We start from the raw sequence: 58662 nt of genomic DNA on the forward strand, positions 1-58662 counted from the left end.
ACTTACAAAGATGTCAAAAAGAAAATCAAAAAGACATGAAGACAGCCCGCGAAAACAAAAGTTTACCAAAGCACAATAAGACAACGAGTGGATGTATTAGTAGCGAGCAATTTCAAATTGATATAACCCACAAAAGACTAAACAGTAAAAAATGATAATTTATAACGATAAATTAAAAAAACATTATTACTCATAATAAAGATGATAAACAACACCAGCAACTATACTCTGTCTTTCAATCCATCTTGCAATATTTGTGTGGTTGATACGGAATATTTATCAACATGGTTTTATTATCTTACGATGAACACTTTTTGGGGAAAAGGACGAGACGTTTGACATAACTCTGGTTCATAAACCTTCTGCTCAGATACTGGTGGCGTTCTACAAAATCTGAGTAGTAGCTGCAAGCTCTTGAATACCCATATTCATTAAATTTGGTATATTGACACTAAGTTGGGGGAAATTGATAATTTTAGAATTTAACTGCCTTTTAAAATAAAGGTCACTTGTTTAAAAAGGGACAAGAAATGACGTTGATACTTTTCGGATTGGTTTTATGTGAAAGTCTTTTTTAAATACATCAAAATGGGTCTATGACAAAAATGTTGCTTAACACATGCTATTACTCTGTGATAAATATGCAATTGTTCCTGATGAAAAAAACAAAGTATCCGCAGTTACCTTGGATAACACACATGTTTTTAAATAACTATACATAAGAGGAAACTACGAACAATACAACGTATGTTCAAACTTGATACCCAGATTAAGAATACTAGTACACTTATCGATGTACTTAGGTGATCTAAGGTAAAATTAAATATATCAAGAATTGAAAAATGATATTTTAAGCTGGAGGAGTATTAGTTAAGGATCAAAATAAGCTAAAATATTGATAGTTCACGGAGCTCCTTTTCGAGATATTGGATTTATAAGATATGGCGGTACTTTAATCTTATATTTGCATGGGTATTATTTGGGTCTCAAATCAAAAGAAAGAAAACCAAGAATCTGCTTAAATTTTGTCAAATGACCTTTTATGAGCTATTAAGTCTTATGTTAAAATATAAATAGATTTATGGGGCAAAATATGTTACCTTGTATCGTATGGACAAACACCAAGGAGTCTTAAAATTTGACACTTGTTCCAAAACCTCAACTAAGTACATCTTCCATAGGTCTGACAAAAGGTATATGAAACCTTCAAATAATTGACCTCTTATTACCAGCTAGTAAAATAGGGCTAGAAAGACTAAGACTAAGGAGTCTTCACGTTTTGATTGACGCAATAGTGTTTACGTATTTTTAAACAAAGGAGAACTAACTGTATTCATCTTTTGGCGTACGTGCTCCTTCATTGGTATGAGACAAACTTCGAACAGGAAGTTTTCTATAAGTACAGAAAACAGCTAGAACAATGTTGATAAAATCATCCATGGCTGACATAATAAAAGTGTCTTCAAAGAAAAAGGATTTTTTACAAACAAGCTTTGAATCCATTGTTTTTTAATGATAAAGTATCAACTCTTCAAAAGATTTACCACTCTATAAGGGTTAAGTTAACATTTATTGAATATATTGATATAATCAACTTATCACGGACATAATTCTCTTTTCCTCCTTCATTTAAATCAAAGCGACATGTCGCCAATTTCAAACGTGCCATAAACATCACGATTGTTGCTACTATATAGTTATACAGGAATAACTAACTATTGTTGAACACCATAGTTGACAACAGATTTTTGGTGGGTTCTGGTGATCTTTTGTGTTAATTTTCATAGACCAATTGTTGTCTGTTGTTATTTATGTATTATGTTGTGAAGTAGGTTCATTAATTTGTTTTTATTGATTGCTCGCTTGTTATCTTTTCCTTTATAGTAGAAATGATACTGTAAGAAACGCTTTAAAAGGATGATGATCGTTTGGGGACGTCTTTTCAATTAATGAGTTAATACAATATAACAGAGCTTTCTTTCCCTATATTTCTAAACAGGGTGTCTGCTCACAAGGACGAGATTAAAACAAAGGTTATAAATGGTAGTATTAAATTTACACTTTTTGAAAGTTTTATACACACCATCATGATTTTGTTAGCTTTTAATTAAAACATGTGTCACAAATGACCGAAGATTTATATTACTTGGTGTAGCCTTACTTATTTTTTTCGTCGATTGTAACATGTCCTTATGCGACTTATCAAGGAATTTTAATAACCATGATTAACACGATGGTGTAAGTATTGGAAAATGTCGAATTACCCCTTCCAGAGAAACAGTAATCACCTGCCTTAAGTAGACAAACACGTTTCTAGCGAACCAATTTATAAGTCTGTAAATAACTACTGCCAGTGCTGGTAGACGTTTGGTCTCCAAGGTATAAACTGCCCAGGAGAAAGTACTTTTGTGTTGACATATAAATGCAAATAATATGATAATTTTCTGTAACTATTCAAACCCATTTATTTTTTTTTTATTCGAAACATAAAAGCTATTCTATCGACTTGACAAGATACTAGTCTACGCATATTTGGTTCAATTTTTTTTTTTTTTTTTTTTTTTTTTTTTTTATGTTCAATGCTCTTTTAATTCTTAATTCATGTGATTTCAACTTTTATGATTCAAGAGCATCTGGTGAGTGTTTAATTAACGGAACGTGCGTATGGAGTACTAAATTATAAGCCTTATATCTTTGACGAATTTGAACAACAACTGGCTCTTTGACACTTTTGTAGATGTTTCGTCTTTAAGGTAATTATCAGCCTTGTAGTCAGCTATTTCGAGTTGACATAAAATGTTATTTAGGTTTTTATATCCCATGTGAAGGATAACAATTGCCATTGTCATATTTTGTACAATATTAAAAGGTTTTGATATCCAATTATCTTCAACGTGTTTGATATGACATTTAAATTATTTTCATTCGAGCCCCTAGGGACTTTATTATAGACGAACTGCTTTATTACTGTACTAAATCAGAGCAGTTCGTCTATAATAAAAAGCCTGGGATCTCTGATGAGTTTCCATCTCTTAAAAGAATGAGTCGTGCTGGTTTTGCTTTACTTTTAAGTTTTGCTTTTTGTTTATCTTGATTTAAGTTTTATTGTCTTGACCCTTCTCCAAAAACATCCTGTTTCTATTTAAAATCTACAAATTCGATAAAGTGAAATTCCGAAAAAATTTTAATGCAATCACTAGTTGGTTAACCCTTATAGAAATTTTACGGACGCCATCACGAGTTGGTTGATCGTTATGAAATAACCGTTTCACAGATGATATCGGATATGTTCCTTACGTCGTTACTTTAATCTCCTCCCCTTTCACGAATGTGACCTACCGAATTATACTTTTTACCGGATTTGTTATGACATGAGCAACATGACGGGTGACACTTTTGGAGCAGGATCTTCTTATCCTTCCGGAGCACCCGAGATCACTCCTAGTTCATGTTGCTTATTCTTTAGTTTTCTATGTTGTGTCATGTGTACTTTTGTTTGTCTGTTTGTCTTTTTCATTTTTAGCCATGGCGTTGTCAGTTTATTTTCGATTTGAGTTTGACTGTCCCTCCAATATCTTTCGTCCTTCTCTTATTTCTTTGTCACAGATGACCATGGATACCTTCCAAATGTCTTTTCCATAATCCTGTCCACTTTTCCTCGTTTGTGACATAACCGAATGAAACATCTGACCTTATTTGTAATTACCAGGAATAATATGACAGATGCCACCAGTTGAAAAGGATCTGCATACTCGTCTAGAGCACCCAAAATGGTCCTTGTGCTTGAGGGATCTAGTGTTACTTATTCTTCACTTTTCTATATATGTAGTGTTGTAAACTTATTTGTCTGTTCGATGTAAATGTAAATTTGTCAAAGCGTTGTTAGTATTATATAATAACAAATAGTAAGTGTATGTAATGTACATTATGACTTCATATAGTAATTACTTTAATTAGCGTTACTGTATTAATCAAACCACAAACAAAGTTCCGTAGCTGACTCCTTATCGTCTACCTGTTGTAAGCAGGCGGAAATGGGTTTGGTTGACTGGCCATCCTCTGGTTAATTTTTCGCCAAAAACTGTTTAGATAAGAGCGAAACAAAAACACTGGTTGTAATAATTAGTGAGAGTGTTTGAGTTGTCATAAATTCAAAACAAACTTAAAACAAAACCGCCTGTATGTATATGTTGCCCTTTACTGTGATGCTTAATTAGGTTCATCATGAACCTTTGCACCAAGTTTCAAAAGACATCGTAATGTAAGTACAAAAAGAGAGTTAAATCTTTTTATATTTTAGAAAATAACCAACATATAAATGGAACAAGTCTGATGACCTTTATTTTGAATCCAAACTGTGTTGATTGGAGGATACAAGTCTGATGCAATACAAGAAGTCGTACATACTCGAAGTAATTCAATCTTTGAGACTTCACCTGATAGACATATACAGAATCCTTAGATATGTTGTTTTAATTGCCTTACGAAACTTTGAAATACAACACGATTACAAACTGTATTAGTGTTATAAGCTGAAGAGGCTTTCGTTTTATTGGAGCTACAGCTGGTGAAGGATTTCTTTCAAAATAAATCACTGCTGATATCATAAAATGCACTTATTTTATTACATAGAATCATGTTAATACTATGTTTGATACATTGTCACGCTAATTAGTTGTTTACAGTACATTCATAAATAACACAATGTTCTGACGTGTCTCTGTCACAGAGACATTGAAACAGCTCATGTGTACATCAAGAGTTGTATTAGTTGAAAAAAAGAAGTAAACATAAATATTTTTACTATCGGTGATGGATGAAAATTATCTGCCAGTTCATGCTGCATAGCATTATTATACTGTAATTTGTTGAGCATTAACTTCATAGATATTTGTCACCAGGTTAAGCTCAATTCTTACACCAATGAAATAATTGCCTTCTCTTACTTTCAAGATTCTGATAAACTATGTTCGGCTCTATTGACCTTCTACACATGTGAATACATTGATCTCTACTATCCATAAGAGATACCGTCTACACATGTGAAGGGCTTGATGACCTCTGCGATCCATAAGAGTTCATTTCAATAACATTTTTATGGTTGACAAGTGACGTATGACACGTCTTACTTCCTTCGTCTCTAAGTTCTGTTGCGTACCGATACGTTTGTGATCGACTAGTACCGCGTTTCCATACAACACAAGCACAGATTGTCTTTTTAAATGTTTCCTTGAACTTTTTCGACATAAAAGTGTATATGATTGGATTAATACTGCTGTTGGCATATGCCATAATGTAAAAAGCTTCACGAATATGTTTATGGTGACCTTCATGGAGATCTGGTAAAACTTCAAATCCGATTAAAACATTGTTGATTTGTAATGGGGCCCAACAAATAATGAAAATTACAATCACAGCTACCAACATTTTAATGACCTGTGCAAAAGAAAAAAATATATTAAAATTACAATTGAGTCATTTCGCTAAAAAAAAGCAACATCACTACGAAATAATGGTTTGAAATTTGAATTGGTGTACTTTTAAATAAACTTATTGGTACCTAAGGAAAACAATGAATAGTTCTATAACAATGCATTTAACATGCATAAACTTAAGACTTAATAGAAATCGTTTTTCATCAAAAGGATAGAAAAGGGAAAGAGTACTTATCTTTGTATTATAGTCCCTTTGTAGATCCCACTCACCTGCTTTTTACTTTTATTATCATCACGAGATTTTCGAGGTACTAAATATGGGGAACTATCTGTATCAGTATTTGAACCGTTCGGTGAAGTTAACCTAATAAAAATATCAAGAGTTTCAAAATATATATATAAAACGTACATATCTTTCAATGAGTCACTTACTCTTCCATAAACATTATTGTGTCCATTAAAACAGGGAGAAGTTAGGCATGCTTTTCTTCAGGCGAGCAATTAACTTACGCCTGAAAGTCAGCATTGCGATCATTGAAATACAAAATACATAGAAAAACATACAATAGTCATGAAAATTAGGACATAATTTATTTATCTTTCAATATAATTCATCCCATATCAAAATATTAATGCAACATACAACTGATAATAGATGACTTCCATAAATGCTTTAATCTCTCTTCTCAAATATTACGCGCAGCTACCTTACTCTACTGAAAAGACCAGTGTTCTATATGCTGACTGAAATTGTGACTTCTCACTCGAACCCGATGTGAGCCCTGTCTTTTTCTTGTTTTTTTTTTTTTTTATCTCCGACATATTTGTGGTAAATTTCAAAAGTTGAAGATTTGTTTCAACGGAGTTTTTTTTCGGTATATATTTTTTTCCTGTCTATATAGGACAACGTGGGTTACTGGTCGGGTACATATTATTATTAGCTTCTTTGTGCGTCCGTCTGTACTTCCACCAATCATTGATATTTGGAGGTCGGATTGTACTTAGTATGAGTATTCATACCTTTGAGAAAGTGTGTTGAGAACAAAGGAAGAAATATACATTGGAAGTATAATGGTTAATACTCAGCTCACCTTAGCCATTCCTAGGCTACGCGTATAAATTATATGTATACACAAAATGTTACCCCTCTCTAAATGTATATCCCATTCAAGAATGAATACATTAACGGTACCAATTTTACTTCAATTGATCTGCATTCGGACAATAACTGTATTTACAGTGATACACGAAGCAAAAATAATTAAAACAAACAAAAAATTAAACAAACGACAAAGATCAGATCAAATCAACAAGGAGCAAAAGTAAATCCTATAAAGACAAAGAGTAAGACTTTGCCTTAAGAAGATATGTTACATTATTCAGAAATATTATTACAGCAAATTTGAAATTATTATTCAACACCATTACCTGTCACATACATGAAGAAAACTGCTCATTGCGAAGATGCTACATTGCTAGATGAACTTAGATGAAAAATACTTGTACAAAAGGTAAAACAAAATGGTACTGACACTAACCTGCGTTGCTGTCTACTTTGAAATGACGAAATATGCCACAATTCAAGGCATATGTTTACATAGGCGAACGTCATTATAATAACGGGTACTAGCAATAAAATATATATCATGTAAATTTCATAGGCTACAGATATCGCAAATGAATTCCAGATCTTTCTGCACCAGATTGCCTTCCGATGTATGCCATGCACGATATGATACTCCTGCAATGAGATTGAAAGAATTGCATATGTTTTTCACTAGATTTTATGTTTTCAATTCATTTAGATATTTGAATCAACATATGTTCACGAAGTTCAAATAATAACGAGCACGTGAAAGTTTTTTTTACTGTAACGTCTCCTAACGTCATTACACCGAATGTTTTATTTTTTTCGTTGTACTATGAGAGAGAATTTCTTACTCAACTTTGAGTCATTAAATCTCACTGACGGCAAAAAAAAATATATAAGCATATATAAAAAAAGCTACCTTTTGTGTGCTTGTTGGTGCAAAATAGTTTCAGATATTTTCCAAGAGTAATAATGAAATAAGTTATAAATCAGTATGAAGTATGGATGACATTCTGTTTTTTCCCAATATTATCCCTGATTTCCGAAGACACTTTTGAGTGGGAGAGTATAGAATTTCCGGATAGTTTATAACAAAAGTTCCGGAAATTGGGATTTGTCAAATTTAACCCGCAAAAATTTATTTTATACCCTAAGAAAGCTGAGCATCTTTAGAAATTAGGTAAACATTTTAAAAACGCAGTAGATTTTTGCCCACCTCTGATCCTATTGTTAGTGTTTCATCATTACTTAATGAGATAAAACTTTTTTTGCACCAACAAACAAAACAAAGGTTAGAATTTTTATGCAAACATTTCTAGCCTTAAATGAAGATTCCGTGACAGAATCGTGTCTTAAAATCCGTCATGAATGGCTTCAGTATTATGACACCGTAGGAATGCGTTACCACAAATATCCAAAATAGCCTTTAACGACGACATAATGGTTTGAACAAATGTTCAATGGTAAATGTAAAATTTATTATTCTTCATTAGGTAAAAGAAAATGCCTGCACCAAGTCAAAAATATGACAGCTGTTTTCCATTTGTTTGATGTGTTTGACCTGTTGACATTACCATTTGATGAGTTCGGCGTTTTTCTTCGCGCAGTAATACAACAAGTTACAAATTATATCTGCCAATGTTCTTGTTACATAAATGTGAGCCATGAATTTTCACTAGAGCAAAGCTTTTTGAATAATATCTTTTTATGGCGTTTTCAGTTCATCATTTTTTTAATTTTACTTTTGTTTTTATTAGTAAAGTGATTAGAAGATAAGGAACAGTTTTTATAGGAAGGATCAAATCATTGTGAGTAGTTATCAAATGTACCAGGATTATAATTTAGTACGCCAGACGCGCGTTTCGTCTACATAAGACTCATCAGTGACGCTCATATCAAAATATCTATAAAGCCAAACAAGTACAAAGTTGAAGAGCATTGAGGATAAAAAATTCCAAAAAAGTTGGGCCAAATACAGCTAAACTGACATGGGTGTCTACAAGTAAATATGATTAGCATACCAATTGTTTAGTATTTGTTTAATAAAACAGATAAACTTGTTGTTATGCAACTTGAAGACACTTAACATTCAATATAAAGACATATCAAGTCTTTTCCACAATCATATATTCAAAGTCGTATAAAACTTTGATATAAGGAGATCTTTTGTATATATGAAAGAAAACAACCTCTTTTAAACACAAAAGACAAAAAAATATGTGCTATTGTATACGCCAAGATAGAATGTGCAAATCAAATAAAGACAACAGTAGGATAGATAAACTTGACTAAGACATGTTATAAAATCAGATAGATATATCTATATCTGTTAAATATTTCAGGTCAACCTTATAGACTTGATAAACTGTATGTCAACCTCTGGGAGTTTATCATTATGATTTGTTGTTGTTTTCTATTTTGTTATGTTTGTCGTTACTAATTGTTGATTTTATTTTATTTTTAACAATCATACATGAATTTGGAAGTCTACTCACTCCCAAACACTGACATATGATTAATAAAAAATGGGTATATGTAAAAAAAAACTTGTTACATTCTTCAAGTAATACTATATTTGTTGAGTTTGGAGGATTCATATTTCAACAGACAATCGGTATTCCAATGGGTACTAATTGTGCACCCCTACTAGCCGATTTGTGTTTGTACTCGTATGAAGCAGAATTCATTCAAACCCTTTAAAAGACAAACAGGAAAAGCGCCTTGCAAAATTCTTTAATTTTACTTTCTGATATATTGATGATGTCCTATCATTCAATAACCCATATTTCAGTCAATACTTGCATCTCATATGTCCCAGTGAACTTGAAATTAAGGATACTACTGATACTAGAAGGATTGCTTCATAACTTGATCTTTTCCTCAATATTGACACTGATGGACGACTTCACACGAAAATCTATGATAAACGGGACGATTTCAACTTCACAATTATCAATTTCCCATTTCTCAGCAGTAACATACCCTCTGCCCCTTCGTATGGTGTTATATCACAATTGATACGTTATTCTTGTGCATGTTCACACTATACAGACTGCATATACAGGAGTGTGATCCTAACGCAGAAACTGCTTTAACAAAGTTATGAGGAAGACAGATTAAATTTTACGGACACCATCACGAATTGATTGATCCATACGATGCATCTTTGTCCAAACTAACTATGGACATTTTTACCACGTGTTAGATGATGGTTCGTCATTACGTCGTCTGATCTTTTTATTACCGAACGTGACTTTTTCCCGAATGTGACTGTTTTGCTGAGTGTGAATTCGTATTGCTTTAAGATGTGGCACGGTACTTTTCCATCCCAAATTCATTTGTTGGCTTTTGATGTTGTGTTTGTTGTTGTCATCGGAGTTTGTGAAATGTCTTAACGTTTGTAGTTGTTAATCGTATTTTTTTAAGTAGTATTCGTGTGTTGTGTTGGGGATAACTAATCATCCAGTTTATTTGGTAGATCAAAGAAATTTACACGATATATTTGGTTTGCAGTTTGATCAGAAGAAACACCGACAAAGCTAGATAATACACTTAATTATCTAATTACTACTACAATTAGATACCAATTAGTATTATAATTTTCACTGTTATTAGTATAAGTTAGATGTGTCATACAAATCTGATCTTGAATTTCATCCAAATTCTTTCTTAATTTTCGAAACACGTTTTAGAAATTCAAATGTGACGTCACTTTGGGTGTTGCAATGGCTTTGGCTAACACGCCTGTGATTTTGTAATGTATTCGTTTTTATTATATAGCTAGTCACCACTTCAGTTTAATCATGTATATCTATTATTTAGTCATTTTATAAAATTTACTGTTTGCAAAACTATGTATTATTCTTGATAGTAATAATGCTTTTGTCCCAGGCGGATAACCCTGGCCGTATTTGTCAACTTTTTGAAACTTTTGGTCCTTAACGAACTTCAACTCTGTACTTGTTTTGGCTTTCAAACTTTTTTTCATCTGAGCATAGTTTTGTGTGGACGTAACGCACGTATGGCGCGTAAAATCTTTTAACTTGGTACCTTTTGATGGCTATTATTCGTTTGTTTCTCTTTCCTATATTTTCTCCCATTTATTTATTGTAGCCATGTCGTGTAATGTTGTCATTTTAATGTTATAATTAACATTGCCATTAAAGCGGTTTGGCATGCCACAACCAGGTTCAACCCGCCATTTCTTCATAAAATGCCCTGTACCAAGTCAGGAAAATGGGTATATTTACATATATATATGCATTAGAGTTCGTGTCTGTGTGAGTTACATTTTGGTGTTTCTGTTGTGTCGTAGTTCTCTTATATTGGATACGTTTCCCTCAGTGTTAGTTTGTAATCCGGATTTGTTTTTTCTCTATCGATTGATCAATTTCGAACAGTAGTATACTACTGTTGCCTTTATCTATAAGACAAGAAAACTAACAAATATTAGGACACGAAAATCACATTTATTATACATACCCTGCCATAGAGTATAGGACATGCTAAAACCAAGGAAGCTATCCATAATATACAAATAACTTTCTTTGCCCTTCCAACGGTGCACACATATTTCGATCTGACTGGATGAAGTATAGCATAATACCTAAAAATATACGAAAACATTAATGCAATAAAATCTAGAAGAAGATTTTGATTCTTTATATAAGATATGGTATGATTGTTAATGAGACAAGTCTTCACAAGCGACCAAATGACACAGCTATATGTCGCATGTTCTACAACAATTTAGTTTATTTGATTGATGTTAACATATATAATGAGTATATGTACAATAAAATCTCAGGGTTTACCATACAATAGACAGAAAATCTGCTAATGTCATTTTGATTATTATGCTCTCAGAAACTTTGAAGCATGCTGACCTTCCTTGTGTCGAAGAATTAATTTTTATTTAAAATGGAAAATATCTACTTTCTTAAAAACTATTACAATTCCTGGTAACGTATCATATTTAAGTGTTTTGTGGCAATTATACAAAAGTTATGATTTAATGAAAGTGCAGTAGCGTTATACATGTACTTAAATTGCATGCAATTGGTTTTGAATCTTGCGTTTAATTGGTATTTTGTTTGTTTTCAATTAAATGTTATAAAATAATGCCATAACAGTATCTGGTTACCCTCACACATAGATCACATTAAATATTGACGTATTAAAAGCTTATTATTTTTCTATTTGAAGAACTTTATAGCCAGAGACAATATACAATTTTAATTTAGTATTCCAAAATAAATTTCTATACTTCATATGTTTCATCTATTTTTGTTTATTAACGTAATTTGAAAAAGATAAGGTAGCCACTGTCTTCATTACTTATTCATTTATTTGTATTTATAAGTTGCATAGAAGCAAACCTTTGAATATGTATGTTCCTACGTCAATTACATTTTTTATATTATGGGCATAAACATTGCGTTTTAAATATTACTAATATAAGTTCATGATTATTTCTGTCAGATTTATATACCATAAGGGCATCTTAATTTTATCAATTATTGCATTTATCTGAGCTCCAATATTGAAATAATGTGATAGTCATTACTTTTTTCAATGTTTTAACGTATGCTTGATGCCCATTAAACGCACAAGTGGCGTAATAGAAGAAATATTAAAAAGTTAATACTTTGACGGATATATAACGATATTAACCAAAAGTAAAATTACAAAAGTACCGAACTCTAAAATTTAAACGGAAAATCTCGAAGCAAATGGCAAAATAAAAAGCTCCAACACATCAACCAAAGGACAACAACTATCACATTCCTGACTTGGTGCATGTATTTTTTAGGCAGAAAATGATGGAGTAAACCTGGTTTTATAGCTAGCTAAACCTCTCACTTGTATGACAGTCGCATTTTTAATTCCATTATATTGACAACCATGTGTGAACAAAACAAAACAGATTTAATAGGTAAATACTTCAAAATTAGGGATACACCAGTCAGCATTTTTTTATAATTTTAATCAATATGAAAACAAACAAACATGAATTAATGTACATGTATCTTTAATCAAAGTGTTTCTTCTCTGCTAAATAAAAAGTAAAAGTGTATAGCCAATATAATGAATTTATAATATATTGAAACATCTAAGTTGTACGAAAGTTGATAGGTCTTACTGCATTTAGCATAACCCGAAGTATTTCTTTAATATGATTTGAACCATTTGAATTCTGCCTTTTTGAATAAAGAACTTCCCGTAGATGTGAAATTCTATCAAAGTTATGGATGATCAAGTTGCTTTTCGTCTTGATTCTAAAAATAACGTAAAGCCACCAGTTTCTTAAGACCCAAGGCAAACATTCGCGAGTGATAGTAATAATTTTATTGACTGCAAACGCATTTTCTGATAATAAGATTACAGTTCAAACTAGTTAATACTGAATTAACATGTACTGTTGGTTTCTAAGGGATATCCCTTCATTAAGGCATCAAGTGAGTAAAAGAAATCTAGCCTGATCATCAGTAATACAAAGTAAATCACACTGAAAACTTTGTCAAAAATAGTATTTTAAGACAAGAAAGTGCAATTGTATTACAACAGTTGAGGTGAAACATTGCGAAATAATGGCAAATAAACAACGCAATGTACTTTCTTGTGTTTTAAACATTTTGTCATTAAAATATCATCAGACAACTAAATGAGAAAATCTGCAATGACAAACGATCTGTAGAAATGACTTTTCAAGTTAAAACGAACATTCTGTTAAATGATAGGAAATAGCTGAATATTGTGAAAAATGAGTGTTTATATGCGACAAGAATAAAACAACAGAATGTTCCTGCAAGTAACTGTTTCAATCAAAGGGGAGGATTAAACACGTCTGAAGAAAATGGATATTATATTCCAAATCAAATCCAATATAAAACATGTGCTTTGCTTTCGAATATAGTCTAGTGGCACAGGTAACATACTAACAAATAGTGGCGTCTGTAAAACTTTATTTCCTATTGATTAAATAATATGACTACATAAAGGGTAACGTTGGTCTTCTCAGTTTTTATGGATCTTCTCTTTTTGAATTTACCTTGCAGTATTTTTGTTTAAAAGTTTTTTTATTTAAATAAAATGACTATCATAATTGATAGAACTCATTGCAGTGTTTATGTTATAAACCATTTTTGTTCTTTTTACCGTTCTTCATCTTTATGTTGCGTTGCAATAAACGAGAGTCATTGTTTTATAGTAACATGTCACTTAATGGTTAGTCAATAGTCAGACATATAACGCATGTGGTAAAAATCATATTATTAATCAAAATGCTTTTATACTAGTTGAACAATCAATATCAATTACTCGCATGTGTAAAAACCTATCCATGTTGGAACTTTATTTTGATATGTAAAAGGATTAATATTGAAGTTGATGGTTTGATAAAAAAAAAATTGCTATTCCTTCTTCAAATTGACAATACCAAGGTCAGTTTTGAAAAAAAGTATATTAGGTTAATTAATTATTAACATATAATGATAAACGAATGTCGCCTCTTTCTCATTTAAATCTTAAGATCCTGAAGGATTTCAACATCAAGAATTTGATTGTTATTCAATATCTTATTAGTTGTTTTTGATTATGATATCATGCGACAAAGACGAGATGTTAGTTAAAATAGTTATGCAATTAAAGTTTAACTAGGACTAAAGCTTCGAATAGTAAGCCTGTACGATTGGAACATCTTAACGTTTTCGTGCATTATTTAAATGCCAGTTTTACTTCTTTACTAAGTTCGATATATCGATAGAATGCTAAAGCCTCATTAATTGTTCTGAAATAAGATAACCGATTTTAATGAGTTTTTAAATTGGCTTTATATGGATCGTAAATACTTCAGTTTTGTGATGGAAATTAAAGAAAACATTTCTCAGATGTTTTTCGCTAACGAGCTACGTATATTTTGTTTTCGTGCTGTAGTATGATTGACAGAGGCCTTAACAAGTCATGGATAGTCACTTAAGGTCTGGATTTTCTCAGCGGCATGGAAAACCATTGATTCTATTTAGTTAAGAATAAATGGGACTTTTAATTGTCTTCAAATGAAATTCTCTAGAAATGTTATAGATTAAAGATTCCATTAAAAGAATCTGCCAACAAAACAATTCTTTAATATATGTGTTTCAATAGTATATAACGCAATATACCCAAAAAAAAATGATTTTGATGCGTACACAATAAATTACTAGCATTTCAGTATATCTATATATAATCGAATATAATAAGTAAATTTTGTTTTATTTCTCCGAGATCCACCACAACCCACCCACCCCCCCCCCCCCCCCACCAAAAAAAAAATGTACCTGAATAATGTCAAAATAGGTGTCAAATACAAATACAATTTTAAAAACTAAACTGTAGCTTCAGTTCTTTTTTTTGTTTTTGTTTATAAAAATAATAATGGTTCATTTCTAATAATAGACAGAAACATACATCAATAAATTAAAAAAAAACTGATATTTGATAAGGCAAATCATCAAAACATTCCATGTGAACTGAAACATGTTATTTTACTGTATAGTTTCAAAATTGGTGCTTTGGAGAATTTCAAGAAAAAAAGTTGAACAGCAATCAAAATGAACTGATGTGGCACTGCAATATGCTCTAGAGATTAAGTAATCGTTTTTATCATCTTCTAATGGATCTAAAATGAAATCAGTTATTTTGTAAGGCTTCAATGTGCATGAACATCACTTGTAATATAACAAAATTATTAAAGATTGAATCAAACATGAGATCGAGGGGGAATCCTGATGCCCTTGAAGGTTTGCACTATCTGCCCAACTCTGATAAGGTCGGGTTTAATCTTATTGATTAATCTTATTGAGTAATGGACATTAACATACCAAGCGATGAACATATAATTCAGACAACACATCTTTTGTAAATAAAATTTAAATCAAACTATCAATTTCGTGCGTCCGAGCGTCCGACGCGCATTCATAGTTTAACCGTCACCAGGAACACTCAACCCCAAACCTCTGCAAACCAGGGCAGTATAAATATATAGACACGTTAGAAGCTATACGATTACAAAAGACCAAACAAGATGAGTCTAATTCATCTAAGGTCAACGTTTCCCTATTATCTTGAACAATTAGACTGCGCAATTTCAACGTAGCAATTATTGTAATCTCGTAGAAATAAAAAGTGCAATTTTCAACATTATCCTGAGAAATACTATTATGGAAGAATTTGCTTAAAGTCATATAAAACTTATAGTGCAAGTCAACCTAAAGGGAAATGATAGCATTTTCTCGATGAAGAAGCACGTTCATGAAGTTTACTTCATGCGAGTGATAAAAGTTTCGTTATAGAATGATATTGACGCACAACCATAAAAACACATAGTCCTCAGGCAATACCCACGAAAACAATGTTTATAAATTCTATACTCTCATATCCATTGTTGTATAAATACAGTATATATAAAATCGCGAATAGCACAGAAAGAATAAATGACAAGAATTCATAAATTATTTGCATATATTTATAAATATATTTATATTATCAATGCAAAAAGAATAATCACAAATGATCAACATTTTAAAAATTGTTAATATAGGTAAAACATAATACAGCTGTAAAAATATGATTGTAAACTGAAATAACACATTGATGGATGTGCTAAATATGGTTATTATACAAAATGAAACTTAAATGGTGCATTGTCTGCGGCGGATTGGAAATGATAATCACTTGGGAGAAACATTCCGCAATAATTTTTTCGTGTACCTTCAACTTCGTGACGTATGTTTTTGATTTCATTTGCTAGTACCGTTTATACAATAATTTCTAACCTTACTATCAAAACGTGAGAAATGATTCTAATAAAATTTAAGTTTCATGAAAGAAATACAATGTTTGAAAAGTAAGAACGCACGACCTTACGTCATTAGCAAAGATTGTGAATAAACACTCGATCTGAAAAGACCCATAGATTTGTTTTTATCATCAAATGCTGAAAAAAGTAACGTTACGAATTTATGATGAAATTGACTGTTTGCGTTTGGCATTTGGTAGAATTAAGCGAAAAAAGATAGTTCGTTTGAAAAAAAAAAAAACAAACTTACAAAAATACTGAACTTAATGGAAAATCTAATCTTCAAGTCCATAATCACATGACAAAATCAAATAACAAAACACATAAAAAAACGAATGGACATCAACAGTCATATTCCTGACTTGGAACAGGCATTTTCAAATGTAGAAAATGGTAGATTTAACCTGGTTTATAGCGCTAACCCTCTCTCTTTGATGACAGTCTCATCAAATTCCATTGTATTTACAATGATGCGTGAACTAAATGGACATAATAAATACAATAGTCAAGATATGGGTAAAGCAGTCATCATCGTGTAACAATTTTAAAAGGAACAATTTAACAGAACACAAAAACATCTATCTACAAACACATTCATTGATTCGCATGTCTGACGTTAGAAAATTTTATACGTCACATATATTTGTCGTTTATTGTATATACAAATAATTTAAAAATTTCAATAAACAATGTTAGCATACAGGGTTAAAAAATCAAAAGTATGTAAGAATTAATTTCAGAAATAGACCGAGATTTAAAATAGTCCAACAGTTATATATCATATTGACATAAAATAGAGCAATATCATACTGACGGGATCTTTTAAAGTACAGAGTCACGTTATAAGAACCAAAGAAATACAAAAAGTCGCATATACAAAACACACCAGCAAAAAATTAAAGACAATACAAACACATTGACGGGATGTTTAAGTACTGAGCCACGTTAAAGGGATATCCCATAAAACAATCCAACAGTAAAAGTAATATTAATAATAGAACAAAGACAAATGAAAAAACAACATAACAATAATATGTTGTTAAGAGGATAAACAACATCAGTACGCAGAATCTATAAATCAAGACCATAATGTATTATTTGTGAAGTTGATACGGAATATTCATCATCAAGCTCTTGGGACCTTCCGATGAAGTTTTTTAGAAAAAGGACGAGACGTTCTTTGACATACCCCTGGATAATCAACTTTCTACTCAGACACTGATGACGTTTTACAAACTCTGAGTAGGAGCCGCAAGCTCTTGAATATCGAATAAGTTGGGAAATATATATCCCATATGCAGGTGAAGTTGGTATATTGCTACTTAGGTGGGGGAAGTTTATAATATCCAAATTAAAATCGTCTCTTTTGTCATAGATTTTGGTACTGAGATGACTGTATAAATCAAATTCGAGATATGTCTAAAAATGAGGCGGAGGAAGCCGTGTGATGATGTGTTATAATCGAGCAATGGTGAGCTAGGTTCTACATAAAAAGAGGCTAAATTATAGGTAGATAAATGAAACTTTCTTTCATGTCATTATAACCAGTTATCAAAGGTACCAGGATTATAATTTAATACGCCAGACGCGCGTTTCGTCTACATAAGACTCATCAGTGACGCTCAGATCAAAACAGTTAAAAAGCCAAACAAATACAAAGTTGAAGAGCATTGAGGACCCAAAATTCCAAAAAGTTGTGCCAAATACGGCTAAGGTAATCTACTCCTGGGCGTAAGAAAATCCTTAGTTTTTGAAAAATTCAAAGTTTTGTAAACAGAAAATTTATAAAAATGACCATATAATTGATATTCATGTCAACACCGAAGTGCTGACTACTGGGTTGGTGATACCCTCGGGGACGAAACGTCCACCAGCAGTGGCATCGACCCAGTGGTGTAAACAGTTATCAAAGGTACCAGGATTATAATTTAATACGCCAGACGCGCGTTTCGTCTACATAAGACTCATCAGTGACGCTCAGATCAAAACAGTTAAAAAGCCAAACAAATACAAAGTTGAAGAGCATTGAGGACCCAAAATTCCAAAAAGTTGTGCCAAATACGGCTAAGGTAATCTACTCCTGGGCGTAAGAAAATCCTTAGTTTTTGAAAAATTCAAAGTTTTGTAAACAGAAAATTTATAAAAATGACCATATAATTGATATTCATGTCAACACCGAAGTGCTGACTACTGGGTTGGTGATACCCTCGGGGACGAAACGTCCACCAGCAGTGGCATCGACCCAGTGGTGTAAACAGTTATCAAAGGTACCAGGATTATAATTTAATACGCCAGACGCGCGTTTCGTCTACATAAGACTCATCAGTGACGCTCAGATCAAAACAGTTAAAAAGCCAAACAAATACAAAGTTGAAGAGCATTGAGGACCCAAAATTCCAAAAAGTTGTGCCAAATACGGCTAAGGTAATCTACTCCTGGGCGTAAGAAAATCCTTAGTTTTTGAAAAATTCAAAGTTTTGTAAACAGAAAATTTATAAAAATGACCATATAATTGATATTCATGTCAACACCGAAGTGCTGACTACTGGGTTGGTGATACCCTCGGGGACGAAACGTCCACCAGCAGTGGCATCGACCCAGTGGTGTAAACAGTTATCAAAGGTACCAGGATTATAATTTAATACGCCAGACGCGCGTTTCGTCTACATAAGACTCATCAGTGACGCTCAGATCAAAACAGTTAAAAAGCCAAACAAATACAAAGTTGAAGAGCATTGAGGACCCAAAATTCCAAAAAGTTGTGCCAAATACGGCTAAGGTACATAAAAACAGTTTCTATCACAATAAGTAGACCAGTATGCCACAAAATTTATATAATGATATTTGAACAATTCGGGAGACCATCTGAACTGCTCTGCAAGTTGTTTCGATAGTGTACGTTTAAGATGATAACACAATGTTGACTGCTGTACCCCTATTTTTGACATTTTTACCTATTGTGTCTGTTTGTTTTGTTCACGCATCGGTGACAATAGAATGGAATTTGATGCGACTGTCATACAAGTGAGAGGTTTAGCTAGCTATAAAACCAGGTTCAATCCACCATTTTCTACATTTGAAAATGCCTGTACCAAGTCAGAAATATGACAGTTCTTGTCCATTCGCTTTTGATGCGTTTTGTTATTTGATTTTGCCATGTGATTATGGACTTTCCGAATTGATTTTCCTGTATCGTATTTTTGTGATTTAACTTTTTAAATTATCATAACAATCAAAACAATTAATACTCTCGCATATATAACATATAGTTAAATACTATAAACCAATGGACAACATTTTTTTTAATTTGTGCTTCAAGCTTCAAGGCATCACTTTAAATATGTTGTCCCGTACCTGTACAAAGACAGGAATATCCCGGATGTGTTTCCCGCCACTGTTTGGTCAATATCCCGGATGTTTTCCACGCCTCTGTTTGGTCAATAACGTTTGGTTTTGTCAATTGTTATAGACTTTTTCTATTCATTTTTGAATTTATATTTGAGTTTGGTATTTTTGTAATACATGTACTTTTATTATCTAGCCAAAAATAAACGACCCAAAGAAATGATAGTTGAACGTGTTTTCCTTGTGAATTATATTACAATCATATACGAGATGAGACACACTATTACGTTAATTTCTTAAATTGTAATCACACTATAACATCGTAAAATTGAAAATGGAAATGGAGAATGTGTCAAAGAGACCACAACCCGAACAAAGAGAAGAAAATGTCATCGTAAGTATCTTTTAATGATAGTTTTAAGCTGTTCAAAATGTTTTTTAAGGAAATCTTGATTTTACAGTTTTCCTAATGATTATTAAACTAACTATCCTTAAAATAAAAGACAAAAAAACACATATCTATAACCATAGACCAACGATATTTTTATGTCTTAATGCCGAATTTATCAAACAGACAAAGACAAGTCTTCTTTTCTATCATAAATTTAGGGATGAACACTCGTTTTTTTTGAAAATTTCTACATCATGGCATAGAATGAGAAAACGACTGCAGTTTGCGTATTGCACTAAACATGGAAATATCTGTATTGCATTGACCTCCATGATGAGTGTACGTGAATGATAATAAATGTCGTCAGTACATGGTAGTATCATATAGACATGCAACAATTAAATTGACATCAAGGAACCTTGTAAAGGATTTATATTCTAGCAGACTTTTGATATTTGTTTTAAACATGTACTGATGTTATACACATAATACATAATTATAAACCTATATACTAACCTCTCTAAACTCATGGCTGTCAGCGTTGACACGGAACAAATTGCTGATACATTCTGTATATAATACACGGCCTTACACATAAATTCTCCTAAATTCCATTGGAAAGAAAAGAAGGCTGCAAACTACAAGAAAATAATTATACAAAATGAAATTTCTTGCTCTTCAATTTTTAATATCAAGACACTATATGTAAAGGATCTAGATTCTCAGTTAAACAATTAAGTAGTTTTGATTTGAATTAGGTTATAACAACCTGAGACAAAGTTACACTTTTTGTATTTTTTAGTGAATTAAATGTAAACGTTCTATAGTATAATTCTATTGTCAGATAAAAAAATGTATAAAACTTTTCGTTTTATACAAATGTATTCCATATTTGTTAATAGTATAAAAAGATTAAATTAAAATAAATATATAACAGTAATATCATTAAATTTTTGGCTGAGACAATAAAAAAATTATAAAGGAATAGTATTTACGTACAAGAATAGTTCTTTGTTCGATTGGATTTTTTTTATAGACAAGCAAATTAGATAAATAAAGCATTCCCTATTTACAGATATAACATTTAACTATAAACAATGTAGTTGTAGAAATTTATTCCTATATTTCCATTAGAGACAAATCCATTTTTGTTTAACTTTGTAATATCCACAGATCTGTACTGTTAGATTTGCTGAAAAATGCTTATAGATTGAGTTTAACCCATGCAAACCATCAGAAATAGAGAAACAACACTATAAAAATATTTTCTTTTCGTAGATGCATAAGCCATTATAATACAAAGGGAGCGTGGAGATAGAACAGTGTAATTCTGACAAAAACTCGTAAAGTGTAAAAATCTCGTATCATAGTTGCATATGGAGATAGAATATTGATTTTGAATCTCAAATATAAAGCTATCACCGTTTTTTTTTGTTTTTTTTTTTTATCAAAAATTGGACATATAACACTAGAAAATTAACACGACGATCACTTTGCCAGGTTTGTATGAAACTCATTGTGTACTGTTAATATGTTGAATGATTAAAAGTTAGTCAAGGAAAAAGAAATTACCTGTTTTTTTTTCAACTCCTTATACGGTTAATTACTCTTTTGAGGAAGTTTACATAACCATGCGATGTTCATAAATGTTTCTCGTTTCTGTTTTTTTTTTTATGTTCGATTTGAGCCAAGGCTCCGTGTTGAAGACCTACTTTGGCCTATAATGGTTTAGTTATTCTTTATAACAATGACATGGCTCTTTGCCTATACATCCTGGCATTGTTCTATGATAATTTTTGTATTCTTATCTTTCATTTCTGCTAACATGTTTTGTCTTTATGCTTTTTTTTTTTTTTTTTTTTTTTTTTTTTTTTTTGCATATAACATGGATATGTACTTATACATCCTGTCATGGTGTTATTGTGACATGAAAAATGTCTGTTTATTAATTTATATTTAAGATAATAACACAACGTTGACTGCTGTACCCCTCTATTGACATTTATACCTGTTTGTTTTGTTCACTCATCGTTGTCTATATAATCGAATTGTACATTTAAGTTTATTTATATCAAAATGTACACCTCGCTTAGTGATATGTATATATTTTTTCGTAGATTTTTAAATGGTATTGCATATATGGCAATTAGGTTCTTTATATAGTCATTTTGTGTAGTCTCTCTTATATTTTTCAAAACAGAATAACTGCTTATACACAGCAAATTTTAAAAAAGCACACAAATGTGTATACTTAATTTTTAATTTGTTGCATATTTATGTATTTCTCTTTAGAAATGTGTATAGATAGTATATGATGGTCTTGGAATAAATATTCTAGGGGTTGACTTTAATTACATTGTAGTGTGGTTTGGGTTTTTTTTTTGTAATTGAACATTTTTTACAGTATAGTCCATTTTTAGTAATATATTTTTTTCGCTTGACACTTATACATACCGACATTGAGTTATTGTGCTATTGGCAGTTTTGAATTCTTGTCTTTCATAATTGCGTATGCATTTGGTCTATAGAGTGTCTATATACCCTATAGTTTTTCTTTGTTGAAATAGATTTTTGTTAGTTTATGAAACGATTTAGATTATATTGCAATGTTTACTGTTGTATTTCTACCTATTATGTCTCGTTTTTTTGTTGCTTACAGGTTTTTATAGTGGAATTGTATATGACTATCATATAAATGAGAGGTTTAGCTAACTATAAAACTAAGTTTAATAAATCTTTTTCATCATAAGGGAATGCCTGTACCAAGTCAGGAATATGACAGTTGTTTTAATTCGTTTGATGTGTTTAAGCTTTTGATTTTGCAATTCTATAAGGACATTCCGTTTTTCACTTGGAGTTTGAATTGCAGAATTTATTACCTGAAAGCTTCCATATTCTTGATAAATTATTTATGTTGGCTTTACACAAGATTGGCTGTTCATGTGTTTATGGAACACAAAGAACATTAATAAAAGAGACCGAGTCATATGTCTTAAAGAACGACCTTCATCAAATACTGGTTTTGTCGTATATAAGTTGTAATCTCAAACCCAAAGAGAAGATTAAATGAAATATATTTCCTTTTCTATTTCTAAAGGATTTTTTTTTTTAAGAAATGATATAGTGAATTACTGAAATATATAATACTCTAATATTTATGCTTATGTTATAAATATGACCAAAATATATATCCATGTTATTACGTCTTTCAACATTATAATCATTTTACTAAACAATAAGAATGTAGAGCGTCCGTAGCCGTTCTTTGAAACATATTTCCTCTATGGTCTATGTTATGCTGGTATGCATTAAAGTCTTATGCAACCTCAAATTAAAAAAAAAGATGCATATGTTTTTTTATAACTAAATGGATAATTTTCATTATAAAAATACGCATGGATCTGTCATTGAAATGAACTATTATCTGATTGTACATGTTATACACGTGCTCAATATCCATGCTTCTTTGTTGATTTTTTACTATAAGGTGACAATCGGTAAACTATGGCTTCAAAACACGACAAATAACTAGCTGCCATATTTTCACAACATAACAGACAGAGAGGGAAAAGAATTGACAATTATACGATCTGTTTGCGTAAAAAATGATATAATCGTGCACTGAAGACTAAGTTTATGATAAATACATACATTGGTTCAAGAATTAGATACACATTTTTTTTGTCACTCATTTTATATGACTTTAAGGAGACATGGCAAAACTAAATATTGCCCTGTTATGAACTTAAAGCAGTTTACATGGAACTTGTCAAACTATTAATACCCAATATTCAGTACTGTAACTTATGTAACATTTTAGATGTCTTCGTATCTCTCCATGGACAGTTCTCGATAATCTTTAGGAAGTTCGAAATCTAGCAAATATGTTTAAATGTAAATCAGAACAGTTATATCCATTATATATAACAATGGACACAGTTGATAGGGGTAAGATTTACGATAATATTTTCAGATCATCCACGGGATGTAAAATATCTGTTTGATCATTCGTTGCAGTTCTTAGTTCAAAGCATGACCTCATATTATTTTTTCAATACAAATGAATTACAAGTATATATCTTAAAGATGCCTGAAACGCAAAACTACACATAAACATCGGAAATTTGCAATATTGAATCAAATTCGTTCTTTACATCAAAGTGTAGTGCTGAATAATTATTTATCAAAGGTACCAGGATTATAATTTAGTACGCCAGACGCGCGTTTCGTCTATATAATACTCATCAGTGACGCACATATCATAACATTTATAAAGCCAAACAAGTACAAAGTTGAAGAGCATTGAAGATCCAAAATTTCCAAAAAAATGTGCCAAATACGGCTAAGGTAATCTATGCCTGGGATAAGAAAATCCTTAGTGTTTTGATAAATTTAAAGTTTTGTAAACAGGCAATTTATAAAAATGACCAGATTATTGATATTCATATCAACACCGAAGTATTGACTATTGAATAACATTGAGAATAAGGGATGATTTGGCAATCGTTTAAGTTTATTTATTAGACTGTTTAAAATATCCTAATCAAAGGAGTTTTTACAATTTCCCGATTTCAGTTTGTGAGAAAATTTAGAAAGCACAGGGATTGGTCGTTCTCTTTATACAAATTAAAAATAATTGTGGTCAATTTATCTCAACAAACATATACGTTAAATGGGTTCAGACAAACTTGACATATCAGGCAATAAATTTGATGACCTTGCAGTCTTTGACCTTAACGTATAAGACGGTTTTTAATTAATGAATTAAAACATACGTTTTATTACCACCTTTTAATTAATTTATATATTTGGCTATCAGTCAAATGACAGAGGGTCAGCGCTCTAGACGTATTTTTCTATTAAGTATAATCCATTTTGATAGTAAGCTTAACATTGCTAAATAATCTGATGGTCAGTGCTGCTGACAGAAAATAGCGACGTTCATTCTAGTTTATAGATTATCAATGGTTTTTTCTCCATACCTATATCATTTGGGCTGATTACAGTCACTCTACAAACATTAACGTAAAATGGGGCTATAATTTATGACTGTTTGAGTACACCATCAAGGTCTTTTAATAATTCATTCGTTTATTTATTACACAAAATTTCAGTCCTATTACTGGCCACAGGCACAATATTTTACAAATGAATGTAATGGAATCATTACATTTGTCTTCAACTTTTTGTTACCTTCATATGTTTATACGTTAACTTCATATTTCTTTTGTCTTCAGTTTAAATGATAAAAGTTTTCAGTGCACCGAAATCAACCCAAACGGTTTAACATATATCAAATAGACTCCCTCGAACAGATCTGGATCAATGTGGCCTTCATTTAGGCCAATATGTTCACTCTGATGATCTTCATCAATTACACAATTACACAAAACAAACTCAAACGTATCTTTTAAATACTTTAGTATGTTTACGTAATGTTTTTTATCTTAGGAAAAGGTTACCACTTTCTAAGTCCAGGTAAACCCTAGACAAGTTCTACTAATCTGTTGTATGTTCTTAGATGCCCTGAGTTTATTGTAGGAGATTATTTAAATTTTACAAACTTGAAGATTTCTTTTTAATCCATTAAGAGACATGACCTTTGTTTCTTTGTGACTATCAAATGACTTGATTTCAACACGAATGCAATACATCCATCTGGGATAAAAACTATAGCTCACTATGCGGTATGGGCTTTGCTCATTGTTGAAGGCCGTACGGTGACCTATAGTTGTTAATGTCTGTGTAATTTTGGTCTTTTGTGGATAGTTGTCTCATTGGCAATCATACCACATCTTCTTTTTTATACCAGTTTTCTTTATGATATGTCCCGTATTCTATTTTTTGTACTGATAACACGCAACATATTTAAGACGTTCCTCAAGCATGTTGAAACAAAACCGTTTACTTGAAATCGAACAAACTTCATGCTAGCTGCGCTTCCAGTAGGTTCTTTTCTTTATGTTTCATTTTGAACAGCTGAAGACATCACGAAAAGAAACTCTTCTTTTATCTATAAAAAAAACCGTGTTATCGTGTGGTATATGCATATTGCTCTTATCATCAACGAGCGTGTCAACGTCCTAAAAAGGCAATATAGAAAAGGAAAGTTGTTTCCATGAATTAAACAATAAGCTATGAAACGACATCTGAATAGATTCTTTCTGACTATAGAACCAACGATTTAATGGATGAACTAAATAGTTCTTTCTTAGAAATAAATCACGTTGTGACTTCGGATAACATGGGTATTCTGTGTAAAATGGTTAACATCATACTGAATTAGATATATTGGTAGTTTATCATCGTGCTTTACACTCTTCAATTATCACATTCAGCAGATTTTAGATTTCAATGATAATTTGCAATTGCTCACTAATAAACAAGTCTTTTCGCGTTTAAGATGTGACATGTAGTGTTAATAGAGAAATTGTCACAAAAACAAAACAAATATGATTCGTGTACAAACAACACACTGTAAAATTTTTTCATGCTGCAGGTAAGTATTATCTGAATAAAAAGTAGGACTTTTTTAACTGAAATTATTTGATTTTCTCAGCAAATGATTAATTGAAATGAAGTAAAAAATTGAACATATTGGTAAATTATGCTTATCACGTTTTGAAATGAGCCATGTGTAGTTTTAATACTTGAAAGTGACAAAAAATCCGGACTTCGTTCTTATTGTTCTAAGTTTGATGCATGCTTCCGCCGAGAACATGTAAGCTAGAGAAAAAATCTAACGTTTTAGTCCAGTGCAATGCAAAAATTTAATATTCATTAAAATGCACTTCAAAAGAAATACTGGACATCATAACCATATTTATATGAAACGAGAGAGGAGAAACCAAGGGCATCAAAGTCATAAGTTCAATTGAAACATACAATACTATATGGATAGAGCGGAAAAACAGAGAAAAGACAGGCAGCAAAAATCAAAACGCTACACTAAAGATTCAACAAGACGAATCCGACCAAAACACTAGGCGTGTCGAATTGAAAACAACACGTTTAATTATTTCTTGCGTCCGAAGCGCTTTTCTGGATTTACCTTCATCAGGAACGTTCAAAGCCAAACATTTGATTTCCGAAGATGCATATATACCGAAAATCGTTTACGATGTCTAAAATACCTAAAATAAATAGCCAAATTCATCTAAAACCAACTTTGTCTGAGGGAGTTGAAACCTTAGTTTCATAATAATTTCAAATTTATAAACGGACAATTTTAGTAAAGTTTGTTAAATCATGTCAGTACCGAAGCACTGACTACTGAGGTGATGATACCCTCGGAGACTGATAGTCCACCAGCAGAGGTATCGACCCAGTGATGTCAAAAATTGAAAACAACACGTTTAATAATTTCTTGCGTCCAAAGCGCTTTTCTGGATTTACCTTCATCAACTCCTACTCTATTACTGGTACCTGTCCTCTTGCTCGTACAAGTACACATTCGATGATAAGTTGAATTCAACAACCATATAAAATATTTACTATATACTACATTTGAATCGACATCTCTTGGAAAACATGAACAGTTTAATGTCGCCATCATAATCTAGCAGAAATAGTTATCAAAGGAACCAGGACTTTAATTTAATACGCTAGACGCGCGTTTCGTCTACATAAGACTCATCAGTGACGCTTAGATCAAAATCGTTATAGAGCCAAACAAGTACAAAGTTGAAGAACATTGAGGAGCCGAAATTCCAAAAGGTTGTGCAAATACGGCTAAGGTAATCTATTCCTGGGATACGAAAATCCTTATTTTTTAGAAAAATTCAAAATTTTGTAACATTAAATTTATAAAAAGGACCATATAATTGATATTCATGTAAAATTGACTACTGGGCTGGTGTCATCACCATCGGAGTAAAAATGGCAAGAGAAAAAAAAATACTACTTTTTTAAAATTATTACAAGTACCATCAGTCGCGTGGAATGAAATTGGCGATTGTTTTTGTGCTTTGAAAACAACAAAATCTTAGTAAAAAGCACTTAACATGGGTGTTTCAAATTTTAATTTGTTTGTGACTAGACAGCATCGTTCAGTGTACAGTTTGTAAATTTGACATGACTTTAGATTGTTATTGCTTGTCAATGTCCTGTTTTTCATTTGAATAGTGCCTGTAGTTGTCTCTCATCCAATTAATGTGCTTATTCTTTTGTGTAAATCGAATACGTTTTAAGTCTGACATGTCCCTACTATTCTTCGTTATTTTTTCATTCAAAAGCAGGTGTCGCCTCGTTTATAAAAGTAGTATTAATAGTCAACAGATGATGAGTCAAACTCGTCAAACGGAATCATCTCTTACAGAACCATTCCAACATTTCTATATAGGGAAATAATTATCACTATGAATTAGCTGATTGCTGGAATTGACATCAAAAGTTAATGGTTTTTATTTCATTTCTGAGAAAAGACATATTACATGTAACACTGTTAAGAATAACGACAATAATTAAGCTAGCTGAACTGAATACAACTTAAGACTTTAATTTAAGATGGATAAAATAGTGCATGCTGACTTTCAGCTTCAACATTTACTCAATGAGGTCTTTTTGAATTAAAGCTATCGTAAATTGCCATATTTCCTATATAAATTAAGAATGTATTGGACAAAAAAGGCAATCGGAAGAATACATTTGGATAGAAACTTTTACAGTTATAATGAATAGCTCGCAATACTATGGAAGCGCATCTTTTGTTTAGTCATTTTATAAAATTTACTGTTTGCAAAAGTATAAATTATTCTAAATAATAGGGATGTTCTGGTATCTAACAGAAAACCCTGTCCGTTTTTGGTACAACTTTTTTGAACTTTTGGTCCTCGATGCTGTTCAACTTTGTACTTGTTTCGGCTTTCAAACTTTTGTATCTGGGCGTCACTAGTAAGTCTTGTGTGGACGCAATGCACGTCTGGCGTATTAAAAAATTTCAAACTTGTTGCCTTTTGTTAGCTGTTATTCGTGTGTTTCTTTGTCAATTGTGTTCTCCTATTTATTTATATTGTAGTCCTGTAATGTCTTGTTGTCATTTTAATGTTATATTTTACATGGCCATAAAAGAGGGAGGTTTGGCATGCCACAAAACCAGGTTCAAACCACCATTTTTTCCTTTAAAAATGTCCTGTTCCAAGTCAGGAATATGGCCATTGTTATATTATAGTTCGTTTCTGTGTGTGTTACATTTTAACTTTGTGTTTCCGTTGTGTCGTTTGTTTTCTCTTATTTTTTAGTATGAATTCATATTACTATAAGACGTGTCACGGTACTTATCTATCCCAAATTCATGTATTTTGTTTTGATGTTATATTTGTTATTCTCATAGGATTTTGTCTAATGCTTAGTCCGTTTCTCTCTGTGTGTGTGTGTGTGTGTGTGTGTGTGTGTGTGTGTGTGTGTGTGTGTGTGTGTGTGTGTGTGTGTGTGTGTGTGTGTGTGTGTGTGTGTGTTACATTTTAATGTTGTGTCGTTGTTCTCCTTTTATATTTAATGCGTTTCCCTAAGTTTTAGTTTGTTCCCCCGATTTTGTTTTTTGACCATGTATTTGTGAGTTTTGAACAGCAGTATACTTTTGTTGCCTTTATATATGGTACACCCCTTGTAAAGTTATTTTGTTGCAAATAAGTCGTAATTATTACTAGTAGTTAACTTGTGTGTTATAAGCTGGAATCAAATCATCATGTGGATTCAACTTGTCGGAATGATCAAGAAAAAATTGCATTACAATGTCGACTTGCTAATATAAATGTAATGCCATAATAATACGAAGTCGACATGTTGAATTTAACTTGTTAATCAATTAAGTCGACAACTTGTTAATTTGATGATCAGGTTAAACCACGTGACCATTTTGGAAAAACATAAGTCTATTTTTAAATCGATTTCCACATATCGTTTGTTTAATGTGCTTCGGATGGGTGTCGATATCCATTGAGTTCAAGTTCCAATCAAAGTTCGAGTTGTTGTTCAGAGTTATTGGGTATGAAAAGCGGTAACGGCAGTCAAATATCGCAAAAGATAAAAATATTTCAGACATAAGGGGAATACTCCACACAAACTTTGTCCGGCTGTTTATTTTCCTTAGTTCTCAGTTGGAATCAGTATTATAATGAACTTGTAAAGGATTCAGCGGAACCATGTGTCTCGCATGAGATTGCTGCTGTCGATGTAAAATTGTAATGTTGACAGTAAACAGTCTGTTTTTTTGTAACATACAAAATTTTAAAAAATTGTGGTCTTTTTTTTCTGTAGTTGCTCTGTCTTGTCCTGTACAAGTTTTATAACAATTCATGGAGATTTACAAATTTATCAGTAGAAAACAGTTTTACTTTTTGCAAATATTGTCTTTCCAAGTATCTATGTAGAATCGCAGTGAATTATATACAAAGGAAGCGTACGGGGAGGGATCCGTTAGCGAAATAAAAATAAGAAAATGAGCAAAACCTTTAACGCATAGTTAGTTATAAAAGAATCCGGAATGACATGAAAACAACCCAGCAAGATACATAACGATCTAAATGACGAAGACGCCGACGCCACTACTAAATAAAGTAAGACGATGTCATGTGATTGCCGATGAGACAACCAGCCACCAGAGTTTAAATGAAGAATATGTAAGGAATCAAAGCAGCCTTACAGCCTTCAACTAAACGTATAGTCGGCTATAAAAGGCCCCCACGTGGAAATGTGAAACAATGCAAACGAGAAATGAAACGGCCTGATTTGTAAGAAAACAATATACGGAACAAATATGAAACACATGAACGAACGACACCCATTAAACTACAGGCTCTTGACTTGGGACATGGATATGAAGAATGTGGCGGATTTAAACATGTGTGTGAGCGCTCAACCCAAAACTTAACATGAAACTGCCGTTTAACAGCACAACACAAACTATAAACAACAGTTGCAGCTGGCTAACTCACTAGATTGGTATTACTGGGGATACAAACTCATCAAAATTCGGCGCAGATCTCCATGCTCATGAAGAGTTAGCTGATTCTGCTCAACGTGAATCATCTGTCGTGTTATTCGTAAAATTATAAACCTAGTGATTTGGTCTGATGCGGTAGGTCATCGTCGAGGAAAAGAAGACGGCTTTGTGATCATGACAATTTGAATATATATTATCCGTCGTTTCTCTGTTACTCGATTTTAAAAAAGGATGTTCGCTCCTGTTGCTTTTGATTTTTTTGTCAAATATACGGACTTCTCTAGTTTTATCCATGTACTTTTATTAAAAAGCAATCCTCGCTAACTTCATAATTTTGTTATATTTAGTTATAAAAGCCATCTTTTCATTGTTTTTGAATGAAAATAGATGCAAAAGATATGTATAAAAAATTTAGAGAGAACTTTTTCCCGCCAAATTTCCAATAGCTTATATCTCATAAACAACCATGCGTACCCTTCAATTTTTCTACTTTTTCACTTTCTTGTTTGATATACTTTCATTTCTCAACATTCTGTATAAAAGCTTTTTTTTTTAAACCAAGTAGCAAACATTCTTTTAAAAATATCATTTGATATGTGTCCAGCCTGCGACATTGATGCAAACCTTTATTCTGTCGTCGGTAATGGCGTCGACGTCCTCTTTATTTAGATCCTGATGTTTCTCGTCTTTTTTTTTGTTTTTTGTTTTTTGCATTTGTCATTTCGTTATCTTTCAAAGCTTACTTTGTGGTAGGCATTTTGCTCATTGTTGAAGACCACACAGTGACATATACTTGTATACTTCTCCGTTATTTGATATGTTGTGGGGAGATGTCTTATTAGCTATCACACCACATCTCTTTATGTTTATATATGGGGGTTTTTTTTTTTTGCAGTTAATAAACCTGTCCTGATAAATTTATAATTCTCCATGATATGTTACAAAACTTGTATAGGAGTTAATCCTTTGGATCAAGATAAAGCATCTATAGAATTTTTTTTTAAAATGATGTATGTTATAGAAAAATGAACTGTTTACATTCAACATTACAATTTAACACTGACAGCCACAATCTCAGACGACACAGAGGTTCTGTGGAATCCTTCAAAAAATCATTATAGTACTGATTCCATTTGAGAACTAAGGAAAAATAACGGTCGGACTAAGTGGTTTGGGTATATCCCTATTATGTCTGAAATATTGTTATTTTTTAATACTTTATCGTGATATTTGCCTGCCGTTACCCCTATTCATACCCAATAACTCTGAACAACAACTCGAACTTTGATTTGAACTTAACCTAAGTGGATTGTGACACTCATTCGAAGAAATTAAACAAACGATATATGGAAATCGATTTAAAGATAGACCTATGGTTTCCAAAGTGGTCACGTGGTTTTACCTCATCATCAAATTAACTAGTTGTCGACTTTATCAATTAACAAGTTGAATTCAACGTGTCGACTTCGTATAACTATGTTATTACATTTATATTAGCAAGTCGACATTGTAATGCAAGTTTTTCTTCATCATTCCGACAAGTTTACTCCACACGATGATATGATTTCAGCTTATAACACACAAGTTAATTAATAATTCCGACTTATTTACAACAAAAAAACTTCACAATGGGTGTACCATATGCGCTTCAATACAATACATATGAAATAAAGACATTTTTATATACGTTATATCGGACCTAATTATATTTGTAACATCTGTATCTGTAATATTAGTGGAAGATATTAGCAAGCAAAATCAAGGGAATTGTGCAAATGATGATACAAGCTTGAAAATTAGCACGAAGCATCATTATTATATACATTTTGAGAAAAAACTGCTGGCCATAAGAAAATTAAATTTTTTCAAGATGGCCACCACCTTTTCTAAAATGGCTGTTTTTTCAAAATTGAAATACTTATTATTCTGGAGAACGTTTTCTTTGACCTTCTTTAAGTAAAAAAATATTATCAGGTTTTGTGGATACCTTCTTAACATGTCACGAATATACTAAAAATGAATATTTGACATGTTATGGGTTTGCGTATGCGTGAAAATGTTACAAAATTCACACACAAACATTTGAAAATTTATTTCATGCATAGCGCTTTTGAGTTTTTAATGATGTTATGAATTTGTCTGATGACGTTTTTTTAAGATTATGTTACACATGCGTTTAACAATTTTCCGCATGCGCAAACTATTCATAAATAAAGAACGAATTACACGCACTACAGGGGTACAATGATGGAAATCGTAGTTCTTCTAACCGATGAGGATTTGAATTTCTTATACATATCTTGGTCGTCATTCATTCTTCTAAGCATATAGGCTCTTCTGTTTGAATATAAAGTGTTACTTCTTTAACGCCACTGTTTGAAAACACGCACTTTCAGTTGCAATGATCAAGCATTCGATGGATAAGTTGAAAAATGTGGTTAAGTTTCTAAATATCGGGCAAACATCAATTATAGCTGCAGATAAACCTTTTGGTATTGGCTAAGCAATTTCAGTTGGAATGGCAAGATTTGTACGAAGAACATAAGTTTATTGTCATGTTTGGTGGATTTTCCATGGCTTGTTTTAAAATTCTGAGTGATGTATTGCGTAATAGTTGATGGCCCTCACTGAAGCCGATAATGCAACACCAAGAATAGCAGATGCCTTTCAAGTATGTTCAAATGTAAATAGGAATGAACACGCGCATCAGATAACTGCATATGGTTTGCTTGAATTGATAATGCTAGTCGCTATGAAAGCGTAAACACAGAAACTATAGTTCATGGCTCTGTGACGTTGAAGTATGTGATCAACGGGTGTAAGGAAAGAGAGTCATATCGACCACAGTTTAATTTCTGGCGTTCAATTATGAATTACGTACTTCATGTGCCTCCAGTAGTACGCTTATATCACGAGTCAGATATCGTACTTTACAAACAGTCCATATCAAGCATGATACCAATCTTGGTCTTGACCGTGTAAATTATGCGAGATATGGATTCCCTTAACAAATATCACCCACAGGTTGCAATGAAATTTGTAAATGGTAATTTAAACTGTACATAAGACCAGCAAGTTGATATCTTATATCAAAAATGATCAGTCACAAACTCAGAATAATGAGTCATGAACGGCGATGTTGGTACCATACGTTTAATCAAAGATCCTTTCGAGACGATGGATGGTAGCTGGAGCAGTAGTCAGTAGACTGGTAGATGAATTTGAAAGATTTATTGGTTTGAGTCATTCTACAACAGATAAACGATGGCATTAAGACTCCACGAAAATACAAACGGATTCGAAAAACTTTAAAGGCTTTCTAAAGTGATGAACGAGTTTGGAAATCGAAGAAGAGTCGTCAGATTTGTACAAAATGTACTATTTTAAGGAAGTTGTTGATTCAGAAGTTGGTATGATAATTTTATGTATATATACTCCAAGATATTGGGTCCAAACAGTACAATCTTTCGAAGCAACTATGAAACGAAGAAAATCTGCTTTTTTAACCAGATGAAAAAGAACGTTTCCATATAAAAGCCGTAAAATGAAACTGGAAACTTCTTTGTCAAAAAAGAAAGCTAGATAACCTGAACAGTGATTGGGATCTCTTTTCTAGACTTTTCATTTCTTCTTTAACCACGGAAACCAAACTGCCCCTCCGTCTTTGTGTCAGGATGAGGTATTAAATCGCAGCAAATGGGTATACTTGAAACATTCTGCGATTTGCCATCAACTGATCAAAATTCTGACGCATTTATCGTTGGTGTGGCAGCAATGGATCATTTATTGACAACACTTGGGGCAAATATATTAGATGATTATGCAAATGATATCCTATTGCCTTACATAAAATCTTCCTTCGATAAGTATCCAAGAGTAGACATCGATTTGATGTTTACTAAATTAATTATTTAAAGGCTGGGACGAAAACAAAAGGCAAAGTACTGGTGGTAGACGGAAAGTTGTTGGTTCTGGTAGAACGCCAAGGGTTTGGAGTAGTTTTCTTTGTGAAGATGACAACAAAACGAAATTGTTCAAGTTTCTTGCCGTCAGAATCGCTTCTTAAGAGACTAATGAAAATGTGTATGCTACTCAAGGTGAAAATATTCTTTGCAATTTCAATACGGATACCTCCAAGCTATCCCCTTGTAACCATAAAAAAAGCAGACACACGAATGATTGTCCATGATAAGCATGCTGCTGAAAATGGTTGTAAAAAGCAGTTTTAAGTAGTACTGACATAGACGTAGTAGTATTAGGAATTGCAGTACTCGCAATGTTAAGTGTGGACAAATTGTGGATAGGTTTTTGAAGGAATAAAGACTTTCGATGGCTTCCTGTACATGTCATATCAAATGCGTTTGGTCCTCGTGTAGCAGCTTTTCCTTCATCCATGCATTTAGTGGGTGTGACACTGTGTCGGCACTTCATCGAAAAGTGAAGAGGTTAGCTTGGCAGACATTGGAAGTATTCTCAGATGTAACGGACGTTTTTGCCCGATTTTGTATGAAGACACAGACATGGACATCATATAAGTAGTTGTTTGCATCATGCACGGAAACATCACCGTTTGCTGTTAAGGAGGCACTATTAAAATTGTTTGCAAGGAAGCAGCGGCCTTATAATGCTATTCCGCCTACCACAAAATCATCATTATTAACTGTGGTAGGCGGAATAACATCATAAGGCCGCTGCTTCCTTGCATACGATTTTAATCTGCTGGGGCACATCAAAAGAGAAGCATAACAAGGTGGATATGTTTCAGTTCGTCCAGATTTATGACAGGTTCATATACCAAGTCATGAACACAGGAGTTGGGTAAAAAAACCCAATGTCAATTGGAAACCAAAATGGACTTTTTTGGTTGCCGCTGATTCTCGTGTCATGATTTTTTAAAATGCAGATGCAATAAATTCAGCTGTGTTGGTAACTGTAAATGCTACCGTGCTACCCTTTCGTGTACACGTTGGTGTATTGGCAACTGTCAGATAATAATAAGCTAATCAACATGTCTTTCTAAACAAACTATATATGCATTTGAACTTAACAAAGTCAGTGATATCTCTTTTTTTCTAAAATTGATAGAAATGATAGAATTGACATTTCCAACGTTTTGCCGCTATTTTGGAACCGGAAGTCACTTTTTTATTCATAAAGGTATTGTGTTTTCGTACTGTAGGAACTGTAATTTAAGTTTTATCAAAACTTACATTGGATTATACCTATTACACATCTTTCACAAGATTTACGAAATGTGACCAATTGGATATGACGTCATTTTCAAAATGAGCGTTGGCCATCTTGAAAAAATGAATTTTTTTTTGGCCAGCAGCTGATTTTTTTTTAATATCATTAAAACCACCCATATACTAAATTTCATGCTTGTATCACGATTTGCACAATTATGTCCATAATATCTCCCACTATATACGTTAAATATACATTTAAATAATGGCTATGAATTATTTGATAGTTGACACTTATATTACAACTAGCCAAACATCAACAACTTGATTCAGTTAAGACATAAAATAAGATGGAAAGAATATGAAGATACACATCATCGATGGCATTTTCCGAAAAATAAGATAAACGACAATTTCAGGAAAATTTAAAAGAATTTAAGACTTAAAAATATGGTGTATATCTATCGACTCCTTCATCTTTTCTAATATTGAACTTGTTTGTTGCACATTCCAATTTAGTACATGAAAAAAGTTTTATTGATATGATCCAACGTAGACATATTTCCCAATTTAATGTACGAAGTTAAAAAGAAATTCTGATTTTTGTCCCTCTTGTGAAAATTACCATTAGATTTGTATCGCTTTATGTTAGAACTTGTACCTTACATCTAATCATTTCATCTAAATGCAGAAAGGAAACAAGAAATTTTAGCAACAAGTGGACCCTTTTCTTACTGAGTAAAATTATACTAAACAAACCTATAACTGTAGAAATACTTTATATTGGTTTACTTTGAATGTTGAATGTATTATTTTGGTTAATAAACACTGAAATAATATTGTTGAAAAATTTGTCAAAATAAGGGCAATGCGAAGCATTTATCGTAATCGGTCATATAAAGTATTGAAATACCTTGATAATATATTGAGATAATATTGATACAGACATTGCATACCGGCTTTGGCAAGTTGTATCATACAAGAAACTCTATGTTCACCACACATTGAATAATTTGTCTGTACATCCACACAAATCTAGACAAATTGGTTTTTCCCTATTGTATCAGTATTTGCCATTCGTACCTGTAGTTGCAGGCCAAGAAAACAGTTTCTGAGATTTTCTATTATATATCTTATTTGTAGTGTTGTAACTATATGTTACCCAGAAAAGGTTTAAATCTTCTCGTTATTCAAACTATTTCTAAATAACAGTCATAAAATAGGAAATTGAAATAAACAAGACTAAAGCGACAGGTTTTATTTACTGTGACGTTATCGTCATTCAAAACAACAACAAAAAACAAAAAGTTCAGCCCAGTGCAGCATATATTCATCAATGAAAAATTCAAAAGAAGAAGAAATAGTACCAAAGATTAGTTACAACATCTCAATTATCATTGCACACATTCCATATTACCATGCAGATAGTATTTTCCAATTTCTTATTTGACAGAATAATTAATTAAATCGAAATAAATGAAATAAATTACTTTTACTGACCAATGGGAGTGATTGAAGATTTAAATGTATAGCAATCCAATTTCTAGAAACAATCAATTCCTTATACATTTTGTTATTACTTAATATGGGTGTCAGTTTATCAGCACCAACTGCTACGCGTATAGATGATCAATTAATATTTTAAGCAAATCCAATTAAATTCTAGAATATGTAATAAAACCCCCCATTAACCTTTTGAACAAAGAAAGATCGATGGCATCGTAACTGTAGATCGTGCTTCTCTTACACAAATATGATATTAATACTACAGCAAATATTAGCTTTAAGGGAATAAATTCATAATTAAAAGATGAAGCATTTTGGTTCTTTGATATATCTTGAGAAAGTAAAAGCATTGATAACTTCAAACAGTTTTTTTTTTCTTATGATTTATATATTATATATTATAGATTTGTGTATTTTCTTTTCTATAAAATTCCAGTAATACCCACGTTTGCAAAATTTCATGCAAGTTAGCAGTTGAATTAAACTCTACGTAAAACTGGAATGAATAATTGCCAATGAGAAACCACTTGTATCAGGGGACTAAACTTTAGATGTGATGAATTAAATCTAAGCAATTTGTTTCAGCTCTGACACCTCTCAAAGCAAACAGCCAGAATTATATAATCATTTTTTTTTTTAATTTTAGTGAAATAGAAGAATTATCATAACTTTAAAATACAGGATATATTTCCCAACTCATATGATATATATCATATCTACTCTTTTTCTATGTTTTGTTGAAGATTTGATAATGCTAAATATTTGATATAAATCATGGTGATGTCTTCGAGAGTTGGTTTGAAATAGGAAATTCTTCAACTAGTCAATGATAGTTGATTTAATAAGCTTTTGTTTGATATGTAAAACTACTCTATTCAAATGCTTTTGACTTTGGATGAACTCTCTATGTCCAGATTGAACTCATTTATCACTCTTTCTATTATTTGACACAGTATTGAAAATGTACAAATCGAATGTTTTTTTGTAACGATCTGATTATTGAACATACAGATCAGACGCTATGCATAACAGTTATTTGAGGGAATGAGTATATTTATGTTAACTTAAAACACTTTACACATGATAATATTTACTGACAGAAACTGACAATTTGTCAGCACAACATGTATATAATATTTATGTGACACATATTGGAAAGAAACGGGGTATCCAGTAAACAATTTAATAAATGTTTCCCTCAGTTTTAATTTGTAAAAGAGGGACGAAAGATACCAAAAGGGACAGTCAAACTCATAAATCGAAAACAAACTGACAACGCCTGGCCAAAAACAAAAGAAGACAAACAGACAAATAATAAAACACATGACACAACATAGAAACTAAAGAATAAGCAACACGAACCCAACAAGAACTAGGGGTGATATACGGTGCTCCGGAAGCTTAACAGATCCTGCTCCACATGTGGTATCCGTCGTGTTGCTTATGTTATAACAAATCCGGTAAATAGTCTCATTCGGTAGGTCACATACATGAAAGGGAAGGAGATTGTAGTTACGACGTAAGGAACATATCCGATATCATTTATGAAACGGTTATTCCATAACGTTCAACAAACTCGTAATGGCGTCCGTAAAATTTACAAAGAGATGAGTTCAACTTCACCATTTGGAACTCTTGGTTTAATAGCTTCCTTGTGAGCAGCAATCCTTTATCAAGACAATCATGATAAGAAATGCAAGTACTGGAATATCGTATCAATTGGGAGATATATACCCCGTATACAGGTGCTGCTGCAATGTTGCTATCTAAAAATGAAAAGTTCACAATTGGAAAGCTGAAATCATCTCTTTTGTCGAAAAGTTTTGTTTTTAACCGACCCTCATTGTCAATTTCTAGATGTAAGTCAAGATATGAGGCCGATTTAACTGTATCTGTTGTATCCTTTATCTCTAGTTCGATGGGATAGATGCGTTCAACATAGTTACCAAATTTTGAATTATTTAGTGAAAGTTCGTCATATATATAGCGGAAAGTAGAGTTAAAAGATATTGCTTACTTCTTATTGTACTTCCTAAGAAGTTTCTGTATGAAATCAGCCTCATAATAATAAAGAAACAAGTCGGCAAAAAGAGGGGCAAAATTGGTTCCCATTAGAATGCCGACAGTCTGTTGGATAACACGTCCTCCGAACGTAACAAATATGTTGTCAATCAAAAAATCAAGCATCTTGATAATGTCAGTTTCAGATGATATTTTGTTTGAATCACAGTGATCCTTTACAAAGTAGGATTTACCCCTCCCTAAGACAAGATACTTGTATCTACGTTGGCCATTCTTTTTTATGAAACAAAGCAATACCAACTCTTTCAATTTGTCTTTTAGTTTGCAATGTGAAATACTTGTGTAAAGTGTAGAAAAGATAAAAGTTTTAATACTAGTGCAAGATGAAAGAGAGTTGGATTGTATGTACTTTAAAGGATCTTTGGAATTTTAAAGTACCCACATCTGATTCACGCCACCCCTAGAATAGGCAGTTTTACGATATCTTTGAAGCCCGTCTTTGATTGCTGATAAAATAGATGTTAAAAAGTTAGAAAGATGTTTAGTGGAGCACTTGGAAGACCCACCAATATACCGTTGTGTGTAAGGAAACTTATGTAGTTAAGGTATCCATTACAGTGATGGAAGATCTAGTTCTTCAACTTTGGTTGAAGTTCCAAAGGAACATGGATTTCCTCTTTGGTGAGTGTCGTGAGGGTATATGTTGAGTTTCCAAGTGAAATGTCTATACCTAATTCGTTTATTAAACAGTTTACACACAAAACGATGTAACCCGGATTTGTTTTTTTCTCAATCGATTTATGAGTTTCAAACAGCAGTATACTACTGTTGCCTTTATTTGTGTAGACATAATTGGAATGTGATGTATACTGTTCAGCTGTCGAACAAGATAAAACACACATAAATATATTGATATAATAAATGAAAAAAAGGGGAGATATTCATGCATTTATAACGACGTATCATTTAACACAAGACACGCACATTTCTGCTTTATCACTTTGTTTGTACAAGGCCTTCGTATTATGACCATCAAGGAATAAAATCAAGGCTACATTATATATTGAATTATGCAATTATAAGTTCATTAATCATCTTCTTGGAAGATTTGAGAACGACGCAAACACGACTTGATTGACCTTGACTATAGGTGATAGAATTTGGAAATATCTACCAAACAGACGCAATAATGTCAATTTGATGGTACATTTTAGTTTCATCCAACTATCTATATAAACATAGTGGTAATGTGTGCACCGCTAGTAAACACGTTATGTTCACATTAAATATATAATTGGTGGGTTTATTGGCATGAAATTTACTGTTTATAAAATGTTGTATTACTCAAAATGCTTATACTTTTTTTCAACAGGAATAGACTTCATAAGTCGTATTTGACAATTTGTTTTCTGGATTTTCGAGTTTTTATGTTCATCATTTTTGTATTTGAATGAATGCCACTACTGAATCTGGTGTAAACGAAATCCGGTTGTGGCGTTTCACATTATAAGCCTGATATCTGTGTTGAGTTACTCACTCTTTTGGGTTTTTTTTTTTCTTTCCTTCAAATATCCACATATAAAGATACGCCAACGATTTTTCAGCTGTCATCTCACGTCGATGCATGGATAGATGTTAATTATAAATTTGCAAAATGAAAATTCAATTAAACTCTTTTATAAAGTTCAAGATAATTACATCAGTATTGTAATAGCTGCTTTTTTAAAACTAATTTCAGTGCTTTGAAGGTTTGACGATGTGCACATTTTTATCAAAAAATAAAATTTTCTTTAGATGAAAAAGACATTGTTTTAAACAAATATTGATAAAAGAAACACGATTTCTTGACTGTAAAAAATAAAGCTTTTCATTATAATACTTATAGTATAGTTTTGTCATTTTTCCGAGAAAAAAAAATGTCAATTTTATTACATTAGCACATCTTCTTATGGGGCACCTACCATTTTAGTTCTATAAAAGGATGCTATGTCGGACGGCGTTCGGATCTTTTTGAAATATTGAATGCATTTAGAAATAGATGAATTTTACCTTATTGTCATCAAATGATCCCAATGATAATCAAATAAATAACCGCGTATCTAAACAGGAAGTAACTTCAGGTTGTCCTATTTTAGTGTCTTTTTTCTATTTGTTGTATATAACAATAAGGTGGGGTACAATAATGTGGTCAACCTATTCATATCATATAACAGCCATTAAAACTTTGACATTCAAAGCAGAAATATAACCCAAAATAACACAACAGAAATGAAAATATAGTGTTGGTTTGAAACAATTTATAAACCAATAACGAATCTCCGACGATAAGTTTAACGATGTATATTTTCACATGTTCATCATAAATTGAAGTTTTCTCTAGCATAAGAATACAATGTTCTTATTTTTATATATTATAGTGAATGCCTAATACACCCTGTATCCCCCTTTAACGTAATATGACGTTCCATTGCGCACTAATTATCGATGCCAATTGATTAGACACAACGACTCCTAAGGTTTCGATGTTATTTTTCTAGATTATATTGTTGTGAAGCTTGCTGCTGAATAAATAATCCTAAACGTCAAATTAATGTTAACTTCTGTCATAACATACTGTTAAAACTAAGTTATCAAAATTAATTTCTACAACAAGATTAGTTCTGACAGGAAAAGCATGGGTAATGAAAGAAAAAAATATAATTAAAGATTAAACTCCTGGTCGTATTGAATCACAACTGTCTTATTATCCGACTCTCATTTCCTACTTAGAGACAACAAATAATTTTACTAAGAATAAGTTTTCTGTAACAAATCTACATATAGATAAAGAATTTTGTAACATAATTTCTTTGTTTAATTGCATTCATCAATGATTTAAAAAAGATAGAGAGCTACATATTCCATTTTATTGCTGTTAATCAAATTAACGTTCTTATATCTTTAGCAGCAAGAACTTCAAGCTTGATATACTTACAAATATAGTTAAATGGTTATTTCCTTTGTTATGCTAATAAATGTTATTCTTTGTTTATGATTTGTTAAGCATTACATATATTGTTATTTTTTTTACCATAACATACATGTCCTGTTATCCAATGCAATTGCGGAAACAGTCTCTATAAATTACAAGTTTTAATGATGCTTTTTTTCTTAATGATAACATATTTCTTATGTTTGGAAGATGTGATTTTCACCAAACAATCTGCATTCCCATGGGAACCAACTATGTCGATTTCCTGTCGACTTGTTCCTTCATTTATATGAGGTTGACTTTATATAGAGTATTTTAAGGAATAAAGAAAAGAAGTTAGAAGACTGTATCTTTAACTTTACGTTCCGCTATTACGATAATGTTCTCTCACTACAGAACTTAAAATTTGGTAATTATGTTGAACATTGTCTCTTCTATCGATTTTGATATAAAGCTACTAAATATACAGTTGAGTCTGCCTCATAATCTGACTTTCATCTATAACCTTACAATAAGGGCCGGTTGGAACTAAACGTTACGACAAATGAGATGATTGCAGATTCCCAGTTGCGATTTTTTTATATCTATGTAGCACCTTTCCAGCAGGGTCTGTCTGTATATTGTGTTTCTGTATCCCATTTGAAACGATATGCAAGTGCATGTATTTCCTATCATGATTTCCTTTATAGATAGTTTAGTTTAACCATATTTGTTTATAGTGGATTGGGAAACAAGTTATTGCAACTTACATTAATCCCTTTCCACTTCGCGGGTGCGAATGCTGCCTTGTAGCCTTCGAAATCTAAAAGGTTGTCTTTTACGTGCAAGAGATATGGCTCTCTCTTAATACGGGTCAGCCATTCATCATTCCTTTCCGACGGACTTTCATCGATTCTCAAGACCATACCCGCAAATGGTGTCTCTCTCCCTGAAATTTTCTTACCAAAACGGGAACCGAACCAGGAACCTTTGTGTTAGTAGTCCGATGCGCTACCAACTACACGACGGCTCTTAGAAGAGAGTTGCTGCTCAGAAGAAAGCTATTTAATCAGAGTTCAAAATGATGAAGTTGAGTTCGTTCATTTCTTCTTAAATTTTACAGACGCCGTCATGAGTTGGTTGATTATTTTTTAATATGTGTTTCACAGATGACGGATATTTTACAATAATTATTGCAGAAGCCACAATTGTCTGTTTTCCGCAAATTTACCGAATTACACTTATCATCGGGTTTGTACTTGAATAAGTAAAACATATGGAGAAGGATAAGTTGCACATGAGACCACTCCAGGTTTTAGATGTTTGTTTTGCTCAGTCCTTAGTTTAGTGTATGTTTTCTTATGTATGGTTTTCATTGCATTGTGATGTTTATTTTTGACTTAGAGTTTGAATGTTCCTTTTGTATTTTCACTTCTCACTAACGGTACAACCGAAAAGTGCTTGAACCGAAGGTGACATCATTTTTAAAACATACATGATCCTTGATCATTTCGACTCTAACAGGATCATGGGTTTTCGAATTCACATTATCTGATTTGAAACAATGACATGTTTAATGAAGAACTTAAACATATCTCCATGTTAAAAAAATCCAAAAGACAAACATAACAGTTTACGGACTCACTATAATTCATCACCATTGCGTGCGTACTTTAATGTAGATATCATCTACGAAATGACCCTTGATGACTCCCAACGGTTATATAACCCGATATAAACGTAGATATAAATATGGATAGACAGAAAAGCACGTATATCGTTTACTGCAATTTATGGGTTAGAAAGATTTGTAAATTATAATTTCACATTTATAAGAATGTGTGTGTTTTAACGGACAAACTATTTAAGAAAGGTATGAGTGACGCATGACTGTATGAAAAAAGATAACCAGTAGTTTGATACTATTAGGTTAGAAGAAACAGATCTATACACTTTTACACTCTCTCATTTTAAATTAAAATAATGGATTTAAACTTTCTGCAAAGGGTAAGGTATACTAACATGAAGCTTGCAGCCAGCTAAATTCGTAAAAAATACAATAGAAAATGTCATACATCGCAATTAGCAATGATAATATATGAGTATTCGGTAAACAGAACATTCACACCTATAGCATGAGCACACGAAGCTAACTATCCTTCATGTAGAAATATTTGGTTTGTACTGGGAAAATTTGATCCAAAATTATCTAAACGATACATTAACCAAAGGGAGACGGGGAAACATTAAACAGTACTAAATGCGTACGTTCAGGCAATGGTTTACTTAAAGTTAACGAAGTATACTTATAAGTTACGAAGTAATAGAGTAATGATTTAGTTCAAATTAATCAGTGTCTTAAATAGGTCTTTTTAGGTGATTGTGTTGATTATCAGGATGAAGGTGGTCATATAAAACGTGGAAGTTATTGAAAGTCTTTTGACGTATAAGATCAACATAAGGCGAAACATTGTCAATGTTTTTTTCAAGTTTTAGTTATACGGAACTATAAGAAACCGAAGCTACTTTAATTCACTATGTGCTCATTTTAAAGATTATTTAGTATCAGCCGTGCTTAAAACCAGATATCGGTACTTAATTCAGACGTGCTAATCCATAATAAGAACCCGTTTCAAATTATTGTAAACGACAATAATTCAAATGTATAACTACAGCACAATCGATCTTATCTATATTGGCATTTTGCGCAAATAAATCATTTCAAGATTTGAAAGAATGCGAAAGTAATAAATGTTTATATGATTAACTTTCTTTTGATGAAAAATATTTGGTCAATTTCTCTTGTGTATAAGTAAGGAACGACTGCCATACACGTATATTGCCGTTGAGTCTAAAATATTCTTTTCCGGATCTGTTAAGACTTGCATAGAGACTGTAGTAAATAATAAGACAGAGTACATTTCACGTCTCAGGTATAGATAGAAAGGCATTTAGAAAAGCTCCAAATGAAGTGAGACCTGGTTCGTCGTCAGATCCACATGCATCTGCAGCTATGCAGTTGTTACCCATCATATATATATATATATACGATTCTACAATAACTGTCAAAACAAGGTATACGATGAAAGCCAAACAAAAAGTCATCAAAGCTATCAGGCTTATAAAAAGTCATTTGCATAATAGATAACACGTAAGGGTGATGCGGGAGTTAAACTGATGTTGATAGGCTAACGACTTAAAAAACAACGTTATTTTCTTAGATTTGAAGGGTATAAATAAAATCAACATAAGTAAACCGCTGTTCAAAAGAAACGGCCTTCTCGCTCTTATATCTGCCATTGGACTTGGTCATGAACTGCTGAAATATTAGTTTATTAGTGCGTTTATACCAGGTTTCACAACAACAAAATTAAGCCTCTTTAAATTAAGCCTACACAAATATGAAACCGTATATATATATGTAGCATAAAAGTTACCCAATACTCCCTCTTATGCAATAACATGTAACATACTTACCTTAGAAGGAACGCAAACAAGAATAACGAGAAGATCTGCTGAAGCCAAACTGACGAGAAATGTGTTGGTGATAGTTTTCATCCTCTGGTAGGTAGCTATGGTGTATATTACCAGTACGTTTCCTACAATACCTAGGATCATTGTTATCCCATAGATAAAACTCACAGGTATGATCTCATCTAAAGGCATGGTAAAACTTTGTATATCATAGTCATAATCCGTCCAATAGTCAGATTCATTTATTGTTGTATTTACAACTAGTGTGCTATATACTTTGTAATCCATTATTACAAACTTCAACTAACTTCAGATACTTCAAGGAATAAACTTCCATTCAGTTCTGAAGTGATTTATCTTAAACCATGTGCTCTAAAGAGTTCTGTCTTGTTTCGGAAGCCACGCCTTCTTATCATCTCAGCCTTCTAACACTAATGTGTCACCAAATCAGAGAGGCGGGAAGAATAAGTCCATCGATTAGGGCATTGGCTCTCTTGTTGGCAATTCTTTTAAATGTCTATTCTATTTTTTCCTTTAGTTATTTACAATATGAGAATCTGCCTTCAAACAGAAACATAGTTATATTTATTGGCTTGGAATCTTTTGACTCGCAATATTGATACACTAATTATTGATATATGATAATGTTCTAACCGATCTTTCACTCAACATAATAAACTTCCGGATAGTTTATAATCATCTGGGGGAATTTGCTTAAATATATTGTTCCTTTTTGTCAAATGTACAAATTGAATTAGACAGAAATACAACAGCGGCAAATAGTACCTAAAAACGGACAATTAATCATCTGAAAATATAATGGAGCAGTCGGAGGACGACTAATATGAAATAAAAACAAAATCCCATTGTGGTTACATGCAGTATATCAACACGGAAATTATAACCAAATTAATTGAAAGTCAGAGAAATGTACTTGGCAATAGTCTATTCAATATATGTATTTGCACCCTAACGAAGGGGCATACGGTTTTATGATTACGCAATAATAAACGAAAAATGTTACATGCAGTTTGATATGATTGCTACGAATTTATATTAGGTATTTGCTAAAGTTAACTAAATAACAAACTCTTTTATTAATATGTTGACTCTGCACAGTGTTGGTACTTAACTTAATTATGATATTGTTATACTAGTACAGTACTTCTGAATTATTGTACTGTTATCATACCATGATATAATAATACTAAATGTGTATTGCTAGTAAACACGTTGTTCAAGATTTTTAACAATTGCTAAAACAATTTATTAAATATAAATTTCTGAAACATTGCAGTATAGTTGGGTTTTTTTTATTGTAAGTATTTGTGACACAACTGCTAAATCGATAATATTATGCTATCGTATAACAATAATGGGGAAATTAACACATGAATATCAGTTAAACTTGGTGAAAAATATTCATAGATTTATAAAAATGCATTACTAACCATCCTCTTTCTAGAAATATAGATATTATATCATTTTATACTTTCTCAAAATTTCAATAAAGTTAAACCCAATACGTAGCATGCGTAGAGAGAGTGCTATATATTTTTGGTAACTCACGTCCAATTTCTTTTTAAACCCTTGTTTTGAGTGTGTTCTCTTAGATCTTGCGTTCGGGGAAAGTTCTCTGTATAAACCGTTGTTTTTATGATGGTTGTCCATATACCACTGTTTTTATGATAGTTTTCTATTAGCTCCTAATTTTGTGATAATCTTAAGATAACGCTATTGTTGTGACATTTGCGATATGCACAATGATTTCAATTATTGTGGTTGAGTGTTCCTGATAACGGTTATTACAGAAAAGATAATTAGAGGCATTGAATTTATAAAGTTTAATTTATATTTCTAGTATATCTCCTATATATCTGATGGTGAACTAATAGTATATCCGGTTATCACAAGCGCAGGGTTTCAGCACTGATATGTTTTATAACATACAAGTCCTTAAAAAATAGAAAACCACACCTTTAATAATGTAATGCGTGAAGAGCTTTTCTGGATTTACCTACATCAGGAACGCTCAAAGTCAAACATTTGAAATCCGAGGATTTATAAGAACCGAAACCGTTGAGAGCTATATGTCAAAAATACCTTAAATAAATAGCCAAATTCATCTAAAGTCAACTTTGCCTGAGGGAGTTGAAACCTTAGTTTCTTAATAGTTTCAAAATTTATAAACGGACAATTTTAGAAAGGTTTGTTAATCATGTCAGTACCAAAGTACTGACTACTGAGCTGAAGATATTCTTGGGGACTTATAGTCCACCAGCAAAGGTGTCGACCCAGTGATGTGAAAAATTTAAAACAACACGTTTAATAATTTAAGGCGTGAAGCGCTTTTCTGGGTTTATCTTCATCAGGAACGCTCAAAGCGAAACATTTGAAATCCGATGATGCTTAATATTCGTTGATATGATTAGGTAGAAAAACTTATAAAATGTACAGTTTCAAAAACAATTATGGATTTTACTTTTGATGGATTTAATGATTCGTGTGTTGTCCTTTTTGGTCATATTGCTAGCAAAGCATTCAAGAAATTATTCAGCCATGGCTTTCCAATTTTAAGGTTTGTGTGTTCCATATAAAGAACATTCAGAAACACGCTTCGGAATTATTTAAAAAGTGGTATTTTCATTTTTTTTATTCTTCATGTGTGAGTTTACTTTGGTAATTCTCTCAATGTCCTGTTTTGTTGTAGCTATATGTTTACAATGTTCATTCCTGATTTAGTGTCAGTGTTTTGTATATCCCTTGTTTATACATAGTATTCAAGTTTTAGAACTTTGTATGTATAACTTTTCATCCTATCACAAGTCGCATCGTTTTGATATTATCCTGTATATATTAGAAGTCTGACATTCATTCTATTCCTTTCCTTATAACACGTGACGGATCTGTTTATTGAAGACAGTATGTTTACAACGTTATAATTAACAATTTGCAAATCATCTTATGCTTCAAAATCATGACGACGGCAGTATTGCTATAGAAACATTACAATATCTGGTAATTACTCATATTGATTAAAAGTGATTATTTTTAAAGTTATGATTAATTAAAATGTTCGGCCTTTTGTTGCTGAGCTTAGAATAGTAGCGTCAATGCAAGTCTTGAAACAGCTCATGACCTCGTGGGCCAATTTTTGATTTTAATATTCTCAAAGATTTTCTGTTAAATTTTGGATCGTTAGAATAACATACTTTTATAGTTACTGATATATAACAATTTTAATCAGACAAACTAGTTATGATGTATAATTTTGTTTTGCTGTAAAATACGTAGAATATTTATTGAGGATGGTAATTTTAAACAGAGCTCGTCGGACGCAAACAACAATTTAAAAGTTTCCAATTAAACATATCAACCAGTTTGAACATAGGTGGCAAAATATGTATAAGTCGTGTTTTTTTTTAAATGTCTGTACATATTATTTTAGGAGACCTACGGGGGAACGGAAATTTCATCAAGCTTATAAATTTAGAAATACATACCCTACTATCAAGGGCTTATCTCAATTGAATCTTATTTTTTTTCTTTTTGTGCGTTATGCACCCAAAGAGAAAGTGAGATCATAAAATAGGAGCCAAATTGAACCCCTAAAGAGAACTTACATGTTTAGAACTAGGGTTGATCTTTTCTTACTAAGGGATATTGTTGTCTGCTTTTGTACGGGGTGTGTCGATTTTTTAAAGGGTTTGAATGATAGGCCAATGTGAGAGAGTGTCACGTACGCTCCAAGATCGAATAAAAGCTTTGAAAATACACAGTAAGAGCAGTCCTTCTGGTATCTTTCGCACCTCTTTAAGAGGAGTAATATTAACATGATTATTTCATTAATTTATGTATTTCTCTGTCAGTGTGCTTGTATTTATTTGTACTGTATTCCTGTTATGTAATGGTGTCATTGTAGCGATATATTGAACATTGCGAAAAAGCGTGAGGTAAGGCTAGTCACAAAAACAGGTTTAACTAATTTTGTTTTTAAATGTCCTATACCAAGTCAGGAATCTACTAGTTCATTTCTATGTATGTTGCACCGTCGTTAGTTTTTGTTCCATTTCGTTCTTTCTTTTGTTTCCTCTCATAGTTGGTGTGAATCGATTTATGACTTTTGAACAGCGGTATACTAGTGTTGTCTTTATTTGCTGACCTTGGAATAAAAGCGACAATACAAGAGGTGATAACTACGCCCACTTGAACCAGCTCCTAAGCTCGTGAGCCTAGTTAAAACCTTAACATCCTCAAGGATTATTTGTTACCTTTGAATTGTAAAATGAACATAGTTACCGAGTTTCTTAGTTTCAATTTTAACCAGACAAACTAGTCATGATGTGTAGTTTTTGTGTTACTGTACAACACGCAGAATCTTTATTAAGGATAGACATTTTAAACAAAGAAACTCGCCGGATGCAAATAAATTATAAAGTGTTATTTACGTTTAAATAATTAAAAATTAAAATCACAAAAATATTGAAATCCGAGGAAAATTTGAAACGGAAAGTCTCTAATCCAATTGCAAAATAAAAAGCTCAAACACGTCAAACAAATGGATAACAACTGTCATATTCCTGACTTGATACAGCAATTTTCTACTGTAAAAAATGGTCGATTTAGTCTGGTTTTAAAGCTAACTAAACCTCTCACTTTTATGACAGTCGCATCAATTCGAAGTTACAACGTCTCAGAGGGAAAAAAGTATATGTTTGTATTGACAACACTTTTTATGTAAATTAAAAGAAAAGTTTTTGAAACACAAATTATGGACCAAAATGGTGTCCAAATACACTGGAAAATCGTATATAGACATTTTTTCCTGTGCTGATCTATCAAATCATATCTTTTCACTGGAATATATAATGCAGACAGGAAGTGATGACGTCAGAAATGCTTTGTTTCTTTTTCCGGTAGGAATCTTTAGGATTTATGTTACCGTTTTAATGATAACTAACATCTGTCAGAAAGCAATATCTTAAAACCTAGACTGATTCAAAATAAACTTTCGAACTGTTTTGGGAGTCAAACGCCGGTATTATTATTGACATTTACGGATATATAAAAAAATCTAACGTCTTCTGACTATTACTAAAACATTGTCCCTGTCCAGGAAGTGATACACCTTCTGCTACATATGATGAAAGATCAAGGTAGTTGCGAGTAGATTAATATATCCCGCTTATTCAGATGATGCAACAGTAGAACATTAATCTATATCCGTTGTGTACACATTTGACAGATTTATATACTTCGTACTGGGATGCAATGATTACCGCTACTGGTCATACACTTGTTATAAAAATATTAGAAACAGATGAGAATACATCGCAAGAAAACGAATGCAGCACTTAAAAGTGAGAAAAAAAAATCGTTTCTTAATTATCCACGCGTCAAACATCGTTTACCTCACCGAACAGACAACTATGAACAACTCACACTTTAATATGACATTACAAGCATGATGCAATATCCCCGCTACATCATGCAACGTTCTTAACAGGTATATATTTTTCTGATTCTGATTCTTCACATATTCAGAAATATTTTAACTTCCAGAATACGGATGCAATATTGTTGGCGTTATACTATGTATCATCCGAATAGTCAAGCTGTGTCTGCTTTACACGTAACATACTCAAATGCCATTTCTATGCTTTTTAGAGCAAATAAAGGCAACAGTAGCATACCGCTGTTTAAAAGTCATAATCGATTGAGAAAACAAATCCCGGATACAAATTAAAACAAAGGGAAACACATCCAACTATAAGAGAAAAACAAAGAAATAGCATGAACATTGAAGTGCACTAAAACATAAAAACGAACAAAATCGTACGGTTTTTTTTGTAGGCATAAGTCCTGCAATAACACCATTTAACGCAGGATGTAACTATTATAATCGAATAGCACTTTTCAATTTCAGTGCATCATTCTAACTATCTGATTACTGATTTCAATCTGTATGCTGTTTCCCTTCATAATCGAATATGCTACTAGTACCTTAGAGTGTCACAGTTGACCGAAACTCAAACTGAATATTTTTAAAAAGATCATCAATACGAGAAAATGACGTAAATGAAAACCATCGCCGATCTTCCATCTCTTGTGCGCATATACATTGTACAACCAAAATGTAAGGTTCAAACTGTTAGACACTAAATTGTAGATATCACTGGTACCTATCATGACCGCACACGTCTGAATTATAACAGCCCATGCTCAAGTATAGACATAAACCAGACAAAACATAAACGATTACAGATAATGCAGTCTTTATTTCATCAAATCAGGGATATCGGCACCACCCGGAAGATAGTCTCTTACACTTCTTGGAGATAAATCTTATATGCCCAAGAGGAGGTTTCACGATAGGTAATTATCGAACCGATTAAATGCTTGTCTAAACAAACCAAAAGATTACCTTTACTCGCAATCGGTGATTGTGGTGGCATTCAGACCATATATAGCTAACAAAAGGGAAACAAAACTAGCCCCATTTTTGGATCCCAACAAATTTATAGATTGTGTATCTCTGTGAATTTAGCAGTATTCCTTTCAAATTGCAATTTGTTTTCTGCAATGTACCAAATAAGGACTGCGATTTTATACACTTATTCGTTGGATATCAAAATATTAATTTTTCTCTTTTATTAGCAAAGAATAAATATTATACTCGTTGTGGTTATTATATACGTATTTAATTTGTTATTATATTTTGTTACTGTCTTGTTACCAAGAAATGAGATAACTTTAAATATCCATATATTTTTTTTTAATATGGGAATCAGCCATTGTTTTGTCTCTCAATCTCAAAGTTTCCCAAAAGGCATAAAAAATAGCTCTGCTATATTTCGGTATAATGTTAAATGCTGATTTTAAACCTTAACTTTTCCATGTCGGTTTGCTCATCATTATAAGAACCCATTATCTAGCCGGGATACTAGCTACTTACATAGCTCGAATGTGAGTAGGAAAGATAAAATTCCATAAAACCTTTGTAGGTTCAACACGAAGATAAATCTGACGTCAACTTTGCCTGAAGAAATTTACTATTTTGTTGTAGTAATTAATAAATAATAATTCTAAAAAAAAAGTCAAATATCCTCTGGTAAAACAAAAAATATGTCCGTCAGTACTGCTTTATAACTACATTTTTCGCGTGGATAAACTTAAGTAAAGGACGGAGAAATGGATAATTAAAAGAATAAATTTCACGTAATTGGGGAATAAAATGCTATCTTGAGACTTTTGAGTATTTGTTGAATTGGTTTATATGTCCTGGCGTGATCGATGTCATATCATAATCCTGTTATCAAGTAATCAGTGTTGGAGTTGTTCTTACTTAATGTCCCCATAGTATTTGTATGAGTAAACCAGCTGTCATTAACAACGTTCTGGCTGTCAATGGAATAAATCTTATTTGCTGAGCTGTCTAGTCTAACTTATTGACATCACTAGGACAAGGTGTAAAAAGTGGCATTATCTGTCAAATTCATCTGAACTGATTTGAATCATAATCTACTGTTTGATTCATTATATTCTAAAACGTACATCCAAATTACAAAAGTTCCAAAAGATATAATTAACAATGCAAGGACTTAATATGAGCATTTGGGTTATATGTAAGTCTATACAAATCTTGGTAACTATCGAAATGACCTCCGAGGAATACCGATGTAAACATAAATATAAATACAGTTACATATACATATACCGGCAATCGTGCAAAAATAATTCTTTAGGTCTGTTTAATTTTATGAAAATATTTTATCGTTTACCTGCATACTATTCCTGTATGACGTTTATATTTTGATTCAAGCACGCGACTCTACACTAGAGTTGACGTGAACCTTGCCATTCAGTCACAGGACTTCAAAAATAGGGGTTGAGTTTAAATACATAAACAAGTAGGCAAAGAATCTGGTTGTTAAATTTGATATAATCTTTTTTTTGCGCATCTTTGTTAAATATTTGTTAAATATTTATGTTTTTGTTCTTATTGATTGATACACGGTGATGACTGCTATATCCCTATTTTGACAATTTTACCTATTATGTCTGTTTTGTTCACGCATATAATGGAATTTGAGACGACTGTCATACACGTGAGAGGTTTAGCGCTATAAAACCAGGTTCAATCCACCAATTTCTACATTTGAAAATACAATTAGGGAATATGGCAGTTGTTGTCCATTCGTTTGATGTGTTCTTTCATTTGCTTTTGCCATTTGATTAGGGACTTTCCGTTTTGAAATTTCCTCGGAGTTCAGTACTTTTGTCATTTTACTTTGTTTTTGTGGGCAGAATCAGATACTATGGTTCCCTTGTTCGACTTTTCAATGTATTTTAAAACCATTATATCGTTTGCACAGGCGTAACCGAAATAAAGATAAGTCAAACTGAAGGTCGTATGAATACGGATACAAATAAGGTTTATGTATTGACTTTCAAGCCAATAATACATCAGCGATGTTTTTGAGCTTATCGTTACCAGATTGAACCTAACTGACTGCTTACTATTATTTCACAATTGTACTTTTACGAATGTTTGAAACAAAACTGAGTCATGTTAATTTTTTTGGTGTCTAAGGTCCCTTTAAAATGGATTATGTCTTTTTATGCTATCGTAATTTAGTATTTACTTTTTATTCCCCATGATACATAACAAAATGCATACGGAAAATACATTGATATTATTGTACCCTCTGAGGAACTCTCTTAATATCTTTTTTTTTAATCAGGATGATAGTATTAAGATTTCTTACTTAAAGAGCGTTTCCATACTTTTTCGTCCGAAGAATAATCAGTATTTTGGATTCTATTTTCCATCACGTAAAGCTTTTCACACGCACATTAATGACTTTTTCAGTATAATTATTTAAATCATCACACTTGCGAATTGCGATATATACAACTCATAAATGCTATTTAAATATTTGTTCATTGTGATTGTAATTGATGTGTTTATTTACAGTAAGTTACTCTTTTTAAAAAGTTGAATTATATTCCTACGGAACTTTTATAGCAGTATTTGTTACAAATAATGACGTTTTTGGTTTTTAGTGATTCTGGAACTTCAAAATTGCAGTCAAATCGTTTCAAACTTCGAAAGAATGATGTATGGGAAACCTACTATAGAGATTCCATTGCACATTGCACTACTGACTCACTCAAAATTGACCCAAGCGTGTTTTGATTGCTGGTCCTCAGAATCATTCAAAACACATTGAAATCAGTAATATGTTTACATTACTACTGATTATGTTCTTATTTGCTGTATTTTACTTCCCGGACTTTGGATCTGGAGCGTATGAGGCGAAGGTTGCCAACATAACTACATGTCATGTGCACTGTTACCAGGATTATATGTTTCTATAACTATTATGATAATAAACTGTTGATAAAGATATATTTCTCGCCTGTCTACAGAAATTGAAACTAGAGGCTCTCAAGAGCCTGTGTCGCTCACCTGTTACTGTAGTTACTGATGTCGGCCATCTTGGTTGGTAGGCGGGGTCATTAGACACTTTTTTTAAATAGATACCCTAGTAATGATTGTGGCCAAGTTTGGTTTAATTTGGCCCAGTTTTAGAAAAGAAGATTTTTGTACAAGTTACAAAAATGACGAAAAGTTGTTAAAAATTTACTATAAAGGTCAATAACTCCTTTAGGGGTCCTCTGACAATTTTGGTCATGTTGACTTATTTGTAGATCTTACTTTGCTGAACATTATTGCTGTTTACAGTTTATCTCTATCTATAATGGTATTCACGATAATAACCAAAAACTGCAAAATTTCCTTTAAATTACCAATTACAAGGCAGCAACCCAACAACGGGTTGTGGGATTCATCTGAAAATTTGTGAGGGGAAATTTCTTATTCTGATGGACATTTAAATCTTGAAAGATTTGCTCTAAATGTCTTAGTTTTAAAGATATATAGCGAAAACAGCATTTTACCACTATGTTCTAATTTTAGCCATGTCGGCCATTTTGTTTGGTAGGCGGGGTCATCGGACACATTTTTAAAACTATATACCACAATGATGATTGTGGCCAAGTTTAGTTTAATTTGGCTTAGTAGTTTCAGAGAAGAAGATTTTTGTACAAGTTACATAAAATGACGAAAAGTTGTTAATAAAGGGCTGCGCTTGAGCGCATGATACGCCCGTTGCTCTTTTAACTTGTCTTTTATGCTTTAAATGAATTTATATCATCAACTAGAAATATATATACAAATCAAAAGGGATGTTACATTAATATATTCACCAAAGTTTCATAAAATCCCCCTTTTTTAAGTATAAAAATTCATTACTTAAGAAAACGTAAAATCTAAAATTTATAAAAATGGAAAGGGAGCTTATGTCAATAGATTTAAACAATTTATCAAAGTTGCATAAAATTTTGTGAAAGTGTTAGTTATTGTCCCAAAATTGGAAAATCCCCCCTTTTTTAAGCATAAAAATTCATAACACGGAAATGTAAAATCTGAAATTTATAAAAATTGAAAGGGAGCTTACATCAATAGATATCAACAATTCACCAAAGTTTCATGGACATTGGTGAAAGCCTTTTTGAGTTATTGTCGGAAGTGTTGAAAATCCCCCTTTTTTTATGAATAAAGCCCCATAAATCCAAAACTTAAAATCTGAAATTTATAAAAATTGAAAGGGAGCTTACATCAATAGATATAAACAATTCACCAAAGTTTCATGGACATTGGTGAAAGCCTTTTTGAGTTATTGTCCGAAGTGTTGAAATCCCCCTTTTTTTATGAATAAAGCCCCATAAATCCAAAACTTAAAATCTGAAATTTATAAAAATTGAAAGGGAGCTTACATCAATAGATATAAACAATTCACCAAAGTTTCATGGACATTGGTGAAAGCTTTTTTGAGTTATTGTCCGAAGTGTTGAAAATCCCCCCTTTTTATGAATAAAGCCCCATAAATCCAAAACTTAAAATCTGAAATTAAAAAAAAACGAAAGGGAGCTTACGTCAATAGATATAAACAATTCACTGAAGTTTCATGGAAATTGGTGAAAGTGTTTTTGAGTTATTGTCCGAAGTGTGGACGACGGACGGACGGACGGACGGACGGACGGACAACGGTATACCATAATACGTCCCGTCTAAAAGACGACGGGCGTATAAAAATTGACTATAAAGGGCAATAACTCCTTAAGGGGTTGACTGACTATTTTGGTCATGTTGACTTATTTGTAGGTCTTACTTGGCTGAACATTATTGCTGTTTACAGTTTATCTCTATCTATAATAGTATTCAAAATAATAACCAAAAGCTGCAAAATTTACTTAAAATTACCAATTCAGGGGCAGCAACCAAACAACAGGTTGTCCGAATTGTCTGAAAATTTCAGGGCAGATAGATCAACAATTTTACCCCATGTCAGATTTGCTCTAAATGCTTAGGTTTCAAAGATATAAGCCAAAATATACATTCTACCCCTGTGTTCTATTTTTAGCCATGGCGGCCATCTTGGTTTGATGGCCAGGTCACCGGACACATTTTTTAAACTAGATACCCCAAGGATGATTGTGGCCAAGTTTGGTTAAATTTGGCCCTGTAGTTTCAGAGGAGAAGATTTTTGTAAAAGTTTACAGACGACGGACGCCGGACGCCAAGTGATGAGAAATGCTCACTTGACCTTTCAGGTCAGGTGAGCTAAAAAAGGAGAATCTGATGGCAACAATTCAGTCAGGACTATCATGTCCCAGTTGTCAATGCCTTAAATAAGTCTTCAAACTGAGTTGTACTGAAAGTAATGTAACTTTTTAGAAAATATCATTGATCTATCACAAGTCGTTTCTATCCAAAATGCAACTGACTCAAGCAGTAAACTTAGCATTGAAAATTGCTATTGAATGCCTGTACCAAGTCAGGAATATGACAGTTGTTGTCTATTCGTTTGATTTGTTTTATCATTTGATTTTGGTCAAACTGATATAAACTGATAGTAATGCAGCTTTGAAGAAAACATCATGGATTTATCACAATACGTTCCAATCAAATTAACATGAGCAGAAAACTTACCGTAGAAAAATGCTTTTTATTGAAAATCTCTTGACCTTGACCCAGGGGCTTGTTCTTGAAAAAGCAGACACACTGATATGTACTGATAGCAATGCAACAATATTCAAAATATCATTGATATATCACAAGAAATTCCAATCAAACTGACTTAAGCTGAAAACGTAATAATTGTTGAGGCATCCTCATCTGTTGAAGCCGGAAAGCAATACATATGTCTCGCTTTCCGAAACCGAGACAATTAAAGAACTTTACATATGTGTAATAATAAACTAATATAAAACCGGACTATCGATCCCATATCCATATTGATCTGTCTAAGTTTTACAAAACTAAGCAAGGGCTGTCAAACTTCCGGTATTCGTTTGAGTCGAAATACCGGTATCGAAATATGTATTGGTTTGGTTGAGTTCGAGATAACTAGTGTC

At 32.2% G+C, this 58662-nt stretch overlaps 1 protein-coding gene across 1 annotated transcript; it reads right to left on the reverse strand.

The window, feature by feature from the left end:
- Positions 1-4444: 4444 nt before the first annotated feature.
- Positions 4445-46504, reverse strand: LOC143057906 (QRFP-like peptide receptor). The gene is made up of 6 exons (XM_076231368.1): positions 46183-46504; positions 20616-20737; positions 11008-11131; positions 6974-7176; positions 5706-5799; positions 4445-5436 (listed from the first exon to the last, which is right to left on the reverse strand). The coding sequence occupies exons 1-6, from the start codon at positions 46465-46467 to the stop codon at positions 5035-5037; spliced, it is 1230 nt and encodes a 409-aa protein (XP_076087483.1). The 5' UTR covers positions 46468-46504; the 3' UTR covers positions 4445-5034.
- Between the last annotated feature and the right edge of the window lie 12158 nt (positions 46505-58662).

The sequence above is a fragment of the Mytilus galloprovincialis genome, chromosome 1, assembly GCF_965363235.1.
Source record: "Mytilus galloprovincialis chromosome 1, xbMytGall1.hap1.1, whole genome shotgun sequence".
Classification (NCBI taxonomy): domain Eukaryota; kingdom Metazoa; phylum Mollusca; class Bivalvia; order Mytilida; family Mytilidae; genus Mytilus; species Mytilus galloprovincialis.

Coding starts and splice junctions, on each gene's coding strand:
- LOC143057906 (XM_076231368.1), bottom strand. CDS start 46,467: ATGGATTACAAAGTATATAGCACACTAGTTGTAAATACAACAATAAAT. Junction 20,738..46,182: donor TTGTTTGCGTTCCTTCTAAG/GTAAGTATGTTA, acceptor ATTTTCTTGTAG/TTTGCAGCCTTCTTTTCTTT. Junction 7,177..11,007: donor GTCCTATACTCTATGGCAGG/GTATGTATAATA, acceptor ATCTCATTGCAG/GAGTATCATATCGTGCATGG.